The 67,855-nt window shown below is 36.8% G+C and overlaps 2 protein-coding genes and 2 pseudogenes across 2 annotated transcripts; 2 read left to right on the top strand and 2 right to left on the bottom strand.

Annotated features, from left to right (window-relative positions):
* The first annotated feature begins 4,410 nt into the window (after positions 1 to 4,410).
* Positions 4,411 to 5,287, top strand: LOC125475450 (annotated as a pseudogene).
* Positions 5,288 to 5,333: 46 nt separating this feature from the next.
* On the top strand, positions 5,334 to 6,597 carry LOC108866614 (UDP-N-acetylglucosamine diphosphorylase 1-like). Its single transcript, XM_048580178.1, has 2 exons — positions 5,334 to 5,476; positions 5,609 to 6,597. Exons 1-2 carry the CDS (start codon positions 5,334 to 5,336, stop codon positions 6,321 to 6,323), a joined length of 858 nt encoding a protein of 285 aa, XP_048436135.1. The 3' UTR covers positions 6,324 to 6,597.
* An 18,619-nt stretch (positions 6,598 to 25,216) lies between these two features.
* Positions 25,217 to 53,325, bottom strand: LOC103942488 (carotenoid 9,10(9',10')-cleavage dioxygenase-like). Its single transcript, XM_018646301.2, has 15 exons — positions 53,245 to 53,325; positions 52,972 to 53,136; positions 32,805 to 32,918; positions 31,323 to 31,478; positions 31,111 to 31,216; positions 29,738 to 30,006; positions 29,394 to 29,573; positions 27,207 to 27,285; positions 26,929 to 27,010; positions 26,775 to 26,837; positions 26,524 to 26,662; positions 25,907 to 26,237; positions 25,750 to 25,802; positions 25,466 to 25,630; positions 25,217 to 25,333 (listed from the first exon to the last, which is right to left on the bottom strand). Exons 1-15 carry the CDS (start codon positions 53,323 to 53,325, stop codon positions 25,217 to 25,219), a joined length of 2,100 nt encoding a protein of 699 aa, XP_018501817.2.
* A 77-nt stretch (positions 53,326 to 53,402) lies between these two features.
* On the bottom strand, positions 53,403 to 54,727 carry LOC103942487 (annotated as a pseudogene).
* Between the last annotated feature and the right edge of the window lie 13,128 nt (positions 54,728 to 67,855).

Genomic DNA, 67,855 nt, shown 5'->3' with positions numbered 1-67,855 from the left:
GAGGAGAGCTATACAAACAATATTGTCGTTGGCCTAAGGTGAATTCCATCTTTAATTTCTCGAAATCCAATTCCATCTTTAATTTCTCGAAATCCTAGAGAATGGGTCCCAAAGTTCTCAGCCATTAAGCGCCCAAGACAACATCACAACCACCCAACTATAAAACATACAAATTTGAGATGTATTCATAGTCTTGGATATCAATTTTGACCTAAGAACAACACCCTATACTGGTAATTGTACCACCCTTGGCAATCATCACGTCAAACTTCTTAAGTAGGTTGATTCTCCAACCCATCTTTTTGGCTAAAGCAGAGTTGATGAAATTATGAAAACTTCCCGAGTCGAAAAGAATCACTGCAGGGCAATGTTTAACAGACCCGAAGACCTTCATAGTTTGAATATTATCAAGAGCAGATACACCATACAAAGCACAAGCAGTAATATGAGCATTTGATAATTCATCACCTTTATCTAACACAAGATCAATATCAAGAATCTCTTCAGATCTATCAGACAAATCAAGTAGTAAAAGTTGCTGATTTTGACATGCCATCTAAACCATTTGACAGAACAATAATCGCAAAGACCCTTTTTTCCAGCGTTCCCTACTTTCCTCAAATGTCATCTTCTTAACATTGTTCTGATTGGGAAAATTAAAAAAAGAATTAGGGTTACCTGGATCTGTAAGACCTGGTGTAGCTTTACTGCCCATCGAATTATGCCAAGAGAAATTTGGGGTCTTAGAGAAAGATCGGACCTTGGAATCAGCAAGTTTGGCATCAAGTTGTAAGGCAATAGCCTACGCCTCATAAACATCTAATGGTCGCAGAAGCTTGACATCGTAACGGAGCTCTGATTTCAATCCTCCAATGAAACAACTTTTAAGCATCGACGGAGCAATCTCATGGGTTCGATTGGCCAAACGCTGGAACTCTGCAATGTAATCTCTAACCAACTCAGTTTGTCGCAATTGAATCAAAGCTTTAGAGAAGTCCTCAAACTCCGAAGGCCCAAACTCACGACAAAAAACTTAACAAAATCAGGCCAGTGAGGAAAGTTCTTGAGACAATTCTGCCATTGAAACCATTGAAGGGTTTCTCGATCAAAATGAAAAGATGCCAGTTGAACCTTGTGATCGTTGACGACTGTAGACATCAAAATTTCGGTGAAATGAATGTTGACCAATAATTAAAATTTCAACGTTCACGTGTCACATAAATTTTACATGTAGCGTGTGATTCAACGAAAAATCGAAATAAATTGGAAAAGTCATCAAATATGACACGTGTCAATACCTGGCAGAAATGATTTATCTCATCTGATTATTTAAATCCAAAAATCAAGTTTTGGAATTCTATAAATAGGAGGCCAAGGCATTCATTTTGGGGGGAAGGAAGAAAGAAGAAAGAAGGAAGAAAGAAGGAAGAAAGGAAGAAGCCTTGAAACTCTAAAGCTCTCAAGCAAATCCCGAAGGATCAAGAAAGCACTCTTCGTTCTTCGTCAAATCCACCTTCAAGATCAAGCCCCGACGGCCCTTGAAGAACTTCCACCAACTCAAGATCAAGCCCCGACGGCCCTTGAGGAAAGTGTTCATCGCTCATCATCCGTTCATCCTAAGATCAAGCCCCAATGACCCCTTTGGATCAACAACCTCAACAAACTCATACACCCATTCTTCAAGATCAAGCCCAACGCCCCTTGAAGATCCATTCATCAACTGTTCATCCTTAGATCAAGCCCCGACGGCCTTTTGGATCAACAACTCATCCACAAACCCACACCCTACGAAGATAGAATCAGAGGACCAAATTACAAAGAGATTGTAACCCCAAAATCATTAATACAAAAAAATATATTTTGTACACGTATTCTTGTCGCTTGTTTCAGGAATTTCTCGTGTTTACAAATTTGGCACGCCCAGTGGGACAATCTCTACCTCTCATCTCTATCCTCAAATCATCGAAAAAACGCAAATGGCATCAAGAAATGATCAAGTTGTTCCTGCAATCAAAGCAAAGAACAAGAACATCATCACCGCAAGTGGTGATATTTCGGGCATCATAACCCGAAGTAGGGCAAGAGATCTTTTTGCCGCGGCTTCCGCCCCTGCATTAACTCTGTCAAATGAACAAGAGCACCTGAGGTACGAGCCTGTGATCACCCTAGCCTCGCTAAGGGCATCAAAAGGGGAGAGCCCGAGGAAATACTCAGAGTCCCTACTCTCCGACGCTGATTTGAGCGGCAGTACAACCATGCAAGTCATGACCACCGGAGCAACTTCAAGCGAGGAGCAGCTAGCTCAGATGAATGAAGCAATTGCAAAGCTCACACGGACTGTGGAAGAGAAGGACTTGCAGATTGCCGCACTCGTCAACCAACTAGATGCGCAGCTCGACGTGAAAGTCGACCCAAATGTTGGCCCATTAAAGAAAGAAGAAGAGGAGCCACCAGAGGAGGAAGATGAAGAGCAGCCGAAGCTAGACCAAGCAACGGCATCCATGTGATCTCTCTCTATCCAGCAGCTACAGGAGATGATCGCAAGCACTATCAAGACACAGTACGAAGGAAGCTCGCATGACTCCATACTGTACTCAAAGCCTTACTCCAAGAAGATTGATGCTTTGAAGATGCCAAGGGGTTATCAGCCCCCAAAATTCATGCAGTTCGATGGAAAAGGCAACCCGAAGCAACATGTCGCCCATTTCATTGAAACTTGCAACAATGCTGGGACAGAGGGAGACTACCTCGTTAAACAGTTCGTGCGTTCACTGAAAAGTAACGCTTTTGACTGGTACACTGACCTCGAACCTGAGTCTATCAACAGTTGGGACCAGCTAGAAAGGGAATTCCTCAACCGTTTCTACAGCACTCGTCGTACTGTAAGCATGCTAGAGCTGACCAGCACGAAACAGTGGAAAGATGAACCTGTCGTCGACTACATAAATAGATGGCGTTCTTTAAGTCTGGATTGCAAAGATCGTCTTTCTGAAACCTCTGCCATTGAGATGTGCGTTCAAGGCATGCAGTGGGGACTACACTACATCCTTCAAGGCATCAAACCACGAACATTTGAGGAGTTAGCCACCCGCGCCCATGATATGGAGTTAAGCATCAACCGTCATGGGAAGAAAGAACAGATCGCCGACTACAAGAATGACAAAGTTTTGGGGCCAAAGGTGGATAAGGCTACGTGGAAACCCACCAAGGAAGCAATGACGGTCAACACAACTCCAGTCAAAATCCCTACACGAAGTAAGGCGATTCAAACCGAAGCTTTTCGTGATCAGGAGATACGTAGACGCACTTTGAAGGAGCTTGAGGAGAAGACTTATCCATTCCCCGACTCTGACGTGGTTGCCATGTTGAAAGACTTGCTTGACAAAAAGGTGATCGACCTCCCTGAGTGCAAACGGCCAGAAGATATGAACCGTACTGACAGTCCAAGGTACTGTAAATTCCACCGCTTCATTAGTCATCCGACAGAAAAGTGCTTTGTGCTAAAAGATCTCATCATGAAGTTGGCTCAGAAAGGGATCATCGAGCTAGATCTTAATGATGTGGTGAAGTCAAACTATACCACCGTCACTTCTGGCTCTTTGAACTCAAAATCTTCACCTCAACCGCTGGGGGCATGCTTCAAAACCATGTCAGTCAAGTCAAGTGAAGTTGAAGGGTGGACTTATGTCACTCCAAAGAAAATGCACAAGAAACATAGGTCTCCTCCACAAGTTCACCAATCGGAAAGGGGGCAAAGCAGCTACCGTCAACCTTCAAAGCTACATGAAAGTGTTGAGGATGATGAAGTTATGACACAAAGATCGTCCGTTGCCATCACGATGCGCGATTTCTTCCCCAAAGACTTCTTCAATCACTCAGTCAAGACTCTTTGCTATGAAGATTGCAAGGAATGCCCCTCTAAGATTGTTTGACAAATTTAAAAAGCTCCTCGTTTGCACGAGCCTAAAAGGCGACAACCAAAGCTCCTTGTCCGCACGAGCATAAAAGGCGACAACAAACGCTCCTTGCCTGCATGAGCTGAAAATGCAAACGGCACCAAGATGCTCCTGGCCCGCAAGAGCATAAACTGTGTACGGCAAAATCATCATCAAAACCATCACCCATTTGAACTATGTTATGACTTGATCTCTTCTTTGGAAGAGTACGTAGGCAACTTGAAACTTCAAAACTTCAAGTACAGTCACATAAAAATAAATAAATAAATGTTTCATTAAAGAAAGTCAATTTTATTACAAAAGAAAAGAAAAAAAAATACATATGTTACTATGTATTAGAAAAAATATATATATTCTCTACTCAAAAAAAAAAAAAAAAATATATATATATATATATATACAAATTCCTTCTCGGCCCAAATAACATATACAGTAGCAGCCCCAGGCTTAGCAGATGGACCTCAAGGCCCTAGACAAAACGGACAGTGCAGATCCTCGTTGAAGCCCAAATCCGGGCCCAGGCACAGCTCTCAATCTCTTTCTCTTTCTCAGATCTTTGTGGCGGCTCTTCTTCAAGATTGGATCAGCCTCTCTCTTCTCTCTCTCCCTCGGACTGTCAGACGAGTGAGAATGGAAGGCAAATCGTACCAGAGGCTCCCGCGACATCTACTGCGCTAATCTCAAGAGCTGCTTCTTCTCTCACCCCCCACGACTCCCCCACACCTGGGCCGCCTTCATCTGGCTTTGTGGCCCCATCTCTGGTTTGCTCGTCCAACCCATCGTCGGCTATCACAGCGACCGCTCCCTCGGCGCCCGCATGAACTCCTCTGCCGCCGCCAGCTATGCCTCTGCGCTAGCCGACGTGGCGAACTCGAACAACACCCTTGAAACCACCAGCGGCGACGTGAAAAAAAATCGAGAAGTTCTTCGGCAAGCCGTCGGTGTTCGACTTCTTCATCAACCCGACCATCGGCCTGGAGAAGAAGTGGCAGGTGCTGGACGACATCGCCAAGTCGTCGGCGCTGCAGCCGCACACGATCAACTTCATCAACATCCTGGTGGACGCGAAGCGGATCGACCTGATAAAGGACATCGTGAAGGGGTTCGAGGTGGTGTACAACAAGATAACGGACACGGAGCTGGCGATCGTGAGCTCGGTGGTGAAGCTGGAGTCGCAGCACTTGGTGCAGATAGCGAAACAGGTGCAGAAGTTGACGGGGGCGAAGAACGTGAGGATCAAGACGGAGATTGATCCGAGCCGGGTGAAGGGGTTCGCGGTGAGGAGCACCAGATCCCTACTGCTCAGCCGATCGGCGACTACGACATCGTGATCGATGCGCTGCCTTCTGGAACCATCAACAACCCCCAATTTCCGCCATGGACAGACCGAGGAAGCTCAACCACCGGCGGAACCTCAACCGCAGCTGGGAGGACATGGAACAGAACTGTTTGGCTCAAGTGTTCATCCGAGTCGGACTGGAGTCGCTCCTCCTTTTCATCCCGTTCGTGTGCAAATCCTGGTACCGCATCATCATCTCCACCACCTCCGATCAAATTTGATCCGCCAAAAAAGCCCAAGAGGAACAAGTATGCGCTCGCTTGTGCTATTATGGCCTCCATGACTTCAATCCTGATGGGTTATGATATTGGAGTGATGAGCGGAGCTTCACTCTACATCGAAAAGGACCTCAAGGTCACGGACACACAAATCGAGATCCTGTTGGGTATTCTGGAAAGTCACTCTTTCAACTCCAAGCTGAGCGGATTTTGTGTGTCCAAAGACTAGCTGCTCAAGCTACAAATGAGGGTAACGCTGCTTCACTGCAAATACATTGGTATATCATGACCAGCCCATTTACTGATGAATCCACACGGAAATTTTTTGAAAGTCATAAATACTTTGGTCTCGACACTGACCAGATAACCTTCTTTCAGCAAGGAACCATACTTTGTGTTTCAAAGGATGGCAGATTTATCATGGAAACTCCGTATAGAGTAGCTAAGGCTCCAGATGGGAATGGAGGAGTATATTCAGCTTTAAAGTCATCAAGATTATTAGAAGATATGGCTACAAGAGGAATTAAATACGTGGATTGCTATGGAGTTGACAATGCACTGGTTCGTGTAGCTGATCCAACGTTCTTAGGATATTTCATTGATAAAGGTGTTTCAGCTGCTGCAAAAGTTGTCCGTAAGGCATACCCACAAGAAAAGGTTGGTGTGTTTGTACGTCGAGGAAAAGGAGGATCTCTTACTGTGGTTGAATACAGTGAGATGGACTCATCTCTGGCATCCGCAATCAATCAAGAAACTGGACGTCTTCGTTTTTGTTGGAGTAATGTGTGTTTGCACATGTTCACCCTGTGAATTTCCAATCAAATCCAAGAGCTCTGCTCCCCTTTTTCTGCAACAAAAGAACATGAAGTCAGTAAGAGAGGTTAAGAGAAAGTGACGGAACACGACAAGGCACTTCTTCCTCTCCATCCATGCAGCTCCTCGCCTGTAAGGACCTCGAGCTCGTCATTCTGGCCACCTTGATCAAAATCAACGAAGAGCTTCATTGACCGCTGTCAAACGACTAGCCGGTCTTCAAACTCGACGCTTTGCACTACTTCAAGCTCTGGTTGCTTCTGCATCTCCGCCATGGCTGCTGCCTTTGAATGTGATCAACAAAATCAAAGTTTGTCAACTCACACCCAAAGATCTCATCCGTCTGCTTGCCTCTGCTGCTGCCTTTGAATGTGATTGACAAAATCAAAGTTTGTCAACTCACACCCAAAGATCTCTTCCGTCTTCTCTCGGACTCGCCTGGGTTTTCACCCACGAACTCAGCCTTGCAGATGGCCATATAAGGGAAAAAATAATAATGATGCGGGGAAGCATCTTTCAAAAGAATAATAAAGAAAAAAACAATGATGATGCTTCTGGCACCATCTGAAATATATATATATATATATATATATATATATAATTATAAAAGCTTCAGGCGTGAAGGCAAAAGAAAAAAAAAAGGTGGCAATGATGATGTTGGGAAACATCTTTCAAAAAGAATAATAATAAAAAAAAAGATAGCAATGATGATATTGGGAAGCATCTTTCAAAGGCAGCATCAGCTGCCAATTGTTTAAATTAGCAAAATTGGAAGATGCAAGGCATTGAGCAAAATGCAGTGGCCATGCAGTGGCCTATATGCGTGTGTGTGTACAAGTTTTGGAATTAAAAGTAAAGAAAGTAATGAAGGTCATCATTCATGTGTGGACATATTTGTTATATACAAGTTGTAATTTTGTAGAGTTTGAAACTCACACGGTGCCAGGCACACCGAGAGCAATTACAAGTGCGAAAAAAAAATGTATCTAACAAAGAAAGAGGAAGATGGAGCCTTCACAAAGGTCGTTCACGTGAAGCCCCACTACTTGGCCAAACTCCAGGAGCGGGAAGCAACGAAGATAAATCATTCGAGGCCCCAATACTTGGTGGAACGCTTGATGACGCCGGAAAAATGTGCCTCTGGAAGAAAGACGCAAGCCTTTGACGGTCACTTTGAATGCGACCTTGAGATTCTTGCATCTCATCAAGCTTCCTCTTCATGCCCGACGAATAGTTATTTGCAAGCACATGCAAACTTCTATTCTCGTACTTAAGCTGTTTAATCTCCTGCTTAAGATTTTCCACCTCTGCCATCAATGATTCCACCTGACGGGACCGAGCAAGCAGGCGTTGGCCCATGTTGGACACAGAGCCCGTACACTGAACACTAAGAGCGAGGGACTCTTGAACGGCCAACTCATCGGACCGTCTTGAAAGCAGCCTACTATCTTTTGGTGTGAGGAGGTTCCTAGCTACTATTGTAGCTGTTGTTGCATCCTGCATCACTGAGTCTTCACATGTAAGAGGACCGTTAGGAGATAAGAAAGACGGGCACCATACATTACCTTGACGCGGCGCAACCGGATCACTGCTGAGACTCAATTCTAAGCTAAGGTTCGATGGGTTAGCCATTTTTCAAAGGTGTTAAAAGAGATGGGTGGATGGAGTTAAAACTCAAAAGGCCGGAGATGATTTTCAGGAATGAGCAACCTTCAAAGTGTGCATGTTAGAGGTGATCAATACCTCTATAAAAAGGAAGAGGCGCTTGCTCAGAAATCAAAGAGGCGTTGGTTCAGAAATCGAAGGGCCGCTTATTCAAAAGTGAAGAGACATCGCTCTGCAAATCTCAAAAGCTGGATTTTCCGGCGTAAGTTAGGCGACGCTTTCTCGGCTTTTCAGAAAACGCGTTCAACTTTGTCAAAAGATCTCCGACAAAGTTGAAAACACGTGGAGGTTGGCGACGCTTTCTCGGCTTTTCAGAGCACGGATGCCACTTTGTAAAAAGATCACGTGGAGGTCATCATCGCAGCTACACATCTTTAGCCGACAAGCGCAAAGTTCGGCGACGCTTTCTCTGCTTTCAGAAAACGCGTGCAGTTTTGTCAAAAGAGGCGCTCGTTTAGAAATCGAAGAGGCGTCGTTCAAAAATCAAAGAGGCGTATTCAAAGATCGAAGAGTCGTCACTATTTCAAAAAGCCGGATTTGCGGGATCAAAACGTTTGTCGACAAGGGTAAAAGAACAGTACCACCACTTGCTATTGGGAAATCCCTATATATATTTCGACCTTCATCTTTTATGGCAAGGCAGACCTGCAAACAGAAAAAAAAAAATGCCTGACTCTTCATCACCTCTGAGAGTACACTCCCAGCAAAGCATCTCAAAATGCTCAGTTTTCTTCCTCTCCGGGAATACCCTTGCAAACAAATGACACCAAGGCAAAAGTATCTCATATCATCAAGGGCGAAAGCAAAGGTATCTCATATCATGCTTTTCCCTGTCTTTTCCTTTACCCTTGCTCTTACCTGCAGGACAAGGGGAAATAGAGTTATCAGTCGGAACCTGAAATCAAACTTCCGACCTGGAACTAATTGCCTGGAACCTTTGCCTGGTTGCTTACCTTGCATTGCTCTCGAGTACTCATCGTCGCTGAGAAGTAATGTTTTGAAGCACCATTTAAATGCAAAGGTTGCATTCCACTCCTGCATCAGAGGACAAATACTACACGAGAAGATGCCAAACCTGCATAAGGAAATACCACTTCTGCAAAGGGAGCAAGTAAGGCAAGTGAAAATGATACATCAAAGCATGTGGAGACAAACACAACAAATATATATGCTGATTCATTCGCTGCTTCTTCAAAAGCAAAGGTATCTCATATCATGCTTTCTCCATGCCCTTTCCTTTGTCCTTGTTCTTACTTGCATAGCAAAGTGAAAAGAGCAATCAGCCGGCACTTGGAGTCAGTCTTCCGATCTACCCTCTTCAATACGAATTGGAAAGATTGAACAAAGAAACAGGTCATCACTTCCACCTCGTGCTTGCCTGCCATGTGTCTGAATCTTGCTACCTAGTTCAAGAGTAGCACAAAGGAAAATCAACGATAGGGGGAGACCAAAAGAATCCTCCAGCCTAGTTCAAGATCAATCCTCGATGGCCCTTGAAGAAATCACAAGTCCGATTCAAAATCAAGTGTTCACCACCCTTGAATCAAATTCAACTCCAGATCAAAGGAGTAAGTTCAGACCTTCGGAGGAGACCAAAAGAATCATCCAGCTCAGTTCAAGAGTAAGCCTGCGGAAAATCAACGATTGGAGGAAACCAGAAAATCTTCCAGTCGAACTCAAGATCAAGCCTCAATGGCCCTTGAAGAAATTTCCAGCCCAATTCAAGATCAAGCCTCGACGGCCCTTGGGTTGACATCTACATTAAGGGACTTCAAAACGCATCTTCTACACGTGAAAAGCACATGCCTACGACGCGCCTTGAAGTGGGGGCATTTGTAGACATCAAAATTTCGGTGAAATGAATGTTGACCAATAATTAAAATTTCAACGTTCACGTGTCACATAAATTTTACATGTAGCGTGTGATTCAACGAAAAATCGAAATAAATTGGAAAAGTCATCAAATATGACACGTGTCAATACCTGGCAGAAATGATTTATTTCATCTGATTATTTAAATCCAAAAATTAAGTTTTGGAATTCTATAAATAGGAGGCCAAGGCATTCATTTTGGGGGGAAGGAAGAAAGAAGAAAGAAGGAAGAAAGAAGAAAGAAGGAAGAAAGAAGGAAGAAAGGAAGAAGCCTTGAAACTCTAAAGCTCTCAAGCAAATCCCGAAGGATCAAGAAAGCACTCTTCGTTCTTCGTCAAATCCACCTTCAAGATCAAGCCCCGACGGCCCTTGAAGAACTTCCACCAACTCAAGATCAAGCCCCGACGGCCCTTGAGGAAAGTGTTCATCGTTCATCATCCGTCCACCTTCAAGATCAAGCCCCGACGGCCCTTGAAGAACTTCCACCAACTCAAGATCAAGCCCCGACGGCCCTTGAGGAAAGTGTTCATCATTCATCATCCGTTCAATTCAAGATCAAGCCCCGACGGCCCTTGAAGAACTTCCACCAACTCAAGATCAAGCCCCGACGGGCCTTGAGGAAAGTGTTCATCGCTCATCATCCGTTCATCCTAAGATCAAGCCCCAACGGCCCCTTTGGATCAACAACCTCAACAAACTCATACACCCATTCTTCAAGATCAAGCTCAACGCCCCTTGAAGATCCATTCATCAACTGTTCATCCTTAGATCAAGCCCCGACGGCCCTTTGGATCAACAACTCATCCACAAACCCACACCCTACGAAGATAGAATCAGAGGACCAAATTACAAAGAGATTGTAACCCCAAAATCATTAATACAAAAAAATATATTTTGTACACGTATTCTTGTCGCTTGTTTCAGGAATTTCTCGTGTTTACAACGACCAATAAATATTCAAAGAAATGTTCCGCCTTATACACCCAAGCTAAGGGATCATCACCTTCAACAAATCTTGGAAAGTCAAGCTTGATCGGTGGTTGACGAAATTAAAATTCATAATCTTGATGATGGAATCGAGGATCTTGACGCTAGAATTGCAGATTTGGATCAAGATTCTGATCGTTGAAGGTTTTTTCTGAATCTATGGGATTCCCCCCCAATTTCGACGGACCCACACAATTGGCGCGGCCTTGCTCTTCCATGGGAACAGAACGAAATTCCACCAACGAGAGACGTGTATTGATCAACGCTATGAATTTGGTCATTTGGGTTGCAAGGTTCTGAACCAATTCTTTGATTTTGGAATTTGAAGCTTCAAGGGCGGTGACGTGAGCATCCATCTTTGTGGCGCGAGTGGTTGCTCTCGGCATACGCAAGGGAAATGTGGGATAGTAGAATTGGCTGATACCAAAAATAAGAACCTTGTTCTAACCTTCAATGCATGACACACATAAGTCTATTGTATTATTGTTCACAATATACTTTTCTCATCATAACCTGCCTTGCACACTTAGTCTGCTATATATATTCCTTTCAGACTTGCAAGCTAAGTTTCCATCACAATAACCACCCAACTAACCATCTAATCCAATGACAAATGTCAAACATCTAATAAAAGTTCCCTGAACTAACAGAACATACACATACCACTTAATTTGGCTAACCCTTCTTAGTACTCTAACATAGACTGGTTAGCTGTTAATATCGTTCTTCATTCATTTGAAATGACATATTCATTAGGAACATAATGTTCAACATGGACGATATTAAGAACATCAATCCTTGTAGAGACATTTGCTACAAGAAAAAGTGTGCAACAAAGAGTTTTTAAGAAGTGTACCTCTGCTTTCGCTTTTTAAGCCTATTCTTGGAAAAGCATCTGCCAATTTCTAAGTTGTGTAGACCATTTATATATGTAGTTTCTTCGATCGATAAGATGAATAGTTATGCCAATTTTATCGAAGGAAAATAACTAATTGAATGTATGTTACCTTGGTAGGCACGATCGAGTACATATAGTGTTGAATACCTATACTAAATGCTGATTTTGTTTGAAGTTGTGTCCATTGAGTAATATAGGTTCCCTTTTCTTGTATATCTTCACGTATGTAAATTGACTTTATGTACTTGGTAACTAAGTCACCAAATAATTCTTCAGTTTCTACAGCAGGTTGTCAATGATAATAATGTTGCATCCTTAAAGGGTTTACATTTATGTTACATTAGAATTTTAATAGTTTTAATACGTATGTTGTAATAACAGGTGTCAATAGTTTACTGGTTGATATGAAGAGATAAGGTTGTTCCAACAGAGTTGGATGTATTGGATATGCCATATAGGCAAGTTAGCTAGGATTACTGTATATGTACTGTGAGTTTGGCACTGTGTGAATTAAGAAGAATCAATTCAGTTTCATTGCTTTCTCTCTGCCTTCTTTTTAGATTTCTATCTTACTTTCTCTACACTTCTCATTGATTCTTCCTCTGTGTTTTTCAATCTCCATTGTTCATCAAGCTTTTCTTGAGATAGTTAATATGGTATCATCGTCAAAGGTTTCGATCTTTGGGGTTGTTCTTCCACTATGATTGCTGAGGGTTTCTTTTTGTTCGCGAAGGTTTTCTGGTAGTTGGTGGTTTGCTGGAGGTTCTCCAGTGGGGTTTTCTGATCACAAGCTTAAGTTTCAGGTTTTGTTGCTAAATTATGCACTCCATCTATTTGCTTAAATGCCGAGTGAAAATTTGTTTATTCGATGGGGTTTCTTGTATGCAAGTTTCTTTGTTAAGGCTGATAGCTATTTTTTGCAAGATTGTTGAAGGAATACAAAGGCTAATAGCCATTCCTTTCTGTTGCTTGATTAGTTTTTTTTCCGGCGATTGCTTGCAAATTCTTCCGCATCTGTTTGGTGCGCTGTGGTTGTTTGGATTACTTTGTTTGTGTGTTTTCTACAAAGGCCGATGCCAAATTTTATTGCTTTTATTCTCAAGATTTGAGTTCTGGGTTATGAAAAGCCAATGCTCCAGTGACTGTTGTGATTTGTAGAATCTTGAAGATCAAAGTTGGTTTTGGGTATTTTCTTGCTAGTTGTTTGTTAGATTCCTGTGAAAGATTTGCAGATTTCTTGTTTCTTGATTAGTAAGATAGTTGTTTGAAGATATCATGGTGTCGAATACTGTGAAGGTTGAAGGGTTATTGGGTATGTTAACCATAAAACTTGGTGAAAACAATTACACTAAGTGAGCATTTTAGTTTAAGTTAGTCTTGAAAGGTTACAAGTTGTTTGGACATTTTGATGGATCTGTGGATTGTCCACCTAGATTTACTGTAAGTGTTGAAACTAGGGTGACTAAAGATGTTACTGCTGAATATCAAGAATGAGAGTCATTAGATTTGGCTTTGTTAAGCTTGTTAATTGCTACTCTCTCTGATGATGCAATTGAACATGTTATTGGTTGGAGAACTGCTAAAGATGCTTTGTCCAATCTTGAGGATAAATTTGCTTTTGTGTCTAAAACTAGTGTTAATCATCTAAAGACTGAGTTACATACAATCCAAAAGGGTGGAGATTCGATGGATAAGTATTTGTTGAGGCTCAAATCTATTAAAGATCAATTAACTGCTGCATGAGAGTTTATCTTAGACAATGATGTTATTATTGCTGCTTTAGCTGGATTGCCAAAGGAATATGCAACTATAAGGATTGTGATTTTGGCCAGAGATACTACTATTTCAATGAAAGAATTTAGGGCATTACTTCTTGGTGCTGAAAGAGAAAATGATTATGTGATTAATTCTTTATCTCAAAGCATGTCAGCTTTGTATATGAATGGTGCAGCATCTAACTCTTCGAGTAATTCTCAATTTAGTAGTGGTGTTTTAAGTTCTAACTCTGCAGATGTTGAATCTAGTACTGGTGGTAGAATTACTGTAGTGCCTTAGGTTGCATATGGTTCCCTGCTACCTGGTTTCCCTTTTCAGCCCTTTTGATTTGTTCCTTATTTTCCTCCTCAAAATTTTGGATATATGACTAGGTTTATTGGTAGCAGCAACACTCAATCAGGATCTAGTTAATTCTCTGGGACAAATCAATATAATGGTGGGCAGCAGCAACAATAAAGGCCATATAATAAAGGTCAACAAAGAAATAATGAAGGGTACAGGTCCAATTACAAAGGTAAAAGGTCTAATGGTTACAGGTAGAACAATACATGGAATGGAAATACTGAGTCAAGGATAACTTTGCATCCTGAATGTCAAATCTGTCAACAAAGAAGTCATACTGCTGCGAATTGTTTCTTTAGAACATCTCAAACACCTACAAATGGAATCTCTACTAAGTGTCAGATCTGTGGAAAACGATGTCACACTGCACTTGAATGTTATTACAGGGGAAATTATGTATATCAGCCTATTGGAATACCTGTTTCTCAAGCACCAACATTTACTACGTCCTTATCTGTTCCTTTAGTTTCTTCTGGTTCATTTCCTTAGCAGCAAGGCAATTCTGGTGCATTTCCTCTTTTCATGGTCCATTATTCTTATCATGTTCCAGGATTTGTAATGTATACAACATGTCCCAATATTCCAGATCAAGACCAAGGTGCATATCAAGTCAATGCTATAACTGCTCAGAATAATTCAACTGATGCCACTACACAGAATTCTCCAACATGGATTCTTGATACTGGAGCGTCTCATCATATGACTTCTGAAATCACTTGTTTGAATAATGTTGCTCCATTTGAAGGTGCTGAAACAATTAAAATTGGAAATGGTTAGGGATTATCAATTCACAATATTGGTAGCTCTATGTTAAAAACACCATTTAGTTCACTAATACTAAAACAAGTGTTACATGTTCCCTCAATAACAGTTAATCTTTTATCAGTAACTTAACTGTGCAAAGATAATAAATGTTGGCTTATTTGTGATGACACAGTGTTCTTTGTGCATGACAAAGCAACAAAGCAAATCTTGTACCAAGGAAGGATTAAGCCTGGAGAGTTGTTTTGGATCCCTGCATCAACCTTTGCATCTTCTGCAGCCTTTATTAGACAATTGGTGAAATCTTCAGTGTGGCATCACAGATTGGGGCATCCAACAAATGAAGTAATGTTTGTTATGTTAGCTAAGTCTCAGATATCTTATGCTATAGATGATGTGCATAATATGTGTACTGCTTGTATTCATGGAAAGTTAGCTAGGAAACCTTTCTCTGGTGAATATGTGAGATGTATTTTTCCTTTGGACATGATTCATATGGATGTTTGGGGACCAGCTTCTGTTAAATCAATTGAAGGATATAGGTTTTATGTTACTTTTGTGGATGATTGTACTAAACATGTATGGGTATTCCCACTATTCAATAAATCTGAAGTTTTCTCCATTTTTGTCCATTTTTATAATTTTGTTGAGGTATAATTTGGACTTAAGATCAAATGTATGCAATCAGATAGAGGTGGTGAGTTTACTAGTAAAGTTTTTAAGAAGTTTGTTGCTTTGAAAGAAATGATTCATAAGATCTCGTGTCCTTACACACCTCAACAAAATGGTTTAGTTGAGAGGAAGCATAGACATATAATTGAAATTGATATTACCTTAATGAATGCTGCTGGATTACCTCAAGAGTTTTGGTTTTATGCTTGTGCTCATGCAGTGTATTTGATTAACAGAATGCCAAGTAAAATTTTGCAGATGACTTCTCTTTATTTTGCACTGTTTAATAAACCACCACAGTTACATGACTTAAAGATTTTTGGATCAGATGTGTATCCATATTTGAGGCATTACAATGATTCCAAACTTTAACCTAGAACATCTGTGAGTTTGTTTCTAGGTTATGCTCTTGGGTATAAAGGTGTTATTTGCTACAATTTGGAATAAAAAAGATTAATTTTGTCAAGGCATGTGCTGCATGATGAATCAATCTTTCCAGCTAAGGTGGTTAAACCTAGAATTCCAGAAATAATGAGAAATGTTCCTACAATTCATAATTTTCCAATTCTAGTGAATGTTGCCCTTTCAACTGCATATCCTAGTTTGCCAACTGGAGTACAATCTATTGGTTATAATCCTAATTCCCTTTCATTACAAGGATCTCAAAGCATCTCAGGTTTTAGTTCTAATTTCAGACAAGCTTTTCCAATTCATGATTCTTCTGAGAATAGTAGTGATGATACAACATATCAATCAGTAACAGAATCTTGACAGGGATCTAAAACTTCAAACTCTCAGGCTCTTTCTCAAGGTCAAGATCAACTTCAACCTTTGTTGCCTGTCCTCAATTCTGATCAGCTTCAAGTAATTCTTCTTTTCATTCCTAGTGCATCTTCAACTTCTGATTATACACAAGAACTAGTTTCACTTAATACATACTCTATGCAAACAAGATTAAAGACAGGAGCTAGTCAAATGAAGAATTATGCAGCCTATCTTGCTTCATTTCCAGAGCTCCAATCATTGGATATTGATGATACATGTGATGTTGCCTTTGTTGGTTTTTCGTTTATTGCTGATATTCATGGTGGTGGTGAACCAAAAACATTTAGAGTTGTTGCATCAAATCTTAAATGGCAACAAACAATGCAAGAAGAGTTTGATGCATTGAAAACTTAAGGAACCTGGAATCTTGTACCCCCACCATCCAATAGATCAATAATTGGCAGCAAATAGGTCTATAAAATAAAACGAAATCTTGATGGAAGTATTCCACGATATAAGGCAAGATTGGTAGCTCAGGGGTTTACTCAAGAACAAGTTGTTGATTACTCAGAAACATTTAGTCCAGTGGTTCGACATACCCCGTCAGATTGATATTGACAACTTGTCATAAGTGGGAACTAAGGCAACTTGACATCAAGAATGCCTTTATGCATGGAGAGCTTCAAGAGGAGATCTATATGAAATAGCCACAAGGATTTTTAGATTCAAAGCATCCCAATCATGTGTGCAAATTGACTAAGTCCTTGTATGGGCTTAAACAAGCTCCAAGAGCCTAGAATGCAAAGTTTACTGAAGTCTTGCCTTTTCTTGGATTCCATATATCTTAATCTGATACAAGCTTATTCATCAAGCATGATAGTGAGGATATTATCATTCTATTGCTTTATGTAAATGGTATAATTCTGACTGGTTCTAATAGAGCAAAAGTGCAAACAATCATTACTCAGCTTGCAGAGTTGTTTGATTTAACAGATATTGGAAAATTGAAATATTTTCTGGGATTGCACATTCAATATAAACCTGATGGCAGTTTGTTTATCAATTAGTCGAAGTATGCAAAAGAGTTGATCAATAAGGCAAGAATGAATTCATGTAAACCTGCTTCAACACCATCAAAACCTCATACACAATTGCTTACATTAGAAGGAACACTTATGGAAGATCCAATGTTGTACAAAAGTATAGTAAAAGTACTGCAATACTTGACTTTCACAAGGCCAGATATAGCACATACGGTGAATGTGGTTTGTCAGTACATGACTAATCTTATTGATGCACATTTCTTCTTGGTAAAAAGAATCTTAAGATATATACAGGGGAACAATTGATTATGGACTCACTTATACACCATCACTAGATATTAATATTTTAGCATTCTCTGATGCTGACTGGGCTGCAAATGTCAACATAAGGAGATCAATTTTAGGATATGTAGTGTATGTTGGCAATAATCCTGTTTCTTGGCAATCGAAGAAACAAGCATCCGTTTCACGAAGTTTAACCAAAGCTGAGTATAAAGCTTTAGCTCATTGCACTGCTGATGTTTGCTAGATAAGATCAGTCCTAAAAGATTTGCATCAAGTGTTAAACCACCCTCCAGCTCTACACTGTGATAATTTGTCTACTTTGGCACTCTCCTCCAATCCAATGTTTCACTCTCGCATTAAACACCTAGATACTGACTATCACTTTATTAGAGAAAAGGGTTCAAAAGAGGGATATAACAGTGCATTATGTGTCAACAGATTCTCAGGTTGCTGATATACTTACCAAAGGATTGCATAGTCCTCTATTCATCAAACATTGCTATAATTTCAGACTCGGGAATCCTAGCTGAGATTGAGGGGGAGTAATAACAGGTGTCAATAGTTTATTGGTCGATATGAAGAGATAAGGTTGTTACAATAGAGTTGGATGTACTAGATATACCACATAGGCAAGTTAGTCAGGATTACTGTATATGTACTGTGAGTTTGGCACTGTGTGAATTAAGAAGAATCAGTTCAGTTTCATTGCTTTCTCTTTGCCTTCTCTCTAGATTTCTATCTTACTTTCTCTACACTTCTCATTGATTCTTCCTCTGTACTTTTCAATCTCCATTGTTCATCAAGCTTTTCTTGATATAGTTAATATGTTGGGGCTCCATTTTGAACTTCCGTTTTGCAAGTTTGTTCTTTCTCTGTGTGTGTGCCTTCATGATGCAGGATTTTCTCCCTGTGTATCTTCTTTTCTACGTGCCATTACTTAATCAATTTAGTAGTTTCTGAAAGACCGAGTATACAACTTATGGACGTGGTCTCTACGTATCTATATAGGGATCTAGATACCGAGATTTATATGAAAGTCCCAGTAGGACTAGTAATACCATAATCAATGCATGCTCGACCATGGAACACGTTTTCAATTAGGTTGAAGCATTAGTTATATGGTTTGAAACAATATGGATGAATTTGGTACAAGTGCCTAAGTGAGTACTTGATCGGAATAAGATATGTAAACAACTAAATTGTGCCCATGCGTGTTCCTTAAGACCACCAATTCTGATTTTGCGATAATTGTAATATATTTCGATGACATGAACCTTATTGGAACTCTAGAAGATATCCTAATGATTGTTACACACTTGAAGATGGAATTTGAGATTAAGAATGTAGGTAGGACCTATTGTACCGGCCTGCATATCGAGCACCATGACAACAAGATCTTAGTCCACCAAGCAAACTACACTCATAAAGTCTTACGTCGATTTAACTTCCTAGAAGCAAAGTCATCTAGTAATCTGATGGTTGTTCAATCTTTGAATCCGAAGAAAGACCATTTTTGTCCTAAGGAAGATGATGAAGAGATCATGGGATAAAAAATCCCTATCTTAGTGTGATTGGAGCTTTAATATGTTGGAGTTATGCCCTAAAAGCCAATTTATGTAATATTGGATATTATGTAAGAACTCCAAATTAAATAATTACTATTGGTAATTTTATTCATTCATGAGTTTGTCTTTATATTGTAGTGATAATATGTTAGGAATGAGTCCATGGGATTTAATCGAAATACACTAAGAGGGATCCCGAGTGAGATTTTGAAAAATTCAACTTCGGTAAACTAACGGTCAACAATCAATTTTAACGAAATATTCCATCAATGATGGAATATTCTGTTAAATTTAACTGAAAGTTAATGAAATATACCTTAAAGTATTCCTTCCAAATTCTGAAGTGGATTTTGGTTGGATCCAAATGGATTCAGGTTGGGTGATCTAGTTCGAGGTCACTGGTTTATATAAATTTCACCAGATTTTTGGGGAAAAATTCAAATGCTCCTTTTTTTTTCAAATTCAATTTCAATTGTTTCCAAATTCCATCTTTGAGCAAACTAGGAGGAACTGAGGTTTATTACATTAATTATAATTAGCTTAATGATCACCCAGAAGAGTACTGCGGGCATAATAGGTTGGGCTGCTACGACCCTAGGACATAAATAAATAAATAAATATATATGGTTTTCTCGTTAACTGCTTTTACATACCATGATGAAATAGCCATGTTTAGCTTACAGTTAGATTTTCATACACTTTACATTTATTATATTTATTGTGAGCATAAACTTGTGGCCTAACATCTTTATATCATACATGCTCATTTTTACATGATTGCAATGGTGCCCTTTATTGTACTAATCCGAGCGCAGGACGAGGTCACGTGTAGTTCACATTCGTTTTAGATATAGAGTAAGTGCCAGCTTGTTCCCCCTTAGGAAATGGTACAAATCCCTTAGGGTGTTGACATACATGTATGTGAGGGGACTAGCACAACTTCATGTAGTGTAGTACTAGAATGTAAAACCTTTACACCCAGCCTGTTCACTTAGTTATTTTCTACATGACTTGTGTGCCTTCATTAGGTAATGAGCATGGATTTTTCTATGACATTGATTTGAGATATTTCGTAGTAGCACCCTATATCCTTCAACTCATTTGTGTTGCAGGGTTTCCTACTATCTATTATTAAAAGGTAAATCTCAGTTTACTACCCTCAAGTTTCGTAGTTTTCAACATTTGGTACATGAAGTTTTTTTCGTCCCAGAACCATATCTAAAATATTAATTTTGGGACAGTCTCATACATCCATTAATCTGACTATTAAGTCTTCTGTTAACTGATGACGTGGTGCCCATGTGGACAATGACTGGGCGCCACGTGTCATTAAAACATGGAAATTAAAATTTCAAAAAAAAAAAAAAAAAAAAAAAACCCCTTTACTATCTCTCAACCTCTCCCTCTCTCCCAACTCTCTCGTCCCTCTCCTTTCTGCAAAAGCAGAAATTCAACGACGGCGTCTGCCTTCGGTCTCGTCGAAGCCGAACTACAACCCACCGGTAATAGCAGGTTGAATTTGCAGAGACCCATTCTCTTCTCTCTCTCTCTCTCTTCTTTATTTCTCTCTCTAAAACTCCAAAATCTTCACGGACTGAGATCCTCGCCGAATCTCTTTTCTGCAGATCTGACGAACCCTTAAATCGTGGTCGTTCCAGCCAATCAAACGGCCAGAAATAAATCACGAAAAACGACACAGCACCACCATTTTCTTCTGTTCACTTATGCTCTCTCCTCTTTTTATCTTTGTTCAATGCCTCCATCTCCAACCTTCTTCTTGGATTTTGTTATCATTAATTCCATTGAGTTCTTAAAAGAAAAGAAAAAAATGCAAAAACAGTTCTTGGGTTTTTTTGATTAATTTTTTTCAGAACCTGGACATAGATAGATGCAGAGAAAATTTATGAATCTCATATCACTGAAACCAAGAAAAATTTCTAATCACACATCGGTGGCAAATTGAAATCAAAGGGGAAAAACAAGGGGATTAGAAAGAAAAAAAAATTGAGTTATGAGCCTTGAAACCATGGCAGTCGTGCCATGAACAGAGAGAAAGAAGGTGGAGACGAAACTGAACGGAATGAAGAACGGAAGGAAGAAACCAGAAAGAGGTGAGGCAACCTCGTTTCGCGTGAAAAAGAGGATTTACTTCTGGTCATTTGATCCGTGTGAACGACCAAGATTTAAGGGACCGTCGGATCCGTAGAAAAGAGATCCGGCGAGGATCTCAGTCCAATTTTCACCCCCTCCCACCCAACCCTCCTTCCCTCTCTTCTCTCATCTACGCCAAGCCGGATCCCGAGGTCGGCGGCCAAGGCCTAGTCCACTGCGCGGTCGGCAGAGCCAAGGCAGAGGATGAACTGGTAGGGGTGTAGGCGGTGCTTGAAACCTTCGGATTTGAGGGGGAGGAGGAGTTGGTGTCCGGGCTGCTACTCTGGGAACGGGGTGCACTGGCTGCAAAGGATGAACTGGGAGTGGGTGAGGTAGAAGCCCAATTTTTTTTTTAAATTATAATTTTTGTTTTTGAATTTTTAATTTCCACGTGGACTTTTAATGACACGTGACAGCCCATTCATTGTCCACATGAGCGCCACATCATCAGTTAACAGAAGACTTAACAGCTAGACTAACGGATGTATGAGATTGCCTTAAAATTAACACTTTAGGTATGACTCTGGGACGACAAAAACTTCATGTACCAAATGTTGAAAACCACGAAACTTGAGAGTAGTAAACTGATATTTACCCATTATTATATTACTACTTTGAAGAACTATATATTTGTTTTACATCGAGGGGTTACATGTTTTCGGTAAGGTTTTCAAAAAACTTTATTTTATAGGCCTACTCAGTTTTCTTTTTCTCTCTTTCAGGACATAGAAATTGAGCTCGTGGGAGTACGAGGATTCAGTGAAAGTAGCTGACAGTACTACAGTCAAAGTGGATTATCTCTGTAAGAATAATTATCCTTTATGGTACCTTTATTTTCTGCGCTATGCTCTGAACTTCATATTTGGTAACAAGGGTTTCCAACCAATCATATTGTGCACTCTGCTTTATTTAATTAAAGTTTAAATTTATTCACACTTTACACGTCAAGCATTATTAATGGCTTCGTTACTCCCCAGATGTCAGCTAGCACATCATGATTTGGATGGACATGTGGACATATTGGGTCAAGACATGTTAGTTTGGGGTCAAGACATGTTAGTTTGGTATGGAAGCAATGTTCTAAACGAATTTAGGGGAAGGAGACTTGTATTCCATATTCACTTAGTTCTTAAATAAAGTTGCTAGCCGTTTGGAAAATCAACTGGACATTAACCATTCGGAAAGTCAGTGTATTCCGCATCAAGGTTAGCATAGTCTTGTACTACGTGTGCTGGTAGGGCTGGTTTGGAATGGTACCGAACCGAAACTAGTATCCCAAATCCCAAACCGAAATTTTTCGAGACAGAAATTTGAAGACCAATTCCAAACCAAAGTTTCGGGAATCCCAAATATTTTTTGTATTGCGGGACAAATCGGGATTAAATTTTGATTTTGGGCTTTTGGGCTAAAATTTAGCCTTTTAGATTGAAATTTTCAGTCCAATTTCATAAATACCAATCTGTCATACATACAAATATGCCATATGTGCGTTTGTGCAATCTATTTTGAGCCACCAATGCAATCTATGTTGAGCCCTTTACTTCATATATATACCAATCTGTGCAATCATAGATTTATAGCCCTAATTGAAATATGAAATTATGAATTGTTCTTCAAATATATTCTACTATCAAACTATTTAAATTCAACATTCCACATGCATGCAACAACAATGAATTAAGTAACAAACCCAAATGCAAAAAAATTAGTTACAAGCCAAAGTGTCGAAATAAATTAAGTTATAAACCAAAAGCAAAAAGAAAAGCTTAAAATTCATGAAGATTGTTGGCCCATTCAGCCCCTTGATCTTGTTGATGGTTGTGGTTGCTCCCTTGCCATGCTTATTGTTGTTGATTGTTGACCCCTTCCCCTTCTTGTTGGTACTCTTCATAAAGATGAAACAATTAAAGAGATTTCATATTTATTCATATCTAACTAATGTCCATACGACATAAACAACACAAACATGTGAATGCAAAATGAAACATGTGCTATATGCTTGCAAGAAGCACAAATTTCTCAACAATGAAGATAGTGTACTAACCTTAAAAAGCCTCAATTCAAAGTGAGGACCGATCTCCTTAAGCTCAATTCAAGGCCAACTTCATCTTAAACAGAGACCTCCTAGTGTCAATTGGAGCAGACGGAATACACTTGTCAATTATAGCGGGTAATGGAGTGGTGCAGCTGGTGCTATAAATCTCAGGATTGAAGAAAACCTAGTAAAGAATTCAAGACAAATTAGCAGGGAAAAGGATTGAAGAAAACCTATTAAAGCATTAAAGACAAATTAGAAAGTTGAAAAGTATATATAAAGAAGCAAAAATTTGTGATGAAAACAGGACATAAAATCTACACCTTTATAATTCCTATTGTTGCTGCTGCATTCCATTGTGTGATGAAGTTTCTGAGTTTTGGCAAAAAAGTGGAACCTACAAATGGACAAAACAATGAAACATACATGATTAAATTTCTCAAATCTGTGTAAATTAAAGCACATAATTCAACCACGGTGCTCCTAAAGAGAGGACAACACAAACTTTTAAATCATACTGATAATATACAACTTAATTGTGACTTCTCCGTGGAATGGAAGTAAACAAAAATGGAGAAACACAACACATTTGAGAGAAGCAGCGCATTACAAAATGCAAGTTTGTTTGCACAACATATATACCTATCGGGAACCTACGGGCAAGAAAATTATTCACATCTCTGCATTTACTTCAGTTTAACATCAGAAATTTCCAAAACAACCAGAAAGTATAGTAGCCAATTGAAATTTTTAAAAGTCTTTAAGCTGCCTAACAAAAATAAAGCATAAAAAATCATAGCAAATCATAGCCAAACTCCTAAATCGAAAAAAAAAAATTCATAAACCCTAACCTAATGGTAAATATAAATATAAAAATTAAATTAGGGCTGGAATCATGAACACCCAATCCAAAACATGAACAAATTTCACAAACCCTAATCTAGAATTCGAACCCTAAATTAATTCCAAAATTTACCTGATTTGGGGGAGAATCGGTGCACAGTGCACTGGATGAAGAAGACTCTCAGACTCTGAATGTCTGATAGAGAGAATCGTGTGAGAGAGAGTGGTGGCTCTATGTGGTGAAGGAATGCTCCACGGTCAGAGATGGTAGTAATAGTATGGTGTGGTGGTGGGCCGGTGATTGGCCGGAGTTAAGCTTCAAATTCGAGATAGAGAAGAAAGGGCTCTGTGGCTGAGGGAGGGAGGTTGGCTTCAATTGAAATCAAAGTTATGAACGAATGATGGAGAGAGAAAGCTAGAGAACCCTGACAATGAATGGACAACACAGATCAATTTGAAACAATCCAACGATTAAAATTAACTCTAACTATAATTAAAAAAATAATATATATATATATATATATATAATATGTATAAATATATACATATGTAATAAATTAATAATATATATTTTCGGTTCGGTATGAGATTCCCGAAATATTGAGGAGACAATCCCAAATCCCGTACCAAAATTTCAGGATCGGTTTGGGATAGCATGCTGAAAATTTTGAGAATTTCGGTTTGGGAAATTTTTGGTTTAGGATCGGGATTTTTTCAATTCGGTCAGTTCGGGATTTTGGGGAATATTTTCCACCCATACGTGTTGGACACGTGATGGATATACAGGTGCTTGATAGTCGAGTTCATATGTATAAGTTTGAAGGCCATTCATTTCTCAATTATCAATTGTAACCTTTAGACAATTCATTCTTCAGTTGACTCTCCTTATTAAATTAGGAGTATTTGTGTAATTTGTCAAGATAGCCACAGTATGCATCACATTGTAACATACCAAGAATTTCTCTAATAAAATTCTGTCATTCTCTATCAAATTATTTTCCTCTACAACAATTATATAATATTCACGATCATATGTATTTCAATCACTTCACACAACCACAACACTTTTATATAAAAATTTACCAAAACTAACACTGGGTTTTTTTTTTTAGTTACAAGAACTTAACAACTAGAATTTACCAATCAAACAACTGCTTTATTTTACAACAATTTATTATGACAACAAAATAAAAAACATTTTTAAAAAGCATACCAATACCAAACTAATCTTAAGTGGGTGATGAGATTGGCATGAAGGCTCCATGAAATCCGTATGGAACTCTACAGGGCAATGTAATTTTGGCAACAGGCTCATTAGAAAACTTCTTTGTCTCGATCACATAAACCTAAAAGGAAAATATATTAAGTTATACTAACTAGTTAGCACTTCAACGCATATAAGTGTGAATCAATCTAAACAAAATAACAAATTTTCTCAAAACAAGAATTCAAATATTATTGTAGACTGATCGACTTACTTGAGATATGTTGGTATCTTCATTGTGAACAAAAGTGATAAGCCATCCATCATCTTCTTCAAAACCCCCTTGTTTTGGGACAAAAGAAGCTCCAGTGCAAAAGCTGTTCTCCTCAAACATGTGAGTTTCCACCTTTATTGCCTCTTCTAATTGGCCTTCACTTCTCTAGTAATCCCCATGAAATAAAATAATAAAGAATGTTAGTCACATATTCATGCATAAAATTGCAGGAGAAAAATTATAATGAAAACATGTCCAGGCCTAATTGATTATACCAAAGAAACATCAGCGGGTTCTTCAAAGTGTAGCTTGGCTAGACCATTATATTTGAGCATGCCTGAGAGACATACCAACATAGATAACCATTAATGGTCTGAGAAAAGGCAATTTAATTAGAGAGTGCAGTTAAGTTATTGTTTGGGAAAGATTAACCCTAATTACCTGAGGCAGAGCTTGCGATGGAATCAACCACTTGGGCGTAGCCATATCTATTTTTAACGCCGGAGAAAGCTCCATTGATCATGGGAAAATCCATACAAAACCTTTTTCCAGTTAGATATCTCTCACTGACTTCCCCACTTTGCATGTTTAATCTCCATTCATAAGCATGAGACAATAAGTTTCCATCGTCAACTGATGAGATAGTACCATGATCATTTTCTTTACTTGGACTTATAGGCTGAAATTTTCTTGGCAACCACCCAAATTGAGTCGATGCCATGTCAGGTCCTGGTATAATTGAGTCCAGAGCTTTACAACCCCACACTACAACCTGCTCATCGAACAAACAAAAATTAGATACCAAATGTGGTTTGGCTTACAAGTTAATTAGAAGTCTACTGATTATTACGAGCAAAGCTTTAGATTCACAAAAATGACACATTTGCTCATATACACTCTAATATAAGTGGTCTCACATACAATGGAACGACCCACCTCTATTAAACAGCATGTCAAAAAATGCATCTCAGTTTTATGTATACAAATAGTAATGACTGGATTATTATTCCTCCAAAATAGTAGAATTTCAAATAAAATTGCCAATTTGTTCAAGTTACCTCATCACCATCTTCAAAACAATTGATTATGTGAAATGTGCAATTGGGTTCAACTTTAAACCAGCGGATTGAATCTACATTGCCGTAGCGTGGCATCACACCGATTCGTGCATATTCTTCATGATTGTACTCTAATAATCTGCATATCAAAACCAGCACATCAAGCAATATATATAAAACATGGCATGCATGTTTTCATGGGGATATAATCAGAAGGTGTAGAGCGGAACTATGAAGGATGCATCACTTACGGGCCTCCGTTAACGAGTCTGTTTATGTCAAAAGTTAGAGGAAAATCCATGAGTACATTATACCTGCAAGCAAAGTATGCATGATTTTGAGTTAATTAAGTGGCAAAAGTTTTCTTAGAGATTAACCAAAAATTATTAGTGCTTGCTTGAATACCTCTCTGTGATCCCTAATTCATGGAAAAAGCTGCTCCTGCTGAGTTTGAGATCTACTTTGTGAATTAGCTCCTTTCCATCAGCTGAGCAAGGGGTAAGTATGTGACACATCAAATTTTCTAATGTCTACTTTGTTATTTTGAAGTCCTAGATTATTTCTAAATGATATTTATGAAATGTGCAATGCTAAATGTACACACGTATTCACAATTTTTAATGAGTGAGTCTTACATACAATGATAGATCTATGCCTGTTAGAGAGTGTAAGGAAGACAATACCTGAAATTATTCCAATTTCCATATATGGTTTTACTGCGTCAAATCCGTGAATGACCAGCTCCTCTGAGCCTGGAGCTCTCTGGAACATTGAAAAGAAAACAAGGGAGAACCAAGTATGTGACGATACGTACCAATAATTAGTATATAATTTAAAGTGAAAATTAAGGGCTATATAGAGCACTAAATTTATATGTTTCTTCCTTTTAATCCTTAACAAAAATTAAAATTCTATTAAGATCTTGTGTTGGATTATATATCGTTATAGTCCTTTGATTATATTTCTACATCTTCATAAATATTGAACTTCATATTTGTTTGTTTATAAATTCTAAATTGGTGCAAGTGGCCCTCTACCACAGTGGTGGAGAGGAGTGTTACCATTGCATCACAGTATGGGTTCGAACTATGTTTGCTTTCTAATCTAACATCTAATCTAACAAATCTATTTAAAAAAAAAATCTTAATTGTTTTATTCTGCTGCACAATTTTTGGCATTGATTATTGGTTGACTTTCTCAAACAATAAACATACCTTCCAAAAAAAAAAAAATAGCAGTAATACATCAAAAAATTAAAAAATGTATAAATTCAAAATATTCAATATCATCATCCAAAACATGGAGAAAATAAAAATACCAAAATTAAATATTGTACATACTTAAATGCACTTAAATCATAGTACCTAGCCTAATGCACCTAAATTATAGTGCCTGAGAACTCGAGGGCCCATTTTCAGTGGCTCACCTTGAGCCCTTAAAATCTCAGGGTCGGCCCTGGTAAGAATGATTTTATGCGGAATGTATGACTCATGCTCCTTTAGGTTCTTTAAATTTCGTGGGTGGCGTAGCTACTGAGATCAGTGCAGTAAAAAATTTGCATAAATCGATTCATACCTTAGTTAGAGGTTTCAAAACTCCAAAACCACCTTCTATCGATAAAATAAAATATGCGTGATGGTAGGGGTTAATTATTGAGTGTGATTTTATTAACAAATTTTAGTTTTATTGTTACTTCCATCTTGTGTTGGATATATGTCAACAATCTGTGATATAATTATATATGCTAATAAATAATAAATGCGAATAGAAAAATTAACAGAGTATGAACAAAACAAAAATATAAAACAAACAACTTGAAGATCGAGGCTTGCGTACCGCAATGTCCTTGAAACAGAAATTTTGTCCCTACTCAGTGCTTATAATTCTATGGACGTCTGCTTCATCAGGATTCAACAATCAAGTTAGAATTCCAGCATCGGAAAACTTAACTTCTGGCGAATTTCTGTGTGGTTCTCTCAGTAAGAAGGTTTAGGAATGTAGAAGAAGAATTTGATATTTTCTGTGTTCTAAATGTCATGCAGATGAATGTATATATAGTGGGATTATGCTCGTTTGCAACAGGTATGAGAATGAGATGTGACTGTTGGAAGACATCTCATTAGAGGGGTGCTATGCTCTCTGCGTTTTTTTTATTTCAGATTTCATCTGAAAAGATGAGTCTGTTCAAATAAAAATAATTTAATTAAATTCGAAATTAATTAAAGAATTTAATTTTCAAGGCCCATCTTTTGATAATTAATTATAGGGAAATGTTATTAGCACTCCAAAAATCTCATTTGGCACTCCAAACTTTCTATAATTAGAAAGAGAAAAATACACTTAGGAGAAGTGTAGAATGAGATTTTTGGAGTGCTAATAACAATTCTCTTAATTATATATTAATTATTAATTAATTAGTACACCCCAACCCCAAGGGTGAGCCCAATTTTATTCTCCAAAGTCTATCACTAAAATCACTTTCTATAAGGGATAAAGCCTTATAAAGTGACGAAACCTTTTGAGAATGGCCAATGTGGGACAATGAAATTTCTACTCAAAATTTCCAACATCTTGTTTTTGATGGTATATGCAATAGAAAAAAGATAACTCATGCTTAAAGTTTAAATTAGATGTAGAAAGAGGTTATTATAGGTTCAATAAAATTGCACATGAGCTATAATGATGATGTCTATGATTGTTAACAGAAAAAAAAAGAAAAAAAAAAAAAAAAATTCCGTTTTCAATACAAACATCCATAAAAGGGTATATAATTGGAAGAATAAAATAGAAACCAACAAATATATAAATATATATAATATTATATATATATATATATATGTATGTATGTATGTATATATATGTAGATATACCTTAGAGTGGCTGGTAAAAGGTCTGTTCCAAGCTCCAGAGAAATCCCAGTTGCCTAAAGTTTCTAATGTAATGATGTCAATCTCTTGAGGTATGTGATTTTCTGCTACGGAGTAGAACTTCCCCGAATGCTCGAAAACATTGGTGTTGCTATAATACTTGTTCACTTTGCCAAATCTCAACTGGAACAAGCATCACGAACTAATAAGAGGAAACTTATAATTATCGGGGTTATATATATGTACTTTAAATTGATAGATGTGAAAAACCCTAATAATTTATATGAAAGAGATACATGAAGGTACTGGTTCCGAAATAAACTACGTTAATAAGTTAACGTGCCTACCAAATTGAGGAGGTAACCGGCCAAAATAGCAGGCGAGTCCCCGCCTATGGCGGAAAGAAAAGACGGCTTGTTTCGCTGTTTTTCAAGCTTGAACGTTTCCGTTTCAACGTGTCTGTTGTTGTACCGGACAGTCCAGCCTCCATCACTGACGTCGCCGTCCCTACTGAAATATAAAGCATGTAGCATACCTTCTCCTTCAACCCATATGTGACTTGACCTTCCAAACACAGATCTTGTCGATTTAAATCCTCCAAATAGAGGGTTTGGCCCTACATAATATGTATAACTTGAAAAATTGACCCAAAAACAATTATAAATTGAAAATATAACGCCATACATCCACATGCACAAAATAATTCAAACAATTGAGTGGTCACCAATTAGTTCCGAATCCCAGTTGTTTTTAGTGCTGAAGTTGTAGGGAGCATCTAGTAATATAATTCCTTTCTGATTTGTAAATCATATTGTTAGCAAAGTTTTTCTTCTAGCGAAAATACAATTTTGACCAATATTGTGTTGAACTGATAATTAACACAATAAAGTATGAGAATTGTTATTAGCACTTCAAAAATTTCATTCTACACTCCAAACTTTCTATATTTGGAAAGAAAAATACACTTGTAAGGAGTGTAGAATGAAATTTTTGGAGTGTCAATAACACTTCCCTAAAGTATAATTCCAAATAAAGAAACATTACAAAAAAAACTCCTATTTGAAAACTTAGTTTTTATTTCTCCAAATGAAAACTTAGATGGATAGTTTTCATTTCTCCAAATGAAAACTTAGTTGGATTAGTATAAATATAATACCAAACTTAACTAGTCAGCCGAGTTCATTCGTTAGACTTTGTTTGAGAAGTTCATGAGTTCAAATCTCATAAACACCGTGATAAAAAAATCTTCCAAACTTAGCTTTATGTGCATGTATATTAACCTTAGTCCTACTCTTCTAAGGTCCTTATTTTGAGGATATGTGAGGACTAAATGCATATTAGCCAAAAGATTATATTAGTTTTTATCCAATGGCTTCAAATATTTAACAACTTAATTAATAAAGCAAAATAAAAAAATGGGTTTTTAATGAATCATGGATTTTAAGTTGGTTTTGCCTTATTAAGTTGTGAAATATTTTAAGCATTTGAACCTAAGCTAATATAATCTTGTGGTCAATATGCATTTAGTCCTCACAAGTTCTCAAAATAAGAACCTTAAGAGAGCAGGACAGGTATTAACCTTCGCTACATTGTGTACACATAATTAAATGTATAAAACCAGAAAAAATTAAAATCTAAGCAAGCGTTAAATATTAAGTTGACGTACGGCAGAATTTTGTTATAGGTTAATGTTTTTCTTGAGAACAGGACTGGTACTGACCATTTCTTATGTAGACACCCTCTGGAAAATCATCTGGGATTTTCCCTCTGATGCTGCTGGTGACAGCAACTACTCCTCCCAACTCTTCAACCGGCCTGAAGTTGCTCTACATTAATCAACAAAGAAAGTTACAAACTAATTAAATTGAAATTTTGGACAGCATTAATTTGTGAGAAACTAGTTATTGTAGTGCCTGAAAGTGAGTAAGCTACCTGAGATGGAAGATACTCTTGATCGACGAATTCGAACATTGAATCTACCAAGAAGTCCAACACTTTGTCAGAAGTAATCTTGAAAGTTTTGGAGATCTCTATTTGCATGGGAATGACTTGTTCCATTTTTCCCATCATAAATGGCTGAATCTTGTTCTACATATAGTTGATCAAGTCGGGTATAAGAACCGTTTACTGAAAATTATACCCTTGAAATTTAATTTTCTTTCACTAGCTAAACCCCCATGATAAATTGTTCTAACAAAAACTCAAGGACTAAGCTATAACTAAAGCAATATTCATAATTAAGCTTGACTTAACAAAAACTCAATTACTAGGCTACAACTAAAGCAATATCCATAATTAGGTTTGACTTTGCAGCCTTTTTTTATATGAAATCTTAATCATATGTTTTTCACAAATTTAATTCAGTTCCAATAACACGCATATGAAACAAAATTCTCATTTGTTAAATATTACTGAGTTTACAATATGAAATATGAAAAAAAAAAAAATTTGGATGTCTAAAGGACCCCTAATATCAAAATGTGTCTGAGGTTCTAATATGCGCTAGATGCCTAGGCATCTTGGCAGGGAGGCAGGTAGGGTCATGCGCCTATACGTCTAGGCATGGGCTTATGCAGTTTTTTCTTTAATTTTAATCAAATTTATAATATAACATATAAATAAATGTCTACTTATGCTTAAAAATTACATAATTATATTGGAGTTTATAAATTGCAATATGACATATACATTATAAAGCATTAGAACATGAAAACTTGGGAAACAAGCATATTATGAGTGCTTTCCCAAGTATTCAACAAGTCTTTATAGTTTATTTTAAAAATAATATGCAAAATGAAAATTATCTACTTTCTGTCTAACTAAGAGTCGATAGCTAAGCGGGTGATTGCGGGGTCCAGGCTGGCTAGTGGGTTCCTAGGCAATCCAAGGATCATTTCTTAATTTTCAATTGCCAAGGAATTAATTGGGATGATGGCCAACTGACTAGCACCTAGGCAGGACCTAGGTGGCATTAGGCGGAAATTTTTAGAAGTGAATGTGCCTAATATATGTAATAATACATGCAAACTAATTTACCTATAAAATAGAAGAATGTTGTTTGACTGCACACACCATATAATAATAACAAAACGTACTAATATATGTAATAATACATGTGAAATAATGAGTGCTTTTAAACCCTACGTAGCAGTCAACACAACTATTTTTGTAACAGCCACGATTGAGTGGATTTGATTGTATGACTGGCGAAATAAGAAGGGGGGAGGAGGGAAGAGAAAACGGGGTGACCTGCCACTAACAAGTAATCACCTCCCATCATCCTCAGTGACATCGATATGCAAAAGTGAATATTGATAAGGCTTGAATTTGAGGCAGGTGTGAGGGGTTTGGGTGTCAATTGGGGCTGGATTCGACAAGATGCACTCAAGCTTAAGAAAGACAGCATCAAAGCACCAGCTCATGATTTTCCCTAAAATGCTTCCATCTTTCCAACACCAAGAAGCTCACAACCTCATTGAAAGTCATTGGTGGGTTGTTTTGAATCCAATGTTTCAGAGAACCAAAAACCTGCATAGAAATGACAAACCACCAACTAGACCACAACAGCCGGACCCCGACCCACCACCCAATCCAAAGTTTCATTGTAAGTCATGTGTTGGTGTGGCTAGAGTATAATGAAGGTGCGGCGTGTGAATAAGGATGGAGATCAAGGTTTTTTTTTTTTTTTTTTGTGTTTTTGTTTAAATATATTAAAGGGTATTTTAGGAATAATAGTGGGTGGGAAAATAAGATAATGGGGGTGGGTCTAGTAGCATTCAAAATAATTTACTTAAAATATAGGTACACTAATCTTTTCATAAAAAAAAAAAAGGTACATTGATATTCGAAAAATAAAACAAAGCATACTAGATACATATTTTAAAGAATACAAAAACATGGTTTTTTTTTTTTTATTAAATCAATAGGGTACATTAATCTGAAATTTTATTGTTGAATAAAAAACGTTTTGAATTTCCATTCCTACATCAATTAAAATTTCAAAGCCATTACACACATTACAAGCAAATAAACAAGTTTTCCATTTTAATTTTGATATCAACATAAAATGCTATAATGACTTAACTGAGAGGAATTCGGGGAATCCGAAAAATATTAAATATTATACACAATCTAGATTAGTTAATTCGCTTAGGTGGAGCCTAATAATCGGGTTTTGGTTATAAAAATTTATTATTGTGGGTTTTATGTAAATAAAAATTGAATTTAAAGGGGTAAAATCATATTTTTAGTATAAATAGCAAGACACCTCTAATAACAAAACATGCCTAATTTAAGTAAATACGTGCAAAATAATTTATCTGCAAAATAAACAAATGTTTTTAGTTAATTAATTATGGGAACTGTTATTAGCATTCCAAAAATCTCATTCTACATTCCTCACAAGTGTATTTTTCTTTCTAATTATAGAAAGTTTATTGCCAAATGAGATTTTTGGAGTCTAAATAACAATTTTCTTGATTAAAAACTAAGTAATTACCTACATTTTGCATAAAAATAATAATAAGAAAATGTTCCTAATACATATATACATGCAAAATAATTTACCTACAATGGTTGTCAACAAATAAAAGAAATGTAATAGCTGATCCTAAAAAATACTTTGTTTAAATTTTGGGTTCTATTTGGATATTTAAAATGACATGAGTTTTTGTGAAGGAAATAAGTGTTGTAAGGGTTTCTCTAAAGAACCCAAATGTTTATAAGACACACACACATATGCACTTGAACAATTGAACGAGATCAAGTACACTAGTCACCATGAAAGCTGAGGAGAGGGTGCTCTTCAAGTGATAAAGATTTTCAGAGGCAGAAGGCTTCTTCTTAAGTGAAGAGCAGTTCAGTTGAAATGGAATACATGAAGCCATATCTCACTTTCTGCGTCCTTATCTCTAAGAGCTACGGCTTACAACTATATACATACATACATATATAATATATCGAATAGATTCCATAGTGTCTTTGGTTTGGTCCAATTAGCAAATACATACAAAAGCAAAAAAGTACATACATAGCAAACAACCTTGAAATCTTAAATTCACGTGATACACAACGTCTGAGCCTCAAGACAAAATAAATTAATTATCGTAAGGATAAGTATGAAGAAAGTATCTTATTGGACATTAATCTCTGTCATAGCATTGGATTAATTAATTGTTTAAGTAAAAAAAAAACGTGAAGATTCGTTTGAGCTTAAAAGTATCTTTCCGTGTCTAATGCTTCTCGATTAGTGGTTGAAAGCTTTGGAGTGTGCTGTGGAATTAAATAAGACCACTGGCCAACAAGGGTGGGCTTTCTTCACACAAATATTATGAGGGACCTTTAACGGTTTTCCAAATTTTTTTCTCAACAATAAACAACGTAATAGCTTATTTAATGAAGATGACCATAACATTAATAAACAGAATAAAAAGTTTAATATGATAAGAAAAAAAACTGCAAGTGGCCCTTTACTACAGTGGTGGAACGGTGTTGAGCCTTTGCATGATAGCGTGGGTTCGAACCTCGTCGGTAACTAATCTAATATCTAATCTAACAAAATCTATTATTTGTCAAAAACATAAAAAATTAAACAAGAAAAAAAAAAAACTAAAAAACTTTGATGCAAGGACCCACTAGACCTGACATTTGTGTCATACCTGATATCTTAATAGGTCGTGTCGTGTAACACCTTTTAAAATGAACAGGTAATATAAACCGATCCATTACCTATTAAAAAAATATATTTAAAATCAACAAATAATGAAATGAAAAACATAATAGTAAATTATTATTTACATACTCTATTGTCACATAAATATTACTTCAAAAACACTTTTGTCTTTCAAGTATTAGGTCATCTCCAACAGAAAGGGTCCAAAGGGCCATGTTTATCGCTATAGCCTTGCAAGAAATTATTTTTTCATGAACAATGCCATGCCATACCATCTCCAACCAAGGAGGCCAAAGGGCTATCAGTTAAAACATAGCCCGTTTGACAAAAAACTCATCTCCAACCGAATGGGGCTATTTTTTAGCCCTCTCAATAATTTATTATTTTAATTGAATTAAACTGTCATATTAAAATAAGGTTTTCGAATATATTTTGAGTGTCACTTGTCGCTAAATGAATAAGCTTCCGAATTTCTTATCTTTATATAATGAAAAGGATGTGAAACATTGGTGAAGAAATGATATAAAATGAGAAATATAGTATGGAATGGTGAAAAGGAGGTGAGAAATGGTGTACAAATGACTTAGGTATTTATTTTTTTAAATTTCATCTAAAAAAAAAATTCAAATCCAACAATAACCTGACGTCAGCTAGCATGGGTTTGGGCTAGTGCAAACGGGATGGCTGGTTGGCCTGGTGGATGAATTATGGCCCAGTGGGGCCCACAACCCTTTGGCCTAGCCTTCGATTGGAGACGGCTTTCATGTTAAAATGGGTTATATTTTGTCCTATGGCCTTTTGGCCGCGTCAGTTGGAGATGGCCTTACCTACCCCAAAATAAGAGCCTAATGAAAAATAAAGGGAGTTATGTTTCAAGATTGTAGAACCTTGCACATTTTTTGACAATAAAACCCTTCAATTTTCATCAACTACCAAAGAAAATGGCATTGGAATTTGGCTTGATATATTGTCTTCAAGTGTCAGATCATGTTTTCGGTAACGCTTTTCACATTAACACTCTCTTACACAAAAACTAAGAGGATAAAACATTTATTTTTCATGTGTTTTTAATCTCACTTTTAAGATGATAGAACATTTATGAGTGAATGTATGAGAAAGAATGAAAAACTTTGTTAGGTCATTGACTCTAAAATTAAAGGTCTGTCTTTTTGTCTTGTGCAGTATAGAACTTTACTAACACGTAAAGGAAATGAATTTAATCCACGGAACATCCACTAATCGTTTTCGCGAGAATTGTGAATCTTGAGCTTTGAAAAAGAAATCAGTAGCCCCTTTTTTTCTGTTAACTTATTTAGCCTCCAAGGGGGGTCATAATCCCATCTATTTAGTACCACGGAGAAAGAGAGTGATGTAGAACGAGTAACCAGAAATTAGGATTTTGAGCTAGATGACATAAAAGAGATAGGCCTAAGAGAATTTAGATGAATCAGAAAGAGAAGAAAAGAAGATACGTAGGGAGAAAAACCTGCATCATGAAGGCACACACACAGAGAAAGTATAAACTTGCAAAACAAAAGTTCAACAAATGTCAAAATGGAGCTCCAACATACCTATTAAAACTGTTAAAATTCTAATGTAACATAAATGTAAACCCTTTAAGGATGCAGCACTATTATCATTGACAACTTGCCGTAGAAACTGACTTAGTTACCAGGGACATAAAGTCAATTTACATACGTGAAGAAATACAAGAAAAGGGAGCCTACATTACTCAATTGACACAATTTCAAACAAAATCAGCATTTAGTACAGGTATTCAACACTATATGTACTTGATCGTGCCTACCAGGGTAACGTACGTTCAATTACTTATTTTTCCTTCCTTAAAATTAGCATAACTATTCATCTTATCGGTTGGAGAAACTACATATATAAATGGTCTACACAACTTAGAAATCGGCAGATGCTTTTCCAAGCACAGGCTTAAAAAGCGAAAGCAGAGGTGCACTACTTATAGTCTTTGTTGCACACTTACTCCTGTAGCAAATGTCTCTGCAAGGATTGATGTTCTTAAAATCGTCCATGTCGAACATCATGTTCCTAACGAATATGTCATTTCAGATGAACAAAGACCGATATTGGCAGCTAACCAGTCTAGTGTCACCTCCTTGAAGCAAGGCAGATCCTTTGGTTCGAAGGATAAGCTTCCCAAAAAAAAGAAGAGCAACGGCACATGAAGAGACATCAGCAGTGTTGGTCTTTCTGTCGCTGCCTCATCCGTTCCACAACTTGACATTGTCTTAGATCACGGAAGTATCTTGGACGCAAGACCTAAGAATACCGATTCCGAGAACTTTAAGATCTATGTCAACTACACTTGTTTGGAAGACATGTGGAAACGAGATCATCGTTGATGATGTATTTGCTTATGCGGTGGCCACCGAAATAGTAAAAAGCGATGACATTAGACCACAATCTGTTGAAGCATAACTCTAATCCGACTAGCCAAAATGGGAAAAGGCAATCCATGTTCAACTTGATTCATTAGCAAAACGTTGCATGTTCAGACCAGTCGTTCCAACACCCTTAGACGTAAAACCCATAGCCTTCAAATTGGTATCCGTTAGGAATCTTAATGAGAATAATGAGGTTGTAAGGTATAAGGCCTGCCTCGTGGCGTAAGGTTTCTCACAACGTCCTAGGATTGATTATGAGAAGACGTATTTTCTCATAATACATGTTATTAAATGTCGTTACTTAATCAGTTTAGTAGTTTCCAAAAAACCGAGTATATAACCTATGGACGTGGTCTCTATATATCTATATAGGGATCTAGATACTGAGATTTATATGAAAGTCCGAGTAGGACTAGTAATACCAGAATCAGTGCATATGCTCGACCATGGAACACATTTTCAATTAGGTTGAAGTGTTCGCTATATGGTTTGAAACAATATGGACAAATTTGGTACAACCGCCTAAGTGAGTACTTGATTGGAATAAGATATGTAAACAACGAAACTGTGCCCATGCGTGTTCATTAAGACCACCAATTCTGATTTTGCGATAATTGCAATATATGTCGATGACATGAACCTTATTGGAACTCGAGAAGAGATACCAATGATTGTTATGCACTTGAAGATGGAATTTGAGATGAAGAATGTAGGTTGGACCTATTGTACCAATCTGCATATTGAGCACGGTGACAACAAGATCTTAGTCCTCCAACAAACTACACTCATAAAGTGTTACGTCAATTTAACTTCCTAGAAGCAAAGTCATCTAGTAATATGATGGTCATTCAATCTTTGAATCCTAAGAAACACCATTTTTGTCCTAAGGAAGATGAAAAAGAGATTCTGGGATTAAAAAAATCCTTATCTTAGTGTGACTGGAGTGTTCTTATGTTGGAGTTATGCCCTAAAAATTATTGGATATTATGTAAGAACTCCAAATTAAATAATTACTATTGGTAATTTTATTCATTCATATGTTTGTCTTTATATTGTAGTGATAATATGTTATGAATGAGTCCATGGGATTTAATTAAAATACACTAAGAGGGATCTCGAGCAATTTTTTGAAAAATTCAACTTCGGTAAACTAATAGTGACTATTCCGTTAAATTTAATTGAAAGTTAAGGGAATATACCTTAAAATAGTCCTTCCAAATTCTGAAGTGGATTCGGGTCAGATCCAGATGGATTCAGGTTGAGTCGATCTGGTTCGAGGTTGTTGGTTTGAATAGATTTCGCCAGATTTTTGGGAAAAATTTCAAACGCTCCGTTTTTTTCAAATTCAATTTCAATTGTTTCTAAATTCCATATTTGAGCAAATTAGGAGGAACTGAGGTTTATTACATAATTATAATTAGCGTAATGATTAAAGTAGTAATTTCTTATATAGAAGATGATCACCAAAAGAGTATTGCGGGCATAATAGGTTGGGCGGCTACGACCCTGTGACATATATAAATATATATATATATATATATATATATATATATATTTATGGTTTTCTTGCTAACTGCTTTTATATACCATGATGAGTTAGCCATGTTTAGCTTACAGTTAGATTTTCATACACTTTACATTTATTATATTTATTGTGAGCATAAACTCGTGGCCTGACATCTTTATATTATATATGCTCATTATTACATGATTGCATTGGTGCCTTTTATTGTACTAGTCCGAGTGCAAGATGAGCTCACGTGTAGTTCACATTCATTTTGGATACAGAGTAGGTGCCAACTTGTTCCCCCTTAGGAAGTGGTACAAATCCCTTTAGGGTGTTGACATACATGTATGTGAGGGGACTAGCACAACTTCACGTGGTGTAGTACTAGAATGTGAACATTTACACCTAGCCTATTCACATTATTACTTTCTACATGACTTGTGTGCCTTCATTAAGTAATGAGCATGGATTTTTCTATGATAGTGATTTGAGATATTTCATAGTAGCACCCTATATCCTTTAACTCATTTGTGTTGCAGGGTTCCCTATTATCTATTATTATATTATTACTTTAAGAAACTATATACTTGTTTTACATCGAGGGTTACATGTTTTCGATAAGGTTTTCAGAAAACTTTATTTTATAGGCCCACTCAGTCTTTTTTTTTGGGTCCCTTTTAGGACATAGAAATTGAGCTTGTGGGACTATGAGGATTCAGTGGAAGTAGCTGACAGTACTATGGTCAAAGTGGATTATCTCTGTAAGAATAATCATCCTTTATGGTCCTATGCTATGCTTTGAACTTCATATTTTGTAATAAGGGTTTCCAGCCAATCACATTGTGCACTCTACTTTATTCAATCAAAGTTTAAATTTATTCACACTTTTGCACGTCAAGCAGAATTAATGGCTTCGTTACTCTCTAGGTGTTAGCTAGCACATCATGATTCGGATGGACACGTGGACATACTGGGTTGAGATGTGTCAGTTTGGTATGGAAGCAATGTTGTAAATGAATTTAGAGCAGGAAGACTTGTATTTCATAGTCACTTAGTTCTTAAAGTTCCTAGCTGATAGGAGCATATTCATGCGACTTAAAAGGCTTGTTCTCGTGCATTTACGTTATGTTTCTCTAGTTATTTTAGTCCTTTATGCTTCTTTTGTGTGTTTTCAGGTTCTAAGGGCAAGGTATGCAAAAGGATGCCTTTTGGAGCAAAATCGGACTTGGATTGGATAGCTTATATTTGGAGCAAAAGGAATGGACGAAATTAAAGACCAAACTATCATAACCACCTATCATTACTTATCATCACTTAACATATCATTCATTTATCACTTAACATATCATTCATTTATCACTTAGCATATCATTCATTTATCAATTATCAAACCATTCACTTATCACTCACCACATATCATTCATTTATTACTTAACATATCATTCATTTATCATATCATTCATTTATCACCACATATCATTCATTTATCACTTATCATAACCATACACTTATCACTTATCATACTCATAATCATCTACACATTTCAACCATTTAAAACATTCCACATGCTTTCACAACTTAATTCACATGCACATTCATCCACCTTTCTCCAAAGAACATCTCACATGCATTTCCACCTTCCTACTTCATCATTTCACCACCTTCTCCATCTTTATTCCACATGCATTTATCATAATTCACCCTAGCTACCACCATTCACACACACATGCACTTATTCTTTCATCATCGAACCACCAATTCAACACATGCATTCACACACCCTTTAATCATCCCCCCTTTAAGTTATGATTTTATTTCCTAACCCTACATGCATTATTTATTAACTCTTCATCATGCATCCACATTCATTCCAACACAAAACACACACATGCACTTATTCTTTCATCATTGCACCACCAATTCACCCACATGCATTTCCAACCATTCACACCCCTTTAATCATTCTCCTAGCTATCATTCGCATGCTCTCCCATCCATTCTCTCCCTATATAAACCACACACACTTCATTCATTTGCATCATTCAATTCATCCCACACTTCCATTTCATTCAATTCCATCTCTCCATTCTCACACCACAAATAAACACTTCCCCTTAGAATCCAAAAACCATCTTCCATTTCCATCACTCCCCACTCCATTCCACACTTCCATCCCCCCAACCAACTATCCCTAGACCTTATGCTACAATAAAGAGGAAGATAAGAGGGCCTAAACGTTCATACAATTCAAGTTTGAGTTGTTGGAATGTTTAGGTGTTTCTTTGATTTCAAAGTTTAAATTCAATTCTCTTTGTTTTGTACGTATGAGGAATGGAAGAGAAGAGTGCCTAAACGTTCATACAATTCAAGTTTGAGTTGTTGGAATGTTTAGGTGTTTCTTTGATTTCAAGGTTATGAAGAACTAAACCCCCTTTAGCTAGGGGGTGATTCGAAACTATGTTTATATTTCCAATATGAATTGATTAACTTTCGTTGGAATTTCATAAGTTGTGGATTCAATTTGTTTAACTGTTTGATTGATAACTTATTTATGTATGTTTATTAAGAATGCGCGCTTAATTTTCATGCATGAATTTGACGCTAGAATATAAGTGAATTTCACCTAATCGTTATGAACTTATATTCACAAGTAGTGGAGGTTGCTTATAAACAATCGCGTTAAACAAATTCTTGGCATAAGTTTCATGCAATCATAGTAACGAATGCCTCGTCAACACTTATAGTTTTCATGATGCTTAATGATTCTTGCTTGTATCTCTATTATGCAATTCATGTAGGGAACTTGTGAGGAATGCTTTGGGTTGTCGAATGATGTCATCCAATTCAATAACATTAGGAAAACTTGACGGTTAATTTAAGCGGACCTAATTAACCCGGGGTGTTGAGTTTCATAATTTATCGAAAGACCAACTGAGAATCAATTTTGTATGCAAGTATAACATGTGTGGAGATGAACCCCTTGGCTATTCCATCATCTATATTTTCATCTCATTCATATTTACGTTTTGCCTTTAATTACAATTTGTCCATTTAATTTAATCTCGTCCAAACACAATCCCCCCTTTACTTTATTGTCAAATTAGTTAGAAATCAATTTAGTTTGTGTTTTTAAAGAATTTTGAGTCTTTTGGTTTGTCTTAATGTTTTAACGTTTAGTTTCACATTCTTTGAGTCTAGTTTAGTGTTTTATATTGTTTTTACGTTTTTGAGTCAAAATCCAAGTGATTAACAAGCCCTCCTAATCCCCGGTCTAGAACGATCCCTCACTTATCCATTCTACTACAATTGTCAAACGAGGGTTTAATTTGAGTGTCAAGTAATTCTCACATCAAATTTTGGCGCCGTTGCCGGGGATTAGCAACTTTGCTAATCTCTTGGATTCTTTTATTTTCGTTTGTGTGTATATATTTTTAGTTTTATTTTGTTGATTTTAGAAGCACAACATGGCACTTGATAATGCTTATCTTTTGTCACAGCTCATGGAAAGGTCCCAAATGCAAAACGTTGATATAGTTGATCTTCAATCAAGGAATAACGTGTTTTCCAATACTTACAATTCGGATTGGAGTGATCATTCAACTTCTATGTGGTGGGAACCTCAAAATGTTCAACAAGAAAGATATTGGGAGCCACCTCATATTCAATATGCCCAACCAAACTCAAATTCGTCAATAGATTATAATCAAATTCTTAATGAATTAAACTCTTTGGTGCAGGGTTCACAAAATCAAGCTAAGGAGACTCACCAAGAAACATATTGGCAACCATATGAGGATTCATATGCACCACCACAGCCTTCCCCTCAATCTTCACATCCAAATTCAGGTATATCAAATTATTATAAGGAAGTTATTCAACAACTGAATTCTGTGGAGCAGGGCAGGGAAGCTCAACCATTTCAACAAGACGCATTTTGGCGACCAATTGAGGATTTCTATCAAGCAAAAAAGTTGGCTGAGTGGAACAGTCAATTTAGGCAGAATGCAGAATGCATGGAACAAATTCAAGAACAAATGGTTGAAGATGAGCCCATGGATAAATTGCTACTGCTCGAAGAGGAGGAGGATGCACAAGGCACGGCAAGGGAAGAACAACCCTTGCCGCAACCTCCCAATATTCCTACACCACCCCATTCAAGTAAGGTTGTTCCAAATTTAATTATTTCTAACTTTGTTCCCCCAAATGCACCCTTCCCTGGCAGGTTCATGCAATCCATGAAAGATGAGGGGAAGAAAGACATCTTGGACACCTTTCCAACAATTCACGAGGAAAAAGTGGTTGAGGAGCATCTTGAATTCATCAAGGAGGAAATTGGAGTGGATCACACAGCCACAACCTTCAGAATGTCCAATCTGAATGAAAACATCCCTTGTGCATTTGTTGAATGTGCTGCGACTTTAGAGCCAATATTGCAGCCCATAGGTAAGCCATCAACTCAAATTCCAATTCCCACTTCAATTAATCGTGTGTTACATTCTTCATTACAGGCACCTACTCAAATCCAATTTGGTGAAAGAGTTTACATGGATCTTAGGACAGATCTCTATTCCACTCCATACAAAGATCCAATTCTTGAATGTGTTGAGAAGCATTTCGTGGAGGATGTACTTAAGTTCTTATTGGAGCATGTAGGTAAGCCACCAACTCAAAATCCAAAGTCGTTTTTGACTAATATGTTGTTGATGTCAATGATTAGGGCACCCACTCTTGAAATTCAACCATTGCCGGAACATTTCAAGTATCATCATCCATTCAATGATCAACTCCATGCCGTGGGTTCCATTAAGGCATGATTGTGTTCTTCGTCCGGCTGCAAGACGTTAAAGAAAGCGCTACTTGGGAGGCAACCCAATACAGTGAATAAAACAAAGCTTTTTCATTAATTTTCGAGAAATTACAAATGTATCTAACAAATGGAGCTTCACAAAGGTTGTTTTTGTTTTTGTTTGCGTGAAGACCCACCACGAGGCAAAACTCTAGAAGCGGAAGTCATCGAAGCAGGAGGCATCGAAGTAGGAGGCATCGGAGCAAGAGGCATCGGAGCAAGAGGCATCGGAGCGAGAGGCATAGGAGCAGGAGGCATCGGATATAGAGCATTCCAGGCCCCAATACTTGGCGGAACGCTGGATGACCCAGGAAAAAGGTGCCCCTGGAAGAAAGACGCAAGCCGTTGACGGTCACTTTGCATCCGACCTTGAGATTCTTGCATCTCATCAAGCTTCCTCTTCATGCCCGACGAATAGTTATTGGCAAGTACATGCAAAGTTCTATTCTCGTACTTAAGTTGTTTGATCTCTTGTTTCAGGTTCTCCACCTCCGCCATCAAAGATTCAACCTGACGGGAGCGAGCAAGGAGGCGTTGGCCCATGTTGGACACAGAGCCTGCGCACTGAACGCTGAGAGCCAGGGACTCTTGAACGGCCAACTCATCGGACCGTCCTGAAAGCAGCTGACTATCTCTGGGAGTGAGGAGGTTCCGAGCTACTATCGTAGCTGTTGTGGCGTCCTGCATCACGGAGTCTTCACCTGTAAGAGGACCGTTAGAAGATAAGAAAGAAGGGCGCCATACGTTACCTTGACGCGGCACGCCCGTATCACTGCGGAGACTCAATTCTAAGCTAAGGTTCGATGGGTTTGCCATTTTTCAAAAGTGTTCAAAGAGAAGGGGTGGACGGAGTAAATTTTCAAAAGGGCCGGAGACGAGTATCAAGAATGGGAAATCTTCAGAGTGTGTAAGTTGGCAGTGATCGATAGCTTTATAAAAAGCCAAGGCAACGCGTCCACCGATTCAAAAAGCCGGAATTTGAGGCGTAAAGTTCGGCGACGCTCCCTCGGCTTTTTCAGAAAACGCGTTCGACACGTGGAGGCCACCATCACAACTACATGTCTTTAGCCGACAAGCGCAAAGTTCGGCGACGCTTTCTCTGCTTTTCAGAAAGCGCCTGCTCAGAAATCGAAGAGGCGTCTTCAAAGATCGAAGAGTCGTCACTATTTCAAAAAGCTGGATTTGCGGGATCAAAACGTTTGTCGACAAGGGTAAAAGAACAGTACCACCACTTGCTATTGGGAAATCCCTATATTTGTCGACTTTCATCTTTTATGACAAGGCAAACTTGAAGAAAATGCCCGACTCTTCCTCACCTCTGAGGGCGCACTCCCAGCAAAGCCTTTCGAAACACTCAATTCTTTCTTCTTCCCCAAAGATGATACCAGATGCCTGGAGTACAGATGACCCAGGAGGAAGCAGCACAACAAATACATGTGCTGATTCATTCACCGCTTCTTCAAAAGCAAAGGTATCTCATATCATCAAGGTCAAAAGCAAAGGTATCTCATATCATGCTCTTTCCCTGTCTTTTCCTTTGTCTTTGTTATTACTTGCATGGCAAAGTGAAAGAAGCAATTAGCCGGCACTTGGAGTCTATCTAGACTCTATTCCCTGGTTGCTTACCTAGCTTTGCTGAGCTATCCTCTAACCCTCTTCAATACGAATTGGAGAGATTGAACAAAGAAACAGATAAGAGAATGAAGCTTAAACCTTCGGGGGAGACCAAAAGAAGCCTGCTGCCCAGTTCAAGAGTAGCACAAAGGAAAATCAACGATGGAGCAGCGCAGTTCAAGAGTAAGCCTGTGGAATCACAAAGATCCAAGCCTCAATGCAATTACCAAGGAGAAGATGGAATTTACACTCTATAACCAGATTTGCGTCTCTAAACTCTTCTCTTTGTTAGATACATTCTGCTATGTTTAGTATGTTTAGTTGCTGTTTATGTGTTTACGTTCGTTTGGTGTGCTTTTAAGCTTAAAACATTGAGGACAATGTTTGATTTAAGTGTGGGAGGGTAACTAAGTATATTTGATGCAAATTCGTTGGATTTTATCACCTATCACTTCACATGTTGTTTCTCACTGTTTTAAACTGTTTTAGTGTGTTTTGACTTAAAAATTCGAAAATCCCATAAAAATTTGAAAAATTGTTTTGAAAAACCCAAAAAGAGTTGTTTTAAAGTTGTTTTTGTGTGTGTGTTTATGTCTTAGGATACCTTCCAACACAATGATAAGGATTTGGTTTGTAAGTGCATGACTGTTAAAAAGAGTTATAAACATAGAGAAAAAGTTGATTTACTCTTGGTATATGCTTGGTTATGGTTATAATGTATGACTTCACATGCAATCATAAAAGAAAAATTCGTTTTTGTAACATGCTTGAAGGAAGGAACTCAAACAAACGCTACAACCCTGAAAGACTTGAGCCTATAACGTTCTTTAGAGAGTATAATCTGTGATTTCTTGTTTTCTAAAGTCGTTGCATGATCTCATTATTCTTTGCTTGGTTACTACTTAGAAGGCGTTTCATCATATAGTTCCAAATGCTAGAACTCATGCCCATTTCATTCAAAGCATGTTATTAATTTGCATAACACATATTCAAGAAGAAGTTGCGTAGTGACCACCACCATAGCCAAATAGCCTTACTTCCCATATTTCGTATTTGTTGTAAGTTTTAACCCCGTTGAGTTTTGTTTAGCCTGTATTCTTTGTTTACCCACATTTTCCTCACCTAGCCTAGTTTAGGACAATCCACACCCTTGTTCTTAAAAGATAGTGAGCATGACTTAAACGAATTCCTTTTTACATTATGCAAGAAAATGAGTGTGGGGGAAGGAATGCTTGTTCTTAAGTATGTTTTGAGACAGTAAAGAAAAGAAAAACAGAAAAGAAAAGAAAGAAAGAAAGAAAAAAAAAAAAAAAAAAAGAGCTTGAAAAAAATGAAAGAATGAGTGATTGAAGAAAGGGTCCAAAAAGTGAATATGGCCCTAAGTTTTGTGTGACTTTCCCTTGGGTGTTCAAAGTTGGCTTCTGCGTTCTTAAGGGAATTCTAAGTGCCTGATTCAATACTTTGCTCACTATTGCTTTAAGAATGTTTGTTTATCCTTCACCTTTCATTGTTAGCCAATACCCAAGCCCCGTTACAACCCTTGACTTCTATCTTGATGTGTTGTGCATTTCAATTGTGGAGTTTGAACTTGGTATGAGCATATGGTGTCACTGGTTCTCGCGTCTAAGTAGTAGCATTCCATTCATGAGATCATATCTAAACATGCTTATTAACTCCAGAAATTGCGTTCCTTGTGATACATATATGTGAGTGTTCGTTTTCATATTTACATCAATCTTCTCACATATACTTAGTGTAGGGTGTGTAGTTAGAAAATCTGAGTGAAAATTGAGTGCATATCTTGTAAGGAATTGAGCAAATTCTCTAAGGCATGTTACTACATTCAAAACATGGTTTTAAATGCTTAATTGTGAACTAGTATGTGGTGACTATGATTAAGAATGTACTTAAGTGTGAAGATGACTAAAATCTGTGGGAATGATGATTTTTAACATGTCATGTGCATTGGAAATCCCTAAGACAGTTGTTGGAAGGTTTAGGTTGTGTTTTACTTGTTTTGTTTCGTTTCGTTTTGTTTTGTTTTTCTTTCTGTTTTGCTCGAGGACTAGCAAAAGATAAGTGTGGGGGTATTTGATAGGAGCATATTCATGCGACTTAAAAGGCTTGTTCTCGTGCATTTACGTTATGTTTCTCTAGTTATTTTAGTCCTTTATGCTTCTTTTGTGTGTTTTCAGGTTCTAAGGGCAAGGTATGCAAAAGGATGCCTTTTGGAGCATTTTGGAGCAAAATCGGACTTGGATTGGATAGCTTATATTTGGAGCAAAAGGAATGGACGAAATTAAAGACCAAACTATCATAACCACCTATCATTACTTATCATCACTTAACATATCATTCATTTATCACTTAACATATCATTCATTTATCACTTAGCATATCATTCATTTATCAATTATCAAACCATTCACTTATCACTCACCACATATCATTCATTTATTACTTAACATATCATTCATTTATCATATCATTCATTTATCACCACATATCATTCATTTATCACTTATCATAACCATACACTTATCACTTATCATACTCATAATCATCTACACATTTCAACCATTTAAAACATTCCACATGCTTTCACAACTTAATTCACATGCACATTCATCCACCTTTCTCCAAAGAACATCTCACATGCATTTCCACCTTCCTACTTCATCATTTCACCACCTTCTCCATCTTTATTCCACATGCATTTATCATAATTCACCCTAGCTACCACCATTCACACACACATGCACTTATTCTTTCATCATCGAACCACCAATTCAACACATGCATTCACACACCCTTTAATCATCCCCCCTTTAAGTTATGATTTTATTTCCTAACCCTACATGCATTATTTATTAACTCTTCATCATGCATCCACATTCATTCCAACACAAAACACACACATGCACTTATTCTTTCATCATTGCACCACCAATTCACCCACATGCATTTCCAACCATTCACACCCCTTTAATCATTCTCCTAGCTATCATTCGCATGCTCTCCCATCCATTCTCTCCCTATATAAACCACACACACTTCATTCATTTGCATCATTCAATTCATCCCACACTTCCATTTCATTCAATTCCATCTCTCCATTCTCACACCACAAATAAACACTTCCCCTTAGAATCCAAAAACCATCTTCCATTTCCATCACTCCCCACTCCATTCCACACTTCCATCCCCCCAACCAACTATCCCTAGACCTTATGCTACAATAAAGAGGAAGATAAGAGGGCCTAAACGTTCATACAATTCAAGTTTGAGTTGTTGGAATGTTTAGGTGTTTCTTTGATTTCAAAGTTTAAATTCAATTCTCTTTGTTTTGTACGTATGAGGAATGGAAGAGAAGAGTGCCTAAACGTTCATACAATTCAAGTTTGAGTTGTTGGAATGTTTAGGTGTTTCTTTGATTTCAAGGTTATGAAGAACTAAACCCCCTTTAGCTAGGGGGTGATTCGAAACTATTTTTATATTTCCAATATGAATTGATTAACTTTCGTTGGAATTTCATAAGTTGTGGATTCAATTTGTTTAACTGTTTGATTGATAACTTATTTATGTATGTTTATTAAGAATGCGCGCTTAATTTTCATGCATGAATTTGACGCTAGAATATAAGTGAATTTCACCTAATCGTTATGAACTTATATTCACAAGTAGTGGAGGTTGCTTATAAACAATCGCGTTAAACAAATTCTTGGCATAAGTTTCATGCAATCATAGTAACGAATGCCTCGTCAACACTTATAGTTTTCATGATGCTTAATGATTCTTGCTTGTATCTCTATTATGCAATTCATGTAGGGAACTTGTGAGGAATGCTTTGGGTTGTCGAATGATGTCATCCAATTCAATAACATTAGGAAAACTTGACGGTTAATTTAAGCGGACCTAATTAACCCGGGGTGTTGAGTTTCATAATTTATCGAAAGACCAACTGAGAATCAATTTTGTATGCAAGTATAACATGTGTGGAGATGAACCCCTTGGCTATTCCATCATCCATATTTTCATCTCATTCATATTTACGTTTTGCCTTTAATTACAATTTGTCCATTTAATTTAATCTCGTCCAAACACAATCCCCCCTTTACTTTATTGTCAAATTAGTTAGAAATCAATTTAGTTTGTGTTTTTAAAGAATTTTGAGTCTTTTGGTTTGTCTTAATGTTTTAACGTTTAGTTTCACATTCTTTGAGTCTAGTTTAGTGTTTTATATTGTTTTTACGTTTTTGAGTCAAAATCCAAGTGATTAACAAGCCCTCCTAATCCCCGGTCTAGAACGATCCCTCACTTATCCATTCTACTACAATTGTCAAACGAGGGTTTAATTTGAGTGTCAAGTAATTCTCACATCACTAGCCATTTGGAAATCTACTGGACATTAATTATCCGAAAAGTCGGTGTATTCCGCATCAAGGTTAGCATAGGCTTGTGCTATGCGTGTTGGAAGAGCTATTTCGGTATGGGATACCGAACCGAAACTAGTATCCCAAATCCCAAATCAAAATTTTTCTGGATGGAAATTTGAAGGCCAATATCAAACCAAAATTTTGGGAATCCCAAAATATTTTCAGTATTTCGGGATAAATCAGGATCAAATTTTTATTTTGGGCTTTTGGGTTATTGGTTTGAAACTTAACATATTGGGCTTTTGGGCTAAATTTAGCCTTTTAGATTGAAATTGTCAGCCCAATTTCATAAATACTAATCTGTCATACATAAAATATGTCATATGTGTGTTTGTGCAAACTATTTTGAGCCACCAATGCAATCTATTTTGAGCCTTTTACTTCATACATACCAATCTGTGCAGTCACAGAGCCCTAATTGAAATATGAAATTATGAATTGTTCTTCAAATATATTCTACCATCAAACTATTTAAATTCAACATTCCACATGCATGCAACAAAAATAAATTAAGTAACAAACCCAAAAGCAAAAAAAATTAGTTACAAGCCAAAGTTTCAAAATAAATTAAGTTACAAACCAAAAGCAAAAAGAAAAGCTTAAAGTTCATGAAGATTGTTGGCGCTTTCGGCCCCTTGATCTTGTTGATGGTTGTGGTCGCTCCCTTACCATGCTTATTGTTGTTGATTGCTGACCCCTTCCCCTTCTTGTTGGTGCTCTTCATAAAAAGGAAACAATTAAAGAGAATTCATATCTATTCATAAAGATAATTCATATTTATTCATATCTAACTAATGTCCATACGACATAAACAACACAAACATGTAATTGTAAAATGAAACACGTGCTATATCCTTGCAAGAAGCACAAATTTCTCAACAATGAAGATAGAGTACTAACCTTAAAAAGCCTCAATTCAAACCGAGGACCTATCTCCTTAAGCTCAATTCAAGGCCAACTTCACTTTATACAAAGACCTCCTAGTGTCAATTGGAGCAAACCGAATACACTAGTCAACTACATCGGGTAACGGAATGGTACAATTGGTGCTATAAATCTCAGGTTGAAGAAAACCTATTAAAATATTCAAGACAAATAAGCAGAGAAAAATTGAAGAAAACCTATTAAAGCATTAAAGACAAATTCGAAAGTTGAAAAGTATATATAAATAAGCAAAAAATTGTGGAGAAAACATGACTTAAAATCTACACCTTTATAATTCCTATTGTTGCTGCTGCATTCCATTGTGTGATGAAGTTTCTGAGTTTTGGAAATGAAGAGTAACCTACAAATGGACAAAACAATGACACATACGTGATTAAATCTCTCAAATCTGTGTAAATTAAAGCACATAATTCAACCACGGTGCTCCTAAAGAGAGGACCACACAAACTTTAAAATCATACTGATAATATACAACTTAATTGTGACTTCTCCGTGGAATGGAAGTAAACAAAAATGGAGAAACACAACACATTTGAGAGGAGCAGTGCATTACAAAATGCAGGTTTGTCCGCACAACATATATAACTGTCGGGAACCTACGGTCAACAAAGTTATTCACATCTCTACATTTACTTCAGTTTAACATCAAAAAATTCCAGAACAACCAGAAATTATAGTTGCCAATTGAAAATTTTAAAAGTCTTTAAGATGTGTGGTGAAAGAAGGCTCCACAGTCAGAGATGATAGTAATAGTATGGTGTGGTGGTGGGCCGGTGATTGACCGGAGTTGAGCTTCAAATTCGAGATAGAGAGGAGAGTGCTTCGTGGCTGAGGGCTTGGTGAATTGAAAATTATGAATGAACAATGGAGAGAGAATACTGGAGAACCCTAACAATGAATGGATGGCACAGATCAATTTGAATCAATCCAATGGTTAAAATTAACTCTAACTATAATTAAAAAAAATATATATATATATATATAAAATATATATGTATATATATATATAAAATAAATAAATAATATATATTTTCGGTTTGGTATGGTATTCCCGAAATATTGAGGAGACAATCCCGAATCCCATACCAAAATTTCAGGATCGGTTCGGGATAGCATCCCGAAAATTTTGAGAATTTCGGTTTGGGACATTTTTTATTTGGGATCGGGATTTTTTTTCCACCCTACGTGCTGGACACATGATAGTTATACAGGTGCTTGTCTGTTGGACAAGTTCACTGAACACTGACTGTCCAAGAAGGTTAAACGTATGGAAACTTACCACATGTTAAGTGTCACAAAGCTTATGGTTGTAGTATGCAAATAGCTTAGGCCTGAGGCATCACAGATATCTTATATTTGTTGATAAGAACTTAAATTTCACCTTAAGACCCTCAGTGAGATTGCTGAGCCCACAGTGTGACAGTCCGGTTGATATGTATAAGTGTGAAGGTCATTCATTCCTCAATTATCTATTGTAACCGTTAGACAATTCATTCTTCAGTTGACTCTCCTTATTAAATTAGGAGTATTTGTGTAATTTGCCAAGATAGTCACAGTATGCATCACATTGTAACATACCAAGAATTTCTCTAATAGAATTATGTCATTCTCTATCAAATTATTTTCCTCGGCAACAATAATCTAATATTCACGATCATATTTATTTCAATCACTTCACACAACCACAACACTTTTATAAAAAATTACCAAGCCTCACACTGGTTTTCTTTTTTCAATTTTTTTTTTTTATTTTTTATTTTTGTTGTTGTTGTTGTTGTTACAAGCACTTTACAACTAGAGTTTACTAATCAAACAACTGCTTTATTTTACAACAGTTTATTATGACAACACAATAAAAACATATTTTTAAAAAGCATAACAATACCGAAGCTAATCCTAAGTGGGTGATGAGATTGGCATGAATGATCCATGAAATTCGTATGGAACTCTACAGGGCAATGTAATTTTGGCAACAGGCTCATTGGAAAACATCTTTGTCTCAATCACATAAACGTAAAAGGAAAATATATTAAGTTATACTAATTAGTTAGCACTTCAACGCATACAAATGTGAATCGATCTAAACAAAATAACAAAATTTCTCAAAACAAGACTTCAAATATTATTATAGACTGATCGACTTACTTGAGATATGTTGGTATCTTCATTGTGAACAAAAGTGATCAGCCATCCATCATCTTCTTCAAAACCCCCTTGTTTTGGGACAAAAGAAGCTCCAGTGCTAAAGCTGTTCTCCTCAAACATGTGAGTTTCCACCTTTATTGCCTCTTCTAATTGGCCTTCACTTCTCTAGTAATCCATGAAATAAAATAATAAAGAATGTTAGTCACATATTCATGCATAAAATTGCAGGAGAAAAATTATAATGAAAACATGTCCAGGCCTAATTGATTGTACCAAAGAAACATCAGCTGGTTCTTCAAATTGTAGCTTGGCTAGACCATTATATTTGAGCATGCCGGAGACACATACCGCCATAGATAACCATTAATGGTCTGAGAAAGAGCAATTTAATTAGAGAGTGCAGTTAAGTTATTGTTTGGGAAAGATTAACCCTAATTACCTGAGGCAGAGCTTGCGACGGAATCAGCCACTTGGGCGTAGCCATATCTATTTTTAACGCCGGAGAAAGCTCCATTGATCATGGAAAAATCCATACAAAACCTTTTTCCAGTGAGATATATCTCACTGACTTCCCCACTTTGCATGTTTAATCTCCATTCATAAGCACGAGAAAATAAGTTTCCATCGTCAACTGATGAGATAGTATCATGATCATTTTCTTTACTTGGACTTGTAGGCTTAAATTTTCTTGGCAACCATCCAAATTGAGTCGATGCCATGTCAGGTTCTGGTATAATTGAGTCCAGAGCTTTACAACCCCACACTACAGCCTGCTCATCCAACAAACAAAAATTAGATACCAAATGCGGTTTGGCGTACAAGTTAATTAGAAGTCTACTGCTTATTACGAGCAAAGCTTTAGACTCACAAAAATGACTCATTTGCTGATATACACTCTAATATTAGTGGTCTCACATACAACGGAACGACCCACCTCTATTAAACAGCATGTCAAAAAATGCATCTCAGTTTTATGTATACAAATAGTAATTACTGGATTATTATTCCTCCAAAATAGTGGAAATTCAAATAAAATTGCCAATTTATTTAGGTTACCTCATCACGATCTTCAAAACTACTGATTATGTGAAATGTGCAATTGGGTTCAACTTTAAACCAGTGTATTGAATCTGCATTGCCGTAGCGTGGCATCGCACCGATTCGTGCATATCCTTCATGATTGTACTCTAATAATCTGCATATCAAAACCAGCACATCAAGCAATATATTTAAGAACATTGCATGCATGTTTTCATGGGGATATAATCAGAAGTTGTAGAGTGGAACTATGAAGGATTGCATCACTTACAGGCCTCCGTTAACGAGTCTGTTTATGTCAAAAGTTAGAGGACAATCCATGAGTACATTATACCTGCAAGCAAAGTATGCATGATTTTGAGTTAATTAAGTGGCAAAAGCTGCTCCTGCTGAGTTTGAGATCTACTTTGTGAATTATCTCCTTTCCATCAGCTGAGCAAGGGGAAAATATGTGATACATCAAATTTTCTAGTGTCTATTTTGTTATTTTGATGTCCTAGATTATTTCTCAATGATATTTATGAAATGTGCAATGCTAACTGTACACATTGTATTCACAATTTCTAATACAGGTGAGTCTTACATACAGTGATAGATCTATGCCTGTTAGAGAGTGTAAGCAACACAATACCTAAAATTATTCCAATTTCCATATATGGTTTACTGCGTCAAATCCGTGAATGACCAGCTCCTCTAAGCCGGGAGCTCTCTGGAACATTGAAAAGAAAACAAAAGAGAACTAAGTATGTGACGATACGTACCAATAATTAGTATATAATTTAACGTGAAAATTAAGGGCTATATAGAGCACTAAATATATATGTTTCTTCATTTTAATCCTTAACAAAGATTGAAATTCTATTAAAATCATGTGTTGGATTATATATCGATTATAATCCTTTGATTATATTTCTACGTCATCATAAATATTGAACTTCATATTTGTTTGTTTTTAAATTCTTAATTGGTGCAAGTGGCCCTCTACCACAATGGTGGAGATGAGTGTTACCCTTGCACCATGGCGTGGGTTCGAACTAGGTTGGTTTCCTAATCTAACAAATCTTTTGTAAAAAATAATAATTCTTAATTGGTTTATATACCAAGTCAAATGCATCTAAACCATGATATATACTTACTGAATGCACTTAATTCACAGTATCTAGTCAAATGCACCTAAATATGTAATCATATCTAGCCGAATGTAACTAAATATGTGATTATAGTATCTATTTGAAAGCAGCTAAATCTTAGTACCTACTTGAGTGCATCTAAATTATATACCTATTTGAATAAACCTAAATCATAACATTTGCATCCAAATATTCATATCTAATTAATGCAATTTTTTAGTTTATAAAAAGTTCTCATGATCGAAAAAAGTGATCGCATGAAAATTTTATACATGGCCCTCTTAACTTTAGAAAATGAATTACAAATTGCTAGTGAGAATATGGAATAAAATCAGTTTAAAATTTGAATGAGAATTAAAAAAAAACTACAATAGAATATCATATACAACCTAAAAATAAGCTATAGCAAATTTTATACAAACTCATATAACATTTTTCTGCATAACTTACTATGTACACTTATATTATGTTTTATTAAAATTTTAATATCCCTTTAAACCTGAATTTACTACCTACACTATCAACACAAATCCAATTGAAAATGTAAATTCTTCTATACACGGTACTCATTTAGAAAATAAAGCGGAATCTTGTTCTACATATAGTTGATCAAGTCAGGTATAAGAAGTGTTTATAACACACACACACATATATATGCATTTGAATTATTGAATGAGATCAAGTACACTACTCACCATGAAACCTAAGGAGAGGGATTTCTTCAAGTAAAAAGATTTTCAGAGATAGAAGGCTTCTTCTTAAAAGCAGAGCATTTCAGTTGAAATCTCATACATGAAGATGCCATATCTCTTCTGCGTCCTTCTCTCTCAGAGCCACGGCTTCCCACTATATATATGCATACATACATATAATATAGAGTTTTTTAGATATGGACTCTTACAACTCTTATTTCTTGCATAAAAATCCACCTAAATCTAAACATCAAAATAAAATCCAAATTTGCAAAAGACTGCCAAATAGAAAAGTAATTGACCTATTATTACAAAATATTTGCAACTTGTGCCACAATATTCAAATCAAATCAATAATTCTTATTACTTACCTTAATTATAATGAACAAATAATTATTGCACATACTATTATCCCTAACATATATAAATATATATATACACACACACATAAATACATTCAAAAGCATATCATACTACTAAAAGTTCAATATACATATGATTTACCTATATGTATATAGTACTACTATACGTTCAAATACACACACACACACACACATATATATGTGCAGTACTAACATATATGTTAAAAAATTATTATATGTAATTAGTTTACCTATTTGTAAATTTATGATTAGCATTGTAGGTAAATTAATAACATTTTGTAGGTAAATTAGTATTAAATAAAATAGTATTGCTTTATTACGTAGGTAAATTATTTTTGCATGTATTTTGCATATATTGGGTTTGTTTATTATATAGGTAAATTATTTTTCATGTATTTTACATAGATAGGGTAAATTATTTTGAGCAATATAACATTTTAAAATTTTAATAGTAGGTGCCCTATTTGAATCAAATAACATTTTTTTTAGGTAAATTATTTTGCATGAAGTTTTACATATATTAGTCATTTTTTTTATATATGCGTGTGAAATAATTTACCTACATTAATATGTAAAATATAATTTTAGTGACTTAAATAAGCATGTCAATATATTAGGCATTTTTATTGTTATTATATATTAGGCACTGAATTTATAACAAATGTTTTTTTTTTCTTTTTTGTAAAATTGTTAATTCTCCCTTATAATTCTCATGCCATTAATTGTGTACATCAAACATTCAAATAGGGGTATTTTAGGCATTCAAAAAATTTTAAATGTGTTAAGTCAAACATAATTAATAATTTACTGATGTGGAATCTAGTAAATGGGTTTTATTCGAGTAAAAAACTTATGTCAGGTTTTATGTGGAGAAAATTAAGTTTTAGGAGCTAAAGTTATATTTTTAGTATAAGGGTGTCTGATATATTCCCTAATGTTATTCGTTTGGTCTTATTAGCAAGTACATACAAAGCAAACAACCTTGAAACCCTAAATTCACATGATAAACGGCGTCAGAGCCTCAAGACAAATGCCACATGATCCATACGATTTTACCAGATAGGAAAAATAGAGGGAAGATCAAGGCAGAAGCTAAAAACAACACTAGTACTCTTAATCGACAGCACACCAATCTTAATTAATAACGTTAAGGATTAAGTATAAAGAAAATATCTAGCGATTACTTAATGGACATTAATCTCTGTCATAGCATTAAGGGCGATCTCAGGCAAACAAGGCTCCTCGTTTTGCGAGGGTCTGAAGGGGGAAATGTCTATCGTACGCAGTTTTATCCTTACTTTGCAAAAAGACTATTTCTACAACTCGAACCCGTAATCTTTGGGTCATAAATGAGCCACATTTTCATTGTACCAAATAAAAAAGATGAAGATTCGTTTGAGCTTAAAAGAATCTTTCCTTGTCTAATGCTTTTCGTTTAGTGTCGCTTATTGGACATTTATCTCTATCATAGTTGGATTAATTAATTGATTAGGGGTAAGGATCCTCGTCAGATTATCTATCCGGATCCGGGGGTTAACCGATCCTATCCTTTCATAATAAATCGTGCGATGAGGATTATCATTTTGTTTTTTGTTTTTTTTTTTATGCAAAACGAAGCCCAGCCCCTTCTTTTCAGGAGAAGATTTCTCTAGAGAGGGCCCCTCGGCTCTCAGAACAGCTCCCCAAGGGATTGGCACTTTGGATGTGTAGTCGGGCTCTTACTTGCTGATGTGCTGCAAGAAGAGGACAGAGTTAGTTTTGAAAGGCGCCTTTGTGAGGCCTTAGGTGTAGGCTTTGAGGCTCGCAATCAAAACTAACTAAGTGCTAGGCATGCCACTGCTATCTCAGTATAGCAAATGTAGAACAAGATTGTGTTTAGTTGATTACTTGCACCCTAAGTTACTCGGACTTCTTGTTATCAAAGGATTGTCGTGGATGGGTTAAGTCAACATTAAGTTCTTTTTCTTGCCTTGTGACCAAGGACTTTTAGTTCATAGTCTTGTATATTTGAATGAGGGAGTCCAGATTCCTTAAATCATTTGTTTGGTTCTTGATTGGTTTTAAATGAAAGCATATCCATCAAATTGACCAAATCTAGATACAAATAAAAATTTTAAAGTAGGAAAACAGGTGGAAATGACTTGAATACATACTGGAGAATGCATTAAGTAATAGATTTACAAATTCAAAAAGCAAACAAAGAGTTTCGGGCAAGATTTCACCTTGTCTAGCAAGGTTGAACCTCTTGCAATTACTTCTCTTTGAGTTTACAGAGGTTTCTATGCTACAAAGGGAAGGATGGTAAACCAGTTTACATAAGGGAATTAATACTACACCACTAGGGTGATAGCAGAGCTTCTACACAAGACAAAAATGGCTTTTGTGAGGGAGATATCCTGAAAATGATTGAGATCTGAGTTGATTACAGCTTTTAGATGCAAATCTGTCTTGAGAGTAGCGATTGTATGTTTGTTTGTTTGATTGGTTGAGTGTCCTTGTCTTTGGGGCCTCTTCATCATTTTATAGGTAAATTAGCCCGACTGCAGTGACTTTGCTCTTGCCCGAAAGCACTTAGAGGGTAGTGAGTCATTAGCTTTTACTTGTATTGCCACTGAAAAGTGCTTTTTGGTTGATTGTGAGTTAGTCCCCATCACTTGACATTTAAATCATAGGCACATGGCCTATGCATTAATGGGAAGGTGCCAATTTGTCTCTGGGCTTGATGCTTAGGCGTCGGGCAAATCTCCCTTTAGTTGGTATCTTTGGGCTTCCACACACTTACAACCCAATGTTCAAATATTAACCCAAACACCTTTTTGGACTTCTCCTGATCATCTTCTTTCTCTCTTTTCTGGATCTTTGTATATTCCACATGCTTCTTTTCTCCATCATTCTCTCTTTCACAATTTTTCTCGTTTCGTTGATGATTAATTTGAAATGAAAAGGTAAAAAAAAAAAGTTGGAAATGAATTGATATAATATTTTTTTAATGAATCCAGATTCGTAGGGACTGATGCAGCTTCCGACGAATCCATATTTTCATGGCTTCCATGGCCAACTGGTAAACCCCATCTCCGCCATCTGATCTGGTTTTCTTCCTTGTTGTCTTTGTTGGGTACCTTTTAGTAGGGGATTGGAGGAACGAGCTAGGTTTTAGTGTTTTAGAATCGGCTGATTCCAAGGAGCTGTGGAACGGAAGGAGAAGGGAAGAGAAAGACGAATGGAACTGTGGAACGGGAGAGAGAATTCTCTAGTGCAAAATTGAAGAAAAAATTGAAACTTGATTCTGGCCTCATGATCTATTACAAATGGCCATGTTGGAACTTGAGTTTAATGTGGGACTCCAAGTCCCACATCGCCCAAACCACTTTAAAACTTCTTCTTTATAAGTGATTAAACTCACTTATAGTTTGAATTGAATTGGGCCAAAGCCATAGACCTTGGGCCTTAGACTTAGAGGGTTTGGGTGCATATATTAAATGTCAAAGATGGGCCTTGCGCCTTGGGGCTCTTGGGCTCGGATGGACGAAAAACCCAAGTATCATTTTTACGTTTTTGATTTTTGCTTTCATTTTTTTTCTTTCTGAAAGGATAAAACCGATCACATGAACGGTTATAACCGTTCTTAGTGATAAATGTGAACGATTTCAACTGCTCATTTATGCCATTATATATGGTTATCGGATCAGAAACAAGAATAACAATCTTCCATCAAATCCCTCACAGTTCACAGAGAAACACCACAACCAATTTGCCAAGAATCCGAGTTCGAGTGCAAGAACTTGGATTAGATAGTTGTATCCTGCAAGATAGACGATCATCGAACTGCTGCACTGGTGTAGGGACGAATTTCTGTCTTAGGAGATTGCTTCTGCAAGCCTCTATCTTCAAAGAACAAGTCAGTAATTTGTGATTTTATATATAATTACACTAACTGTTTATGTTTTAATATATTGTATTTGTCATTGAGTTTTTCCATTCGAAATAAACTGTGCAATTGTTGTATAATTTATACTTAACATTTCATTGTCTCTAACAATCTAAGACAGAAATTATGGATCAATCAAATGTTGGTGTCGTCAAGCAACACGTTGAGAAACCTGAGAAGTTCAAGGGAGTTGATTTCAAACGTTGGCAACAGAAAATGTTGTTCTACTTAACAACTCTGAACTTGAGTCATGTGATTACTTCTAAGTCCCCCAAAGCACCAGAAGAGGGAGACATTCCTGCCGAAATTCTGCAGGCTATAGAAGCCTGGACTCACAGTGAATTTCTATGCAGGAACTACATTCTGAATGTGCTAGATGACTCTCTGTATGATGTTTATTCATCATATAAGACAGCGAATGAACTGTGGGAGTCTCTGGATAAGAAGTACAAGTTTGAAGTGGCAAGTTCCAAGAAGTTTGTAATTGGAAAATTTCTGAATTACAAGATGAGTGACACCAAGTCTGTTGTCAAGCAAGTTGAAGAACTCCAAGTGATTGTTCATGAGTTAGATGAAGAAAACCTTGGTCTGAAAGAAGGTTTTGTGGTTGGCTCTATCATAGAGAAACTGCCTTCGAATTGGAAGGACTTCAAGATTTATCTGAAGCATCTAACTGAAGACATGAGCATGGATCAGTTGATTCTCAAACTGCGTGTGGAAGAGGATCATCCCAAAAATGAGAAGTATGATGTCTCATCGCTGGAGGCAAAAGCCAATGTTGTGGAAGGAGGTGACTCACACAAGGCAAAGCACCATCAGAAAAACAAAGGCAAGGATGCTGCAAAGAAAACAATGACTGCTGTGAAAGGGAAAACCTTTAAGAAAATCAAAGGAGGTTGCTGGGTTTGTGGAAAGACAAGACATAGGGCAAAGGACTGCCGCCACAAGAAGGATTAGAATTCTGGAAGTTCCAATCAAGCAAATGTTGCAGAAGACACATTTGTTGCTGTTGTCTCTAAAGTCAATTTATTGACTAATTCAAATGACTGGTTTGTTGATACAAGAGCAACAAGGCATGTGTGTGCTGATCGAAATTTATTTGTTACTTACCAATCTGTTGATGGCGGAGAAAATCTGTACATGGGAAATGCAACTGCGTCTGCCGTTGTAGGGAAGGGAAAAGTGACGCTCAAACTCACTTCCGGAAAAGAGCTTTCACTTACCAATGTTCTGCATGTTCCTGATATTCGTAAGAACTTGATTTCTGGATCACTTCTGAGTAACAAAGGTTTCAAAATTGTGTTTGAATTTGACAAGTTTGTAATCACCAAAGGTGGGGTGTATGTGGGAAAGGGCTACCTGGTTGAGGGGCTATTCAAAATGAATGTACTTTCTGCTAATGCTTTTAATAATAACAAGCCGAGTGCTTCTTCTACTTACTTGATTGAGTCCTCTACATTATGGCATGCAAGATTAGGACATGTTAATTTTCGTTCTCTTCAAAGAATGGTTAACATAGGCCTATTGCCGAAATGTTCCATGAACAAAGTATCTAAATGTGAGATATGCACAGAATCTAAATATGCAAGACACTCATATAAATCAGTGGAAAAATCCAACGAAATACTTGGTTTAATCCATAGTGATCTTTGTGATTTCAAATCCACACCAACTCGTGGAGGAAACAACTATTATATTTCCTTCATTGATGATTGCAGCAAGTATTGTTATGTCTATTTGATTCATAATAAAGATGAAGCTTTAAACATGTTTAAGACATTTAAAGCCGAAGTCGAAAATCAACTAGACAAAAGAATAAAGGTCTTAAGATCGGATAGAGGTGGTGAATACGAATCTAATGACTTTGCAGAATTTTGTTCAACACATGGAATAATACATCAAACAACAACACCATATACTCCTCAACAAAATGGAGTGGCTGAACGGAAAAATCGTACATTGAAGGATATGATTAATTCCATGTTGAACAGTTCTGGTGCACCACATAATTTATGGGGTGAGGCACTCCTTGCTGCAAATACGATTTTGAACCGAATTCCACATAAGAAGACTAATTAATCTCCTTATGAAATTTGGAAAGGTAGGTTACCTACATATAAAACCTTGAAAGTGTGGGGTTGTCTTGCAAAAGTTCAAGTGCCTCTTCCGAAGAGACAAAAACTTGGACCAAAAACAATGGATTGTATATTTATTGGTCATGCCAATATAGTTCGGCATATAGATTGTTGGTTTATAAATCTGAAATTGCAGACATTCATATAAATACTATACTTGAATCTGCAGAAGTTGAGTTCTTTGAGTAAATTTTTCCTTATAAAGATAGGTCATATGTTTTGAACAAAAGAGTGCATGAGGTTACTACAAGAAATGATGACTATAATCATGCTTCAACTTCTAGAGTTCAAAGCCAAGATTTGGAACCACGAAAAAGTAAAAGAGCAAAAATTGCAAAGGATTTTGGTCTTGATTTCCTCACTTTTGTAATCGAAGAAGAGCCTCAAACTTATAAGGCTGCATTAGAATCATCTGAAGCACCTTATTGGAAAGAAGCTATTCAAAGTGAAATAGAATCCATCATGCAAAATAATACATGGGAATTGGTTAATTTGCCTCCTGGAAATAAACCAATAGGACACAAATGGATTTTCAAGAGGAAATTGAGACCGGATGGTACCATAGACAAGTATAAGGCTCGTTTAGTTGCCAAAGGGTATCGTCAAAAAGAAGGACTTGACTACTTTGACACTTATTCACTAGTAGCTAGAATAACATCTATAAGGTTATTAATAGTTATAGCGTCTGTGTACAATCTTGAGATACATCAAATGGATGTCAAGACTGCATTTCTAAATGGTGAATTAGATGAAGAAATATATATGGATCAACCTGAAGGTTTCATTGTCAAAGGTCAAGAAAAGAAAGTTTGTAAGTTGATTAAGTCATTATATGGACTCAAACAAGCGCCTAAGCAATGGCATGAAAAATTCGATCATAATATGATTACGAATGGATTTGTAATCAATGAAAGTGATAAATGCATTTATGTTAAGAAAACGAAAAATGCTTGTGTTATTGTATGTCTATATGTTGATGACATGCTTATAATGGGAACAAACAAAGATGTGATTAACTCCACAAAGAAAATGCTAAATTCTAGTTTTGATATGAAAGATATGGGATTAGCTGATGTGATTCTTGGAGTTCAAATTCTAAGGAATTCAGATGGATATGTCCTAACTCAATCACATTATGTGGAAAATGTTCTAAAAAGGTTTGGACATTATAATTGTAAACCTGCAGTAACTCCTTTTGATCCCATTCATAAACTTTCTAAAAATGAAGAAGATAGCGTATCTCAATTCGAGTATACCCAAGTTATAGGTTGCTTGATGTACATTATGAATTGTACAAGACCTGATCTTGCTTATTCAATAAGCCGACTAAGTAGGTATTCAAGTAATCCCGAAAGAGATCATTGGAATGCTTTAATAAGGGTATTAAGATACTTAAAGCATACAATGAACTATGGTTTGCATTGCACTCAATATCCCCCAGTATTAGAAGGATATAGTGATGCAAATTGGATTTCAGGGAGCACAGACAGTAAATCCACAAGTGGATATGTATTTACACTTGGTGAAGCAGTTGTGTCATGGAAATCATCTAAGCAAACATGTATAGCACGTTCAACAATGGAATCAGAGTTTATAGCCTTGAATACAGCTGCTGATGAAGCTGAATGCTTAAACATTTTCTGGAAGATATTCCATTATGGCCCAAGCCTATGACTGCAATATATATACATTGTGACAGCATGGCTGCATAAGGTCGAGCCAAAAATGCTGAATATAATGGGAAACCTAACCTAACCATTAGACAACTACTCAAGAATGGAACTATTTCCATTGATTATATTAAATCTAAGGAGAATATTGCCGATCCTTTGACAAAAGGCCTATCCAAGGATCAAGTAGCATTTACATCGAGGGGAATGGGTTTAAAGCCAACTCAATGAGTTATAACTTGACGGAAACCTAACCTAGCTAATTGGAGATCCCATGGTCTAGGTTCAATAGGCAAACTAGTTGAGGAAAACTCAAAGTAAGAAACACACAATCTTTACTCATTCTTATGATGGAAAATAGTGTGTTGCCTGTAAGACGAAGAGGGTGAATAACTATTCTTAATAATTCTAATATCTTATGATTAAGATGAATAGAACGGGATATTCTTTATTAGCATTACCTATATGAGATTGATGTGGGGTCGCATCTTTGAGAATTGGTATGGCTACAATTCTCTAAAGGTCTCATGAAATCAAGATATGTTCAGGACCAAAATGAACACTACCGTATGAATTGATGTGTGTCAAGATGTGATATGTGTGATACTTATTGCTTCGATTTTACTACAAAGAATGATCAGTTCAAGATAGTACATTCACTGCTTCATTAGGTAAAACCGATAAGTACTCACTAGAGAAGATTCAAGTTCAAAAGACATATATCCCGATGCATATCATATCTAAGTTCTCTGGAAAGACATTACTAATTTAGCTAGTATCTTATTTTCAATTCAAATGTGGGGTATTGCTAGAGTTTGAATAGAAAATGTGGGGTATTGTTGGAACTTGAGTTTAATGTGGGACTCCAAGTCCTACATCGCCCAAACCACTTTAAAACTTCTTCTTTATAAGTGATTGAACTCACTTATAGTTTGAAGTGAATTGGGCCAAAGCCATGGACCTTGGGCCTTAGACTTGGAGGGTTTGGGTGCATATATTAAATGTCAAAGATGGGCCTTGCGCCTTGGGGCTCTTGGGCTCAGATGGACGAAAAACCCAAGTATCATTTTTATGTTTTTGATTTTTGCATTCATTTTTTTTATTTTCTGAAAGGATAAAACCGATCACATGAACGGTTGTAACCGTTCTTAGTGATAAATGTGAACGGTTTCAACTGCTCATTTATGCCATTATGTATGGCTGTCGGATCAGAAACAAGAATAACAATCTTCCATCAAATCCCTCACAGTTCACAAAGAAACACCACAACCAATTCGCCAAGAATCCGAGTTCGAGTGCAAGAACTTGGATTAGATAGTTGTATCATGCAAGATAGACGTCCATTGAACTGCTGCACTGGTGTAGGGACGAATTTCTGTCTTAGGAGATTGCTTCTGCAAGCCTCTATCTTCGAAGAACAAGTCAGTGATTTGTGATTATATATATAATTACACTAAGTGTTTATGTTTTAATATATTATATTTGTCGTTGAGTTTTTCCATTCGAAATAAACTGTGCAATTGTTGTATAATATATACTTAACATTTGATTGTCTCTAACAGGCCAGACATCCTAATCCCTTGATTAGTGGTTAGAAGGCTTTGGAATATGCTGTAGACATAAGCCAACTGGCTGACAACGGTGGGAAGTCAAAGATGATGTGCCAGTTATACGAAAATTACAAAGATGATGAAGCTCTTAATTATGTAATCTTCGGTAAGTCAAACATGGACACTTTGAAAAGTAGACATGTTAAAACTTTGGGCTTCTACCATATTTTTAATAAAAAATTATCTTTTCAAAAATTACTTGAAGTGTTTCTAATTATCTTAAAAATACTTTCAAACAACTTTTTCTTATTTTTTTAGACTTCTGAAAATTAAACCACTTGAGCAGAACTCGGGTATACTCGAGAGTGTGCAGTCCTTGAGAGGGCCACCAGTAGATATAAATTATAATTCTAAATCTTGAAAAAGAGAAGGTTATTCTCAACAGTTATTTTTTATGATCACAAAATTTATTCGGGGGGCTATATTGTAAAGAAGCCAAGATTCAGTCATTGAAGTGTTGATAAATACTAATTGTTGTTTGTTTGGTTAGTCTGTAACTTGTTAGTTTTGTTAAGGGCATAAATGTAATATGTCAAAATGCCCACAGCTATATATAACAAACTCTGTGTAATTATTCAGTGTGCTGAATAACAAGAAATCATTCCCTTTCTATATGGTATCACGCCCTTTTCACCTCACGGTTTTCTTTCTCTTGATCCTCTTCACTTCCAATTTCTGACTTTTCTTCTCAATCCCTGCTGCGATTCTTCTCTACTCTTCTTCGATCTTGTTGATTGGTGTATTTCTCTCTGCAATCAGAAATGGCGTCACCGTCAGAATCGTCTTCTCCCATTGAGTCGGTGCAAGCTGCAAACCCTAATTTCTCCAATTCTGCGCCGCCTTCGAATTCGTATGCCTCTCTTACCATACAAAACATTGGAAGTATGGTGCCAATCAAACTCAAACTCTCCAATTATCTTCCATGGCGTGCATTATTTGCCCCAATTCTGCGTAGGTATAAGCTTCTGAGTATTATCGATGGTACTGAGGTTTGTCCCTCCCCTCTTCTTCCTGATCGTTCTATTAATCCAGCCTTTGAAATTTGGTATGAGAAAGATCAGAATCTTCTCATTTGGTTGAATTCTACTTTGTCTGAAGAAGTGATTCCTTTCATTGTTGGTGTCTCATCGTCTCGGGATCTATGGCTTAAACTTGAGCAACGTTTTGGAGGTGTCTCTGATGCTCACATTCATCAGTTACGATCTTGTCTTCAGTCTATTCAGAAAGGTTCACAGTCAATTTCTGATTATCTTCAACAGATCAAGGAAATTTCTGATGCCTTAATGGCAGCTGGTGCTCCCGTCACCGATCGTGATCTAATTACAGCTACACTGGCTGGTTTACCTGATGAGTTTGAATCTTTTACTGATTCACTTCTTCTTCGTCTATCCACCACTACCCTGGATGAATTGCATGGCTTATTACTCACCAAAGAACTCTCCATATCTTGAAGGAAGAAAGCTATTTCATCTAGCCTCACAGAGCCTTTCCACGCATTTGCTGCTTAATCGCAGCCTTCTCTCTTGCCTACACCACCACCACATCAAGCGCTTGCTGTTCAACCTCAACCTTTTCGTGGAAATTATTGTGGAAATCATCGTGGCAATTATAGTGGCCCTGCTCGTGGCCATCGTGGCAACTTTAAAGGCAATAATTTCCGTGGCACTAATTTTCGTGCCAATACTTTTCGTGGTGGCCACTCTCAAGGCTCTAGTGCTCTTAATTGTCAAATATGTGGATCACACAGTCATGAAGCTATTGACTATTTTGATCGCATGAATCCGGATATTTTTGGCAAAGTTCCTCCAGCTAAACTTGCTGCTATGTGTGCACATTTTTCCTCAAAGCCTGCTCCTTCTTGGCTTATTGATTCGGGTGCAACTTCACACATTACAAATGACATTTCTAACATTTCATCTCCTGCTCCTTATCGTGGTGAAGACAAGGTCTATATTGGTGATGGTAAAGGTTTGAAAATTAACAACATTGGCTCCTCTTTTTTGCACACTCCATCTGCTACTTTTAAGCTGCAAAATGTTCTTCATGTACCACAAATGCACCACAATTTACTTTCTGCATATCAATTTCTCAAAGATAATTACTATTCTTTGACACTTAATTCTGATGGATCCTCTGTAAAGGATCGTTCTAAGGGGAAGACGCTTTTGCGGGGACCGGTTAAGGATGGTTTTTATCCCCTGCAATGTTCATCTCCATCACCTCCATGCTCTACTGCTCCAACTACTGCCTTAATCAGTCTCCAAGCACCGGTTTTAGTATGGCACAGTCGTCTTGGCC

This window comes from the organism of the source record quoted next, unplaced genomic scaffold (assembly GCF_019419815.1).
Source record: "Pyrus x bretschneideri cultivar Hongxiangsu unplaced genomic scaffold, Pyrus_bretschneideri_v1 Contig15, whole genome shotgun sequence".
NCBI lineage: Eukaryota > Viridiplantae > Streptophyta > Magnoliopsida > Rosales > Rosaceae > Pyrus > Pyrus x bretschneideri.
Note: the sequence above shows the minus strand (reverse complement) of the source record. Positions and strands in the feature narration are given on the sequence as shown.

Coding starts and splice junctions, on each gene's coding strand:
- LOC103942488 (XM_018646301.2), bottom strand. CDS start 53,325: ATGGCGGTATGTGTCTCCGGCATGCTCAAATATAATGGTCTAGCCAAG. Junction 32,919..52,971: donor AAGATACCAACATATCTCAA/GTAAGTCGATCA, acceptor ATTTCTATGCAG/GTTTTTGGTTCTCTGAAACA. Junction 27,011..27,206: donor GGAAATTGGAATAATTTCAG/GTATTGTCTTCC, acceptor CCCCTTGCTCAG/CTGATGGAAAGGAGCTAATT.
- LOC108866614 (XM_048580178.1), top strand. CDS start 5,334: ATGGACAGACCGAGGAAGCTCAACCACCGGCGGAACCTCAACCGCAGC. Junction 5,477..5,608: donor CCGTTCGTGTGCAAATCCTG/GTACCGCATCAT, acceptor ATGATATTGGAG/TGATGAGCGGAGCTTCACTC.